Raw genomic sequence first — 57393 nt, 5'->3', positions numbered from 1 at the left:
AAAAACGAAATTTACCGCGCAGAAACGTGCTAAAACGAGCGCAGAAACGAACTTCGTTTTAATTAGTATCACGAGATGAACCCTGGCGAAGTTCGAAGTTCGAAAAACGAAGTTCGTTTCTGCACTCGTTTTAGCGCGTTTCTGCGCGGTAAATTTCGTTTTTGCGCCACGCAGACTTCGTTTTGCGCGGCGCAAAAACGAGAAATCACCGCGCGCTCAAACTCGCCAAAACGGGCGCAGAAACGAACTTCGTTTCTGCGCGGTAAATTTCGTTTTTGCGGACGCAGAAACGAAGCAATATATTTTTTGCATGGTATATTGCACGGAATTTTTATATAATATACATAGTACAAATTATGACCGCTAGTTAGCGTCATTAGTAATCAGTCAATAGCCGTAAATTAGATGCAAACAAACTTAGCAATGTAAATATTGATAGAAACGAACGTATTTGTACATATTGTAGTCTTAACAAAATCGGTGATGAATTCCATTTTCTTTTTGAGTGTTCCAAACTATACAATATACGAAGAGTTTTCTTAACACCTTTTTATGTAAATAGACCAAACACTTTTAAAATGTCACAATTATTTAATGCTGTAAATAACAATATATTAATTAAACTCGCTAGATTTGTAAATGCTGGTCTCAAGCTACTTAAGTAAAATTCATGTATACATATCTGTTATCTCTATTATTATTCTATTCTATGTGTATCTCTGTTTTCTTGTTTTTAAGTTTTGTAAATTATAAATTATTTATTTATTTCCTGAATAATTTACATCAATAAATAAATACCAGACAAAATTACAATAGATGATTAATTTGGTTCATACAAAATATATATAAACTGATGTAAAATAACAGCAGGGCAACCAGAGGAAAGCAGAGCTTGTAATATCAGGCACCCCAAAAGGAACAAATAGAGATGAAATACGCATGATACACACAAACACACACACACGCACACACACTCGCAAGCAAGCAGCACACACGCACACACCAAAACACCCACCACATATCAGAAAACCACACACATATATTCACACACATTTACAAGTAGACACACACACAAAAATGTATACATATAAATACATAAAGTTATACCTTGGAGTTTATTCCAAGGTTATACATACATCATATGAGCATAAGTAAGTACCATTTGAGAAGGTCATTGCACCTTATACATAATTATCATTATTATTATTTTCATGAATAAACTGTAACGATTAATAATGAGAAAGTAAAATTTTTTTTGTTCGATTTTTGAAACTTTCAATAGAAGGGGAGTTTTTAATTGAATCATTCATAATATTCCAAATATTTGGACCGTTGACTTTTATTGAAAAACCTTTTAGATTTGATTTGAATGAGTCAGGGCGGATGTTGTTGCTGTTTCTAGCGTTGTATCCAACGTCATTCGTCTTAAAAAAATTATTGAACATCTCAGGTAACTTGTTATTGACATATAGATACATGAATTGTCCAATTTGAAAATTGTTTATATCTGCCAATTTAAGAATTTTTGCAGACTTAAATAATGGTGAGGTATGGGCTCTAAAATCGGTTTTAAAGATAATGCGGACCGCTTTCGTCTGGAGAAGTTCCAGCTTTCTTAAGTTTGAAGGATAAGTATTACCCCATACAATATTACAATAGGTGAGATGGCAATAAATGAAAGAATAATACAACTGCAGTAAAGTTGTTTTTGACAAAATTCCATAAAGTCTACCCATTATACCAATGAACCGTGATAGTTTAGTACAGATGCTATTAATGTGTGACTTCCAAGTAAGCTGGTCGTCAACTTGAACGCCTAGAAATTTTGTTGTCGAGACTTGTGATATAGACATATTGTTGATTTTGATAGAAATTGAGTGTTTATGTTTAGCACGACTGAAAAACATGAAATGAGTCTTTTTCAAATTCAATGAAAGCCTGTTTGCCCGAAACCAGATATTCAGTTTGTGTAGTTCTGTATTTACTATTATAGTTAACTCATTAATATTGATATGAGAAGTGAATACATTAGCATCATCAGCAAACATGATAAGATTAAAAATGCTTGATGCGTTTGCAAGGTCATTTATATATAATAAGAAAAGGATCGGCCCCAAAATAGATCCTTGAGGCACTCCACAGAATACAGGATAGCTAGTGCTAGTAGTCTCTTTAAAAAGAACAGTCTGAAAACGGTTTGAAAGATAGTTTCTAAACCAGAGTAATGGCGTACCTCTGATGCCATAATGGCAAAGTTTAGACAATAGAATTTCATGATTCACTGTATCAAATGCACGCGAAAGGTCTAAAAATATTCCTATAGTTGATTTGCCATTGTCTAAATTATTGATAATTTTATCTATGATAACAGTAATAGCCATGTTGGTGGAATGGTCTTTTCTAAATCCAAATTGACATGGAGATAGTATTTTATACTTGTCCAAAAAACTTATAACTCTTTTGTAAACTACTTTTTCTAAGATCTTGGAAATACATGGGAGTATTGATATTGGTCTGTAGTTTGAAAAATGTGAAACATCTCCAGATTTGAACAAAGGTAATATCTTAGATATTTTGAAGGATTCAGGTACTTGTCCATTAATCAAACTTAGATTTAAAATATGAGCTAACGGCCGAGATATAGCGTCAATTACTCTCTTAAGGATCTTTTGATTGATACCATCATGACCAGTGTTATTACTATTTTTAAATTTTGAAACAATATTTTCAATTTCCAAAGAATCTGTGGGAGAGAAAAAGATATTATTTTGTTGTGGCGGACCCAGAAAAGAGAAAAATGTTTTGTTAGTAGGTAAAATATCATTGGCTAGATTTGGACCCGCTTGTGCAAAACACTTATTAAATTCATTGGCTATACTAACATTATTTTTGTACATAACACCATTCTGTTCAAAAACATCAGGATATTTAGAATTTGATGATTTTCTATTAATTAGGTCATTAATTATTTTCCAGGTTTCCTTGGGATCTCTCGCATTGTTTAACATAGAGTTATAGTGAAGCGTTTTAGCCTTTTTGATACAAGTATTAAAAACGTTTCTATATCTATTGTAGATATCTCTATCAGTTTGAAGTTTACTAGACAGGTATCTTCTATAAAGAGAATCCTTCTTTTTCAAAGAAATCAATAAACCGTTAGAAAACCATCCGTGTTTCTTGTCCCTATATATCGAAAACTTTCTATTGATTATAGGGAAACATTCCGTGTAGTATTTATAGAATACATCATAAAAAGAGTTATAGGCAACATTAGCATCATGAATATTAAACACATGAGTCCAATCATGTGCAATTAGCTTTCGTTTAAATCGAGCGATATCATGATCTGACATTTTTCGATAACTAACTGTCCTAGTTGATGTATGGTTGACTTTGATTTCTGGCATAATTGCAAAAATTGGAAAGTGGTCAGATATATCATAGATCAGAATCCCTGAAATTGCATCGAAACTAGAATAACAGTTTGAATATATATTGTCAATAAGAGTAGAAGATCTGTCGGTTACTCGTGTTGACTTATCTATTAAATTCGTAAAACCAGTTGAAAGCATATTAAAAATAAAATCTCCAGTCGGTTTATGAGAGTCGGCGTTGAAAAGATTTATATTGAAATCGCCCAAAATGAAGCACTTACGCCCTGCTCTAGTTAAGTTTTCTAAGAGTGGTAGAAAATCAGTATTAAAGTTATTGACACTTGCATCAGGCGGTCGATAGATAGTGCCAACAATATGTTTTGACATATTATGTGGTAATTGGATTTCTATAAATAAACTTTCGAATGTGTCATTTACACATGTAAAATCATCCAGTATCCTAAATTTAATGGTGTTGTGGACAAACATCGCTATTCCACCACCACGTGTATCCTGTCTACTTATGAAAATCGACTCATAATCAGGCAAATTATACATTGACTTGTTGTCATGTTGAAGTTTAGTCCACGTTTCAGTAAAAGCTAAAATCCCAAAATTGAAACAGAGGGAGTGTAAATATAATTGCAAATTCTCAAAATTCTTATTAAAACTCCTTATATTTAGATGAAACAAGGAGAAGTTTGATAATCCAAACTTTGATAATTGCGTTAAATCCTTATAATATTTACTACTTGAACCTACGATAAACTCAGGATGTGCATGACTGGCCATCTGCTAGTGGAATTGAAGCGTGATAGTAATACTTCGACGGCACTCACCGTTACATAATAAATTTCGCTCATTATGAACAAAGTACGCATATGTATACACAAAAAAATCAATGAAAACAAAGAAAAATTGACGATGTAGAAAATATGTGATCACAGCACATACTATTAGCAATAAACCATACCGAGTAACTAAAGCCACGAGCATATGAAAGGATTAGCTCCTCCTAAATAATTTTAAGATGCTAAATAATAATTGTTATCAAGGAATTATGATTTGACAGGATTAATCAAATTAGGATACACGATTCAATATCTCATCAAAATCTGCATAGCCACTAAGATGGTGCTTCATGTTGTTAATGATGGCCATAATTTTACCGTCATTCGACCATGATGCTGAAACCGCTTGATGTTTGTTCAGGTACTTCAGGAATTGAGCTCTGCCGCGGGTTAAATCCTCAGAGATACTAGTTTTGGATCCTTTTAATTTTCTACGCTGCTTGATAACCAGCTCGTTGTCGGTATGACGCACAAATTTGACGATCATTTGTCTCGGAACACGCGGGTCTCTAGATGGTTTTCCTATTCGATGCGCTCGGTCGATGCCAGACGGATTGATATCAATGTTCAGGGAGTCTTTGAAAAATTTCGTACATTTTTCAAGCGGATTTTCGTCTGGAAGTTCGTTGAGTCCAAAAATACGGATAGAGTTTCTTCTAGTGTACATCTCTAATTCTTCGTAGTACGCATCAATTGCCGAGAGTCTGTAATCGACGTCTGAAAGTGACTTATCTATTGCACGACATTTTATTGTACAAATTCTTGTAACCTCTATGTACCAATGTTTGGTTAGAGCGAAATAAAATAAACCTAAACCTAAACCAATAACTTTCAAAAATTCAAGCAATTCCATACGTAAACCAAACCTTCAGCACGGCAGAGGACCGGACCGAAGATCTAGAAACGAAATGGGTAGAATTATGGTGTGAGTGGCCATCTTATTCTTTATAGATGTCGCTAGCCATTGTATTCAAAACAGAATCAGAAAGATCAAAGTCTTAAAGAAATAGCTTTTCTAATAGAAATATATTTCCTAATAATTCAAATTTATTCTCGAAGTACTTATCACGAAACCATTTGAGCCGTTGCAGTTGCCAGCAATCGCAACCGACATAAGCAGGGAAGCAACTGGGAGGATCTCATATCCCGCTAGTCGGCCTCAGTTGCTGCGGATCGGAGCGCAGTCGAAATAAGCGATCGCGGTTGCTCTCAGTTGCGTCGGCAGGAGTCGGTAGGCGTCGCGTTGCTTGTCGACATAAGCCAGCCTTTAGCCTTTCGTCACGATTTTCGACATGTAGAGCATTTCAGATTAAATCTATTCGTCACTTGGATGTCAACATAGTACAATCTCAGCTATGACGACCTAAGCGAGTTCAAAAGTATTTTGATGGATTTAAACAAATGGGTATTAAAAAAACCCGAAAAGGTCACCAGTCCGCCATCTTAAAAGTGAAAACGTCAAATATAACGATGGATGGATGGGACGACGATAATTTACCCATCGCGTCTTTCGATTAAGGGCGAAGCACTGGAAAAAAACGCAACTAGAAGAATATAAATTTCTTTCATACTTTTTTCCTATATTTCTTTCTATAAGAGAACATTTCATATATAAATTCTATTGAAAAAATAAATCAAAACATGCAATATTGAGACTATACTAAAATGTCTAAAATTAAATTCGATCAGACAATAGATTCATGCATGATTGTTAAGTCAGAAAATTGCTAAATTACATGTACCGGCATAACAAAAATGATCAAATTATCAGTATACAGTATGTACACGTGCAGGTTAAAAACCATTTGGCAAGAATTTACAATATTTCTGCATTAAAACATTTTTCGTAATACATATACATATTAACTACATAACGGTATTAAAAAAATAAAATTGCAGGGATTCTCTGTAACACAAAAACCCACCCAATCTAGATAATTTAGGACCTAACATCGGGATCAAGCAAATTCCGGATTCAAAGTAACTTCACCGGTCCATAGATTTAAGTACCGTACCGTACAAGTTTAAGCCAAACCGGATTGAGACATATGGCAGTTTTTGTGAATAGTGTTCAACTGTATAATAAAAGACAATAAATCTGAATAGCGGGACAACACACAATGAATAATCCGGTTGAGTTATTTCGATGCCATCACCGTTGATTGTGATGTTCAATGAAAGGATGATCGTACTGCAGCCGTTTTCCCTGTATTAAACATTGGATGGCCCATTCGATGGACACCAAGGGAATTTCCTGTATTTCCGCCCATTGTGAAGTACTGACTGGACAAGAAGCATCTGTCACTATCACTTCCGGTACAGCTTCACCTGTAAAAACGAATACACAAAAAATATCTCAATTTCAGTAAAAAGATAGAAATAGAGTAGACTCCGCCTTACTTAGTAGCATTGGACTGTATATATCACTCAAGATGACTGCATACTGAGCCAAGAATCGAAGGTTTTGTGAAATAAATTTCAGTTAATTCACTGATATTATTGATTTGAGCAGTACTGTATAAGGGGGAGTCTAAATTGGTTCCTGTTGGCCTTAAATCTTTTTTCAAAATTCAAAATAAACTTACCTTCAGCTGGAACAATGTTTTTCGGTAACTTGGTAATCACTTCACAGCCGGCTGTTATCAAAATTGCCGTCCACGCTTCTTTCAATTTTTTATCAGCGGATGCGAAAAACACAACCAATCCACTCAGCGGTCGGGCCTTACTGATCCTAAAACAATCATTCAAAAAATTCAAATCAAATCTATCAAATGTTTACTGGCAATCATGATGATACTGTTCCTTATTTCTGGGCAGTTTCAACAAACTGCTTCATCCTCAGTGATCGGTGGTAAAATGTGAACAATGCCTGGCTATGTAATAACTCTATTGCCAGCTATCAGAGATAACTTATTATATAATAGCAACAAGGGAAGAATCATAGTCGTAAAAGTTTATCATTATAAGAATAGGTGATAAAACTAGGAATGAGGCAAATCCTTGAATGACCCCAGCCTGAAATTCCCTGCCACATGTGAACGGGGTTGTGGTGAATGCGTTGGACTAAAGTGGAGCCAGGGTCATAAAAATTGCCTAGAATATTGAGTATTGTATCTTATTCATTAGAAATAGAACATCAATAAGTCTGTTAAGGAGAGCAGAAATCGTTACCATTCAATAACGCATTCATCTTGATCAATTCCAGCCGGCAACAAATAGTTCTTGTACGATAACAGTTGGTTCTACAAAACAGAAAATGCCAAGTTATTAACATAGAATCTATGACGATGATTAGCCTTGGACAATCAACTGTGGAAAAGTAATTTTCAGAATTGATTAGGCATTACGGCACAAAATTTCATTTAAAGAATTCGTGAAGATTCCAACGAAGAATTCATTTGGGATTCCCTACTATGATAACATCATACCAATCAACTAGGTCATGTAGAATGTTTGCTGGTATGACGATAAAGGCAAAGTTTTCAAATTTTGTTTGCTACAACTATCTTATAGTTTAATATCCCCGAACCACATAACTTTTCCATTATCTATATGACTAACATACACAACTTTATCATGGCTTTCGATTTTGGAAAATTTCAACAACCAAATGTTAATATTTTCGCGAATGCTTATAAAAATAAACGGGGTTGCCCAATATCTTAATCATCGCAAGTTAAACTTACCTTTTCACAGCAATCCAAAATCCACTGGTGTGAAACCGGTGGTATACTGCTGGCTAAACAGTGAAAATACTTTATAGTTCTTTGATATGAGTCCGATATCAATAAGACCTCCGTCGCGGCCGCTATCTTAAATGGTGAAAAAAGAAAAACCCTTTAACAGTTTCTTTCATTGTGAGATTGAATGAGATAGCCAAAAGAAGGCGGCGAAAAGCCATAATAAAGATGGCTAAAAGACTTTTTTATTCTTACCATTGCTGGGTCAACCTTTTCGAGTAAAATACCGCTTCCAGTCGTGATTAACTTTCGAATAAGATCTTTGTCGAATTCTTCCGTGCCTGCTAATCAACCAATATGCGGAACGATGGTCATTTTGAAACACATTTTTACCACATGGTACAACAATGAAGAGGTTTTTGTAAGATATATTTCCAGACAGTAATTTCATGACTCATAACTAAGCAACAACAGAAGTTCCATGAGATAAGTGTACACATACTTAAAGCAAATAAATGCTTACAGCTGGATTTGAACTATGATGTATATAGTTGATAACTACCTTCTTGGTGATTTTCAGATTTCCCGTGTGTCAGAACAAAGGCGTAACCCATGAACAACTGGCCGCTCTTTAGCGAATTATCTGTTGCCATTTCAGCAGTACTTGTCGAGGCTGCAAAATATTTCATGCCTAAAGATCTAGCATAGTCAAATTTCAAAGATGTTTGCTTGATTATGAAATATTATGAATATTGTTATAAAACCTCTTACCTACTACTACGTCGGTTGTCACATCTTCATCTCGTTTTGATTTTTTCACAGACGGAGTACTTGTTGCAGTCGGCTGCTTTATTTTGCGTTTTCGAGTACTTGTATCAGCAGGTTTAGTAGTCGAGGTTGCGGTTGTATCAAAATCGACAGCTGGAAGAGTTTAACACATAATGAATAAAGAAATAGTTTCGGATGCGCAATATCATAGATGGCTGGCTCAGCGGACGAGGATAGGACTGAGGATTTGAATCCTTTCTAGGCAAGGCAATAAGGGTCCAGAAATAATGGCTAGAGTCAAAATTGGCATAACTATACTAACTGATTGGTCAAGACTTTGAATTAAAACGTGACTGAAACACAACTGATGCCGGCGATGATCATGCATTTCATCTTTGACCCATGAATCAAACTTTCTGGTCACAACTTTTAAACGGAAGCGGGTTTCACTTACCGGTAGCAACACTAGTAGCTGATTTCGCTGCCTGTTTTTGACGTTTAACGAGATTCAACCGGCCACCGCGTTTACCCCTTTTTTGCGCAACACTCGATGTGGGCGTCGTTTCCGCTTTCATAGTCTCTGCTTGAGTTGTCTCTAACTGGGGAGGCGTTTTAGTAGGAAATGGTGGTGACTTCGATGCACTAGTAGTGGCGGGTGATGGATTTCCCGATTCAGATATTTTCGATCTACGCACGCGCTTTCCTTCTACCAGATTATCTGAAAAGTCGGAAGTCATACACGTTAATCAAAAGCCAGTTTCCTACACAGAGGCTTGAGACGAGTGATTATGCAAGTAGACGAGGCCCTGTACTGCATAAACCTTGTTTACAGTGGCTCTTCAAGGCTCAGTTGCAATTTTGGATTGTTCCCATCATTTGATTATACTTTTGGCAAGCGCCTTGTAAGCATTTCAAGCAACTGCATTTTTAGCTACGTCTACACTAGCATTTTGTACCCGGGTTATGCATCTCCACTACGCTCGAAACACGGGTTCAATGCAGAGTTTTCCGCAAACCTGGGTTTTAGAAACAGGTTTTCATTGAACCCGGGTACGTTGAAACCCGGGTACAATGCGCTAGTGTAGACAAGGTTTATATTATAAACTGATTAACATACCTAGTGTGACATCTCCTAGTGTAGGGCAAGGATTTTTGACAGTGGTATAAATGGCTGGTCTTAAGAGAGGCTTTGCTTGAATTTTTGTCAGTATAACTTTACTGCGAGGAAACCTAGAATAAGAGATCAAGAATGACAAAAGTGAATGTAAAAATGGGCTACTTTTGTGTTTATTCCCCGCTTGATAGTAGACCTAAAACAAACCCTTTTCAATGTTTGCTAGGAACAGAAGATTGTCTCATATTTTATAATAATCAATTGCATTTTTTCATTAATTCTAAGTTTTATCAATCCAAATGTTATGGAGGAATCATTTAAAGATGGCAGAGAAAAGAATTTGTTGAAATACATACACTTCACTGGTTCCACTAATGAGTTTTATAGTATACGTGCAGTTCTCCAAGTCAGATGAGTCAACATGTTCAATAACCCCACGAATGTATTCATCATTGATACAAGCCATTACGTCCTGACCCATATTCAGCGTTCTCAACGGCAGAATATCAGTCAGCTTGGCAGGTCGAATATCACCATCATCATCGTAGTGTATGAGAAATCTGTAGAATATAATATACATCTTTTAAAATCCCCTTTCCCTATAGCGCCAAGCAGTTCAACTTTTCTCTAACCTGATTAAAAAGAACTATCAACGATTGGGCTTTAGACAATTTGGCCTATATGCTGATGAAGACCTGGCAAAAGCAGCCCGAAGATAGACCTTTGTTTATCCAGACACAAGATTTGCCTAGTTAGCTACAATGAATAACTTGCCACTGGCAAAGAGGTTTACCAATCAGAAATAATGAAGAGTATGCATTTCTTAGTTACGTACTTAGTCAATAGCCTGTCTTTGGTTGAACCGAATTCTCCATCATCAGAGAAATCATTGATAAATTAAATACTTAGATTATCAATTCAAGAAGTTCGCCGTGGTAGCCTTATTAGAAGAGCGAGAAAGCTAATTCTCCATAGGTATCATCAATTACCCCATTACACAAACCAAGTTTAAAAGAAATTTCATTTGATGTGTGTAGAGCTCTAACAAAAAATTCAATATGTCCGCTGTGGTGGCCATTTTAGATGAGCGAGAAATGTAATCTTCAATAGGTTTCATCCCTGGACCTACCCCATCAGAGCTACCCAATTTCTCAAGAAATTTGCAGGTTATTTGAAGTGTGTAGAACGCAAAAGCGGACCCGCGCATGTTGAGTAAAATATAATGTCACCCAAGGTGTCTCTCAAAAATTCAATACCGTACTCACTTTCCATTTGCCTCCCTACAGATAATATGACCTGGATAATAGAATCCATCACTCCACTTGGCCATGACCGCTACACCTACAAAGCAAACAAAATATCTAAAATCATATTTTCTCTGTAGTACATTTATTTCTGAAAAACTAGAAGTATGAATAAAATGGAAAAGCAATACATTAACAAATATTCAAAATATATCTATATGGCAGAAAATAAAGTCATAATGGACTCAGATAATGTAAGCCCAAATAATGTACCTGAGTCAAGAACAACTGGCTCATCCGAGTTACTATCTGTAGCCGACTGCAAACATGATTTTCCTGGCAATGGAGCTTCTGGTATTTCTGGACTATGAAATGAAAACGAAACAACGTGAAAATATGAAAAATATCACCGCAAATTCAAAATTCAGATACTATAGTTGTAAACAGTAGGAAGAATATCAAACATGACTTCTTCACAACAATGTATGCAATGAACAGCGAAGAAATGCTAAAAACATCTTTCTTTCAATGCGCTTTCCTGCCGAGTATACTGGACTAAAGGTGGTAGTTGTTAAAACTCTAAAGGTGGTAGTTGTTAAAACACTAATGCTATTAAAATGTCAATGTTTTCCTTTCAAGTTCTCTGAAGACTAAAATGAAGGTTTATTTATTTATGGTTATTGGAAAATTAAAAACTGTTACAGGCAACAGTTTTTAATTTTCCAATAGAAAAATATATAGTCGTTACATGTGATATCTTATTAGCAGGGCCAATGATATGGTAGATTGGAAAGTTCTAAAAATGAAATTCGGTTAAAGTGCTTGCTCCTTAGCATATGTGATTCCAGTGTTGCTACATATATATTCATACATATACACCACATACATATAGATACGTACATATTTGCAGTGAAATAATTGGATTCAGATGTCTATTAAAAGATCGAATTTTCTGAATTGTGATATCATGAAAAAAATCATCTAAAACTACATCTACACCGAGCCGTAAGGCATCGTGTAACAAAATCCTCATTAAAACGAGACAAGCTTCGCGGAGTTGATTGAATTTCAGCAATAGCTAATTTCAGGATATGTCAGATGCGCGCTTGAATAACACGGCGGACTGTCCGACTTTTGGGAGCGGGCGCTGGCGGATGAATGCGTTTGTTTTACCGCCGTTTATTTTCGTAGGAATCACATTGAACTTGTTGGTTATTTTGATTTTCGTGCGTTTGAAATACAACCATCGATCGGCATTTCTACTGACCGTGTTAGCGGTTATCGATAATCTGTTCTTAGTCGCACAATTCATCCTCGAATCATTTCGTTATTTTTTGCTGTTCGCGAAAGTCGGCAACGATGCCATGGCGCGTTATTGGCCATGGAACGTCAAACCGAAAATTTACATCGGCTCAGTCATATTCTACAAAGCGTCTCTGCTGTTAAGAAACTGGTTTACCGTTTTGATACAAGTCGAGCGTCTTATTACAATTTTAATGCCGCTTAAAGCAGGGATAATAATCACTACGTCAAGTTTGAAAAAAGCTATATTTCTGACCGCATCTTTATCTGTTTGTTTTGGCATGTACTACCCTGCCACGCTCACCACAATGTACAAACATGGAAACATATGCGTAGAAGAAACAGTTGCATATAGGTCTGAAGCTCATCAAAAAATTTTCAACACTTTCAATGTTTTAATCGATCCCTTACTTCGAGCAATTGTACCGACGTTAGCGGTTCTCATCGCAAATATCATGCTTCTGATCGTTCTGTATGTGAAACTGATGGTGCGCAAAGAAATGACGAACGAACTGAACTTGAAACTATCCGAATCAAAAGCGACGAAAATGGTGATTACGATGAGCTTCGTATTTCTATTGCTAGAAATTCCAGGTTCTACGTCAAAACTCAGTGAATTCTTATCGGGCAAAAGAATCGAGGAAGCGAATACCGCTTACAACGTCACTTCCATTCTGAACTCTTGTATCAATTTCATTCTCTATTATATTGTCAACGCCAATTTCAAAACAGTAGCAAATAATTTAGCGACATGCAAATAGTATTGATATACTGCGGTAGGTGTGAAGTCAGTTCCTGTCATGATGCAAAATATTTTACTTTTTTGTTCAATTACTATGGCAGTTTGAGTATTGTACACCGTCAAAGGTATAAAAATTCAAACAAGAGGACCAAAAGGTCCATATGGTCGAAGACAGTGCATGAGGAGATATCAGTTTTATTAGTGAAAGCAATTCATGGGTTTCCAGGGTTTCTTTTCACCATTATGGACATTTTCCCCCGGACAAAAGTGGTCCTATTTTCCCCTAGTCCTGAAAAATTCTTTGAGGCATTGTGATGTGATAATAAACTGATTATTTTTTTTCTCAAGACATTAAAGTGTTCTTATTTTAGTTTATTTCAATATAACGATCTTTTTCAATAATAAAATGCGTGGATCTACATTCCCTAAAAAGCATAGTGTAATCGTCCCAGACATCCTACCCACCCTATTTCCCATAATGGTATAGTCCACACGTTAACCAATGAAACTGTGTTCTCTGTGCGTATGATGCTTCGATGAATGAAGTTCATGTGCCATGGACTACTACGGGTACTAGTGGGAGATTTTATTACGCAAAAACCACATGGTAACATAGAAATGCACCTAAAATGCCTCTAAAAATCCTCAAAACTTTCCCCTTTGCCTTGGGCTTGACGCCTGATGTGCTCGACTCGGCATAGATTCGCTTGTACATTTTTTTCACAAATAATGAGAACGGACATTTTTTAACGATCACGGAAACCCTGCGTATCTCATTATATCTTTTTTTCTAGTACCGCGCGCCGAACAGTTTTTCTTTCGTCAGTCAATCTGAGTCGGCCTGTGTGTATACAGCGCCGCTGTCTCTAGTCTGCTATTACATGTACTATAACTCACTCGGGGTATTCCCCGAGAATACAGCATTGAATGGCGTGATATGTGATACCGGCTGGCATTACTGGTAACTTTCATTGCATGAAGAAAATCCTTCACTCGCAGCGCTTTCAAGAAATAAAATCCTGGCTAGCGACTGACAAACACAGCAGAGACCACCCTACCGATACTCTGCCTGTCAGCGTAAACCATGAACTGCGCAGCTCCATGAACTCCTTACGAATGTATTAGTACGCGAGCACCTGTGAGGATAGTGATGGGGATAACACTTCATTGCTGAGTAAAACCGATATAGACAATTCACTGATATGGTGAGCCCTTCGTGGGCCTCCATAATTCACCACGATTTTGGGACCTTAGGTACAGCTATGATATTCAATAGCTAGGATCATGAATATAGGCAAATAACGCGTTACAGCCAACTTTTTATCGGATTATCAGTTCTATGTCGATACAGCATTATGGGACTATATCCATGGCAGTAGTGATACTACGGGTGTTGTTCGGTGAACGGCAGAATTTTTACCAGCGACGATCCCTGTATGGTCTTCGACCATAAAATATTAATAATCAAACTGGAATATCAAGAAATATATCAGGGGGTGACTGTCTATCTGTCAGTCATCTACTGTCACCTTCAGCTTCTACTTCAAATCACTTTTCATTGGATCTTGATTACACTTGCACTTTTGGTTGTCTACTCCAGTACTATGAATTCTTAACAACTGAGTCGCTTTTCTTTAATTCTTCGCATGTATTAAAGTTGGGCTATCATTCAGATTTTTACTCAAATTGCTTCTAATGTAGGCTAGTCCCTACTTTCTTCAGGAAATCTATAGCAAAAGGCCTACAATAAAATCAAGCCGTTTCTTCCATCATTTTACAAAACATTTTGTAAAATAATGTACACAATGATAATAATAGGTTGAGATAATAAATTGTAATTTACACTGTTATCATTTTGTAGCGGTATAAAAGGCTTCTCTGCTACCCACCAGATTTTACTGTACCATATGGACAGTGACGCTGTCTAGACCATTACCCAAAAAGACTAGTAGACTTGTTACAGGGATCAAAAAGTTGTCAAACGGTAAAAGAACGCATCAACTAATGATATCCTCACCTGATTTCAATCGCTGCCAATGCTGTGTCAGTTTTAGAAAGTTTCAATTCTGTACTACTGTTCCCTGAAGAGGCAGTACTTCTTGCAGTATCTTTAATGAGAAAACACATACCGGTAAATAGTACTGAATTTATTAGCTATCACGATATGTCACTCCATATTTTGATTAATTAGACTGTAAGTAATACCCTTCAAGACAAGCTGCACTGACCCCCAGATTTTAGAAATCATTTTTATTGATCACAGGGACAGATCAATCAACAACCCATGCCAGCATTTTGACGGCAAAAGCAATGTGTTTTAAGATGAAATTGGTAAGAATCTTCCAGCCAGTGAATACCAGATTCGCAAAATCAACAGCATCTCCGCTGAATACACAAACAATTGTTCAAAATAACCAACCTGCTTACTTATCAGCAGAATGCTGTCACCATATATCAAAACTCTAGCTAAAAAGCCCAGGTTTTTTTTTTCAAACATGCCACCCAATGATTTTGACTGGGGATGCCTCTCGCTCATGTTACTTACGTATTTGCTTCGGCCTGATGAAGGACTCTGAATCTTCCGAAGACGGTTGCGCGCCGATCATGGTACCGCTGCTCAATAGTTCACCAGCCGTGTGAGCACTCGCCATGGCCGAGGGGGTCGTCTTACTTATCGGTGATAGGTCGGATGATGATGTTGTCTGTAGATTTCGACTGGTCGGCGTGGCGTGTAAAACACGCGGCGTTCGCTGACATGATTCAGGCTGCTCTGTACTGACCGTTGGTTGACTGTTTCGTATGGGTGATAAGTCAACAGATGTAATTCCTACTTCTCCGGTACTAGAAACGTGATACGTTTAACATCAGAATGTTGGATTGCATCCGAAAACAAGGGTTCCATGGACCTTAAACTTTATCGAGAAAATCGCAAATTCCAGACAATTTGGGAAAATTAACAAGATGGCAAGCATATTCAACAAGATTAAGACAGATTAATGCTGAACATACAAACCTAGCTGATTGAGGAATGTTGTCAGAGGAGCCACTCGACTTCGAGAGGGAACTAATGTCACCTAAATGTCCCGAACTTGATCCAGTACTTCCCAATGATAATGAAGACGATGGTGGAGGATCTGTTCGCGAATCAATTATTTTTTCCTTAAACAATAAAAGTTGATGAATATGAGGTTAACATTCAGGCTTCAGTTTATCAAATACATACCCAACCCCAACAGATGACAGGGATTTGAACCTGCTGGCATGAATTCCTCCTGATTAGCCCCAGTGCACAGCTAAGTCATGATATCATTATAAGCAAATCAGAATTTCACTTCCGCCTGGGTTATTCAATTTAGGCCAATAGGTTACGAATTTGTCTAAGCAATTGTGCAACAGGTTTGGCTAGGCCCACGAGTACACGCGCACTAAAGCTAATCAGACAGGCAGGGTCTTGCGATGCCATCAGGTTCAAATCCCTGTCGAGGATGAGAGATAGTGAAAGGTGTACCTCGACAACTTGCGATGTCAGCATTTTTCCACGCTTGAAATAACATTTACTTATTCGCACGCTAGTTACGTATTTCACTTCCACTTCTGCATTGCGGTCACAGTTTTCATCCTAGAAATATCAAACATAGGCCTATACTCGAGTACAGCAAATCTAATAGGAGCAATCTCTACGCATCAAAGTGATCTCTTATTTTTGTTTTCCATGAATCTGTTTCAGTATGGGCAGCGAGATCCCTTTTCTGGTCATGTCATAATGTATAAGAATATATATTCAAGAATTACAAACGCTTCCTTTGGTGATAGATGGCAGCTTCTATTGATGGTATTAAATCAGACACAAAATTCCTTTGTACTTTTCCCATCTTTACTAGGTTTAAACCATATCATATCTGGTGGGAGAATTATTCTAATGTACAGTTGTCTGAATGATGCAGGCTTTAATTCATGCATCACATGATAACCGGTAGTTTTCATTTTTTTCTTTTTGCTTAACCTGACTCATTTTTACGACATTGAGCGCGAGTTTCAGGTTTCAGGAAGTACATATGATGTCGAACCAATTTTGCAGAACTTAATCTGAATAAGGTTGAGAAACATATAAATGAAATGAATGAAACAAGCAGCCTGTCGGCTGATACAGCTCTGCTGTTTTATGATGAGATTTTACAAGGACCACCTGTACAGCACGCTCAAGTGTTCAAATCCAGAAAACGGCTCTATAACTTTTTAGCCCTTGACCCATAGTTTCTACATACCAAGTTTTGTCAAGATCAGATAATTGTTGTAAGACTAGTAGCAATTGAAAGATTTTACAAGTGTGACCTGTATAGCATCCCCTAGAGGTCGAATTGGGAAAACGGCTCAATAACATTTTAGCCCTTGACCCATAATATCAACATAGCAAGCTTTGTCAAGATTGGATAATAATTGTAGGACGAGTAGCGATTTAAAGATTTTACAAGTGCCATGCGTACAGCACCCCCTAAAATTTGGAAAACGGCTTTATAACTTTTTAACCCATAGTATCTACATACCTAGTTTCGTCAACATCAGACAATAATTGTAGGACTAGTAGACTTAAATATTTTACAAGTGTGACCTGTACAGCGCCCCTAAAGGAAAACGGCTCTATAACATTTTGTCCCTTGGCCTGTAGTGTCTATATACCAAGTTTCGTCAAGATTGGATTATAATTGTAGGACAAGAAGTGATTTAAAGATTTTACAAGTGCCACCCGTACAGCGCCCCCTAGAGATCAAATTGGGAAAACGGCTCTTTAACTTTTTAGCGCTTGGCCCATATTAGCTTCATACCGCGGTTAGTCAAGATCAGAAAAGAATTATAGCACCAAAAGCACAAAATGTACACACCTCATCTGTAGGAGTTGATGAGAATCCTTGGTATGGTTCAAATGCTCGCTATAACGAAAATATAAAAAGGCATTGATAAAGAGGCAGTATATCAATAATGAAACAAATCAGTAAATAAAAACATTTCTTGCTCAGTATTTAGAATATACTAGAATATTTGCAGGTCTAAGGATCAGAACAATAAGTGTCCAATATCCCATTTCCATTTTACTCTTCACATTTTTATGGGGTTTACAGATGTCATATTTATTACATTCATGTTCATAAAGTTTCAAAGCATTTTTTTGTAACATTCGTCACCTTTCTATTTTTCCTGGACAAACGATGGCGCTGTTGCAGTATTTCGAGGTGTTCATTGTAGTCACGTTGCGACTGTGAGTCGTGCATATCGTACATGTCCCTCGTTGATGTGCGAGTCGATTGGTATAATGTTACATCGGACAGTTCATCGCCGTGCAGAGATGAAACCGACACCACAGGCGGTTGAGAGTAAGCGCCGGCATTGAACGTACTCCCGTGTGTCAGGTCCGGAACGATAACGGCATCTTCGCTTTTCGATTCCTGTTCACTCGTTGGCACTGTATGGGGAACGCACTGGTCAGAAGCAGGTACCGAGCTGGTGGTAGGTGCTGTCTCAGTAGCGCTGAGAAAATAAAGTTAACACTTTGAATTCCTTAAATCTACAGTAGCTTATATTTCAATGAGATCATAGTGCTTTTTGGTAACTAATCATAACAGAATACGCCTACACCCATATTCACAAACCACACTTAACGCTTACCTTGACACAGGCATTTCGACAGGCTGAGGCTGTAAAACGGAATCCTGCTGATCATAAATTTGCGTATTTTCATCTTCTTCTGGTACCGATACAACAGGCTCAGTTGCTCCTACTGCCTGTGTGACTGTTGAGGTCGTGACGTCTCTTTGATTACTCGTAGCAACTACATCTTCGGAAGCTGTATCGCTACAAGCCACGAACGTTGATGATGAAGCGCCGATCGATTGTTCGGCGGTGACGACCGAAACGGATTCCAGATGGGATGAAGCGATGTCTGATGCACTATCAGCGTTGTAATTGCTAAAAAATTAAGGCTTTCATTAGATAAGAAATCGATATAAATCTATGTTTGAGATTGACAGATAGGAATGTATTGGAATGATAATACTAACTCTAACAAATGCAGGAATAACAAACATGATAAAATTACATTGCTCTCATAGAATAATGAGAAATACTTTTGATGGTGAACAACATACATCGTCATTGTATTACTCACCTCTTTTGTAAAGAATTACCATTTTCGTCAGGATTCGGATTTTGAGGCGGAGTAAAAAGTGGCATGCTCTTGTTAGCAGGAACATCTTTTCCTACATCATTTGGACCTACAAGAAAAAGTTTCAAAGTTCTTTTTAGCCTTGAATATTGAATGAATCTACCGAATATTCCTGGAGCCAATTTCATAGAAACACAATACTGATAAATCTTCAATGAGATTTTCAAGTTGGCATCACCCTCCCACGACAGGGATTCGAACCTGATGGCATCGTTAAGACTCATTTATAAATCACTTATTAGATGATGTCAGAAATCCTGTTTTGGATGATTTCAGAAATCCTGTTTTATTTTAGCCCAGATTTTCCATCTAATAGTTATAGTTATACAGTTTATCCGAGAAATTTGCCTTAGGGATTACACAACGCGCAATCATCTGGTTGGTGCCCCAAGTTTTCGTGCAGCACACCTGAGCACCCGCTCTAGTGTGGCAGGGTTACGCGCCATGGCTGAGTCTAGCAATGCCATTTATTTAGATTTGAATCCCTGCCAGAGGAGGTAGGCTAAAAACGTATAAACGAATCATTTATCATTGTAAGGGACTACCAGAGATTTTGGGCAATTTTTAAGATAATTTACTGAAATTTTCACCTGTTTGAGAAACAGAACGGGCAGTTGACAGTGCCACAGCAGCAGATGATGGGGCAGTGGATGATAATGTAGCAGGCGATACTGTAGCAGATGATTCTATCACATGCGATTCTGTAGCAGATGATACTGTAGCAGGCCGTGATTTGGATTCTCGTTTTTGCTCATCATCGTCTTCATGCTCATTTTCATCATCCTGTATATGCTACACAATGAAATTAAAAAACAATTTAAGATGCTTAGGAAATTCTAAACATGGTATGGCACTGTATTTCAATAACTTATAATCATTTTTCCGAGAGATTTGCCTCAGCGATTATACAAGCTATGTCGCAACTTTCCGTGCGGCAAACCTGCACATCCTCTCTAGTGTGGCAGGGTTTTGTGCTGTGGCTGAGTCTAGCGATGCTATCAGGTTTGAATCCCTGCTGAGGAAGGATGGGTTCTGACAGAATTCCCTGATATTTCCCTGAGCGTTAACCAAAAATTCCTCGATTAAATCAGATATCTTCAGTAGGCACTGTTTCTCATCAAGACGCTCATCGTGTCACTCGTCACCAGCCAGAACAAAAATTCAAATACCGAATTTCAAGAAGAAAGAAAGTAAGAATTCCTTGATGTTCCCTACATGAATAATAAATCTAGAATTCCCTGATATTCCTGAACTGTAAGAACCCTGCTTAATGTTTTCATTTTATGTCTGAGTCTATGTGCCTGTGTAAGGCACCTACTGTTGGCTTGAAACACAGAAGTAACTTCTCATTTAGATAGTTATCAAAATATTTCAAACTGAAACACCCCATAAATTCAATATCATGGGCCTTCAAATGATTATTCAAAATTCTCACTGCGATAAGAAGCAGACCTACGTACTATTCATCTGTTTCATGCAGTAAATTACTGCATGAAACAGACGAATGCAAAGAAATCAATTCCCTCATCACAAAATAAGACAACCATTCTTGGCCTGAATAAGAAATAGAGCCACTATCAAAGAAGCTAAGTAGCTGAAAGACAGATACACAGACAGTACGAAAATAAGGGTCTCGTAACCGCAACCCGAGAACCAAAAAGTTCATTTTCATTTGTATGGAATTTTTTCTTATGATAAATGTTCGTCAAAACTGCCATCAGTCAACACTGTATCATCTGCCAAATTTTTCAGTCTCAATTACGGCGGATAATTGAGAGTTCAATGAACGCATCAGATCATTACCAACAACTGCGATTGTTGAGTTGGTGCGAGATGTAAATCTAACGATTCACTTGAAGAAGTATCGTCTGGAGCATGAGCCGTAGCAGCTTCTTCAACGTTTATACCCGATTCCTCGAGGAGACTCTGAAAACATTTGAATTTGTTCATAAGTACAAATCATTACTATCCAAAAGGATGAAATTAACAGAATTACGAAATCATTAAATTAACAATAACTAAATAAGAATATAGCTGGCAAAGCAGCAACAACAGGTTTTCTGCCTTGTTGGTTTAAATGCAGTACTACCCCGGTATGATGTGTACAAAGTTTCATCAAAATCAGACTTATCAGTTCATAAAATATGGCTATTCTGTAGGAGCACCACCTAGGGGTCAACACATGAACTAGATACATAAGGCAGATCAATATAATAATAATAATAGTTTATTTCCACAAGAAATTGTAACAAATTTTATATTTATAAAGGATGTTCCAATATCAGTGGTAGGTGCTCATTTAACCCATTAGCACTCAGGAATTGCACTATGTAGTGTCAATTACTCCTCAGAAAATTCAAGGCAAAATCCAAGTTCATCATGATACCGAATAACTCATTTGCTGTGTATTTCTATGCATTACAAGTTTGTGTTCTTTTGTCGTAAATGGTCAAGGCTTTCATATGATGTAAGATTTGATGAGGTGGGCAGCCAAAATCGTGTCCTTTTGGCCCTCCAAAATTCATCCAAACTTACTTGGATTTGAAGAGATGTGTCATGTTCAAACTCGAAAATACTCAAGAAATTGAAATAGGAGGATGTTGATTTCTGTTTGGTATTTCGAGGACTTAGGTGTGTAGGTTATCATAAGCTAATGGGTTCGATACCCACTATAACCGTTTTTGTGCAGCATACAAAAAAGTGCCGGGGCAGATTCGGGCGGCTTGAGGAATAATAGGCAGGGCGGATACGGGCGGCTTGAGTGCTAATGGGTTAAAGCAAGGCTGCTTGTCGGGTATGAGACACCTATCCCTCACACGCGGTCAAAACACATATATTCATCAATCATGCACACATTCACACATTCAAATTTACAAAAATTACAAATGGCGGGAAGGGGGTAAAATATAATCCCCTAATATATGAATTAAATTAACAGAATACATCAAATAGCATTATATGGGGTCGTTCATTTAGTATGTACGCATGTAGGGGAGGGGCCAAGGAAGCGAGCACTCCAAGACACAGGAAAAAATGACTGACCTTGTGCAAAGGGGGAGGGACCAAAATCCATGAAACAATGCGTACATACTAAATGAAGGTCCCTTAAAGAATTACGAAAGGAAGCCAGACTATGAGGTCAATATCTACTTAACGAAACAATTTTGAAGTTTGAACGTAGAGATTTCAATGTACGAGAATCTCTTAGAGTGATTTTGGGGCATTTTACCATCGATTCGGAATGAGGCGCAGAAATTGTAGATACTTTTGGTATGCTGCTCAAAACATGGATAATTTCGTTGCCGAGTATTATGCTGGTGATTACTTTTATTATGAAGGAAAAAATGTCGAATTCTACTAGGTAGCGTGTTACTATGGGCTACTAAGTACAACAAAGTACTTGACACAAAGTTTAGTCAAAATAGCTTTAAGTATGGTTTAAGAATATATTCACTTATATGTTCTCACAATGTGTTCTTTCACTATTGATGGTAGTTGTTATGAACTAAATATGCCAGAAAGCATGTTTTACATATGCATTATGTACCCATATACCAAGATTTGTGATCTATATAAAATCTAGGAGTCCATGCCCACTTCGTGAAATGCTTGACAATCTGAAAACTTCAATATTCAATGCCCCCTGATGAACAAATACAGTTATTTTAGAAAGTAGAAATTAAAAGCCATTTTACCTGTGACTCTGCTGGCTGTGACAGCGGATTAATAGAATTATCACCACTTCCAGACCATCCTAATGCCATTTGTTGCTGAAAATTTCAAAATCAGTGGTTTAAGAGGTTCGATATCTATACAGAGTGACTAATGCATAGGTAATTTTAAAAAACAAGTTGTGGGCTGGTAATTTCAATTTCAGATGGGGGAAATCTGTCGATTTCGGAGATGGAAACTTAGAATTTCATGGTTAGTATTAACCACTAGAAACAGAATTTCCGAATTCTAGAATAGTTTAGGAATTTTAGGAACGACGTACACGCACACGTACCGTTTCCCCTCATTAAATACAGCCCTTTGTACTCGCTGCACTGTTTCCCCTCATTAAATACAGGCCTTTATACTCACCGCTTCTGATCTAGGTTCCGATCTATTAGAAACATCATCTAAAATGTGCAATAAACAAAGATTTAAACTATGTCCACTTAGGAACTAGAGATATTCTAGACTAGGGGTCCAGGGACACCATGCCCACTTGGGAAGTGGTTCCAAATGCTCAACAATCTAACAATTTCAATATTCAACACCCCCTGGTGACCACAGAATCCAATGACCTTGAAACTCACCACAATCATAGAACATATCAGCAGCTACGATTTTGTAATTGATTGTGATAACAAAATATGCCTCGTTACCACTTTAATATGGAAATACTAAGTTATTCTACTATTCAACGCCCCCTGGTGACCATATTCAAAACCCAATGACCTTGAAACTCACCACAATCATAGAACATGTCATGGTTTACAACTTTGCAATTGATCATGGTAACAAAATATGCCTAGGTAACAATATAATAAGGAAATACTAAGTTATTCTACTATTCAACGCCCCCTGGTGACCATATAGAATAACTAATGGCCTTAAAACTTGCCACAATCATAGCTGATGTCATGAGCTACAACTTTGCAATTGATTGTGGTTACAAAATATGCATTGATACGAATATAATATAGAAATACTAAGATATTGCATTATTCAACGCTCCCTGGTGGCCATATAGAAAAACCAATGACCTTGAAACTCACCACAATCATAGAACACGTTATAAGCTACAACTTTCTAATTGTTTGTGGTAGCAAAATATGCTTAGGTATCAATATAATGTGGAAAAACTTTTTCCCACTTACGAATCAGTACTGCTGACACCAAGATGGCCGCCAATTGCGTCATAATTGGCTGATGAAAAATACATGTCTCAGGTATAAAACATCCCTTTCCAAAGAATACCCATCACAAATTGCAATGAGAAATGATAAACCAGTAGGAAGCTACAGGACTCAGAATTTGGGCAAAAATTAACATTTTTGGGCACTAAAAAGGTCATAGGACGGCCATCTTGAGTCCGATCGACCCAATTTTTGTTATGCTGATGGGCCCTGGGGGAATTCACATATATCGGAAAGATCAAGGTAATTGATCAAAGCGTCTTCAAAATTTCCCTCAAAAAGTTCAAAAATGTGTAAAAAGTGCTGATTTTGGCGAACAACAATGGCTGCCAGTCGGCCATCTTGAATCTGACAGGGCCAGTTTTTGGGCTGAAGATGTGTCTAGGGTAGATACATGTGTAACCCAAATATCAAGACATTACCTTGAAGCGTCTTCAAAACTTCCCAAAATAACTGGATTCCGTCTACGGACGGACGGACGCTACGACGAACGGACGGACGACGGACGAAAAGTGAACGCAATAGCCCGCTGGGACTAAAGTCCCAAGTGGGCTAAAAACGACTTAGAGACAATTTCAATATTCATTACCACCTGGTGAAGGGGTGAACGTGTAAAAAAACAAATTCCCCTTGAAACTGCCCACAATGATAAAATATGTCATGGACTATTACTTTAATACGTACATTTTGAAATATTAAGAGTACCAATAGAGATACCAATGGAAAAACTATGAAAATACAACATAACCTCCACAGTATTTTTGGATTATCAAATTTTAAATCTGCTTCTTAATACTGGGTTAGGACTATAATGCGATATAGCTGATATTGTTTCAGTCAGGTGAATTGCCAAAAATAACTAGCCCTATGGCCTATAATACGATAATGGGGTCGAGATGTCTAAATGTCTTACCATCGCATTCCATTGCATATTCTTGGAACATGTCATGTTGAGTTGACGCTAATTCTTCCAAACTTTGGATTTCCTCGCGAAAAGTGCTACCTTCAAGTTGGAATTGCCTGAAGTAAAAGTAATTGTTAACAGAAAAAAACCGACTTCGTAAGATTTCACAAAAATATACTTAACTTTGATATCGATGAACCCATTTGCAGTTTAAGATACCACATATCCTACTATACAGTATACTTAAAGCAAGCGCCGATACAAAGTGCTGCAAGAAGAGCCAGTAGGTTCTAATCTCCGCAGAGGGAGGATGGGTCTTTTCTTGGAATTGGCGCTTGATAAATAGCAGGATATGGGTATCTTGAACCGCAAATGGATTCATGGATATCAAAGGGGAGACATGTTAGTTCGAATTCCTACTGAGGGAGGATGGGAAAGACTTCCAAAACCTTTCCTGTCAAACCCTAAATAGGCCCTATGAAACCAACACATTAATTTGGACTGAATCTTGAGAATCTTAGTCAGGAATTTAATAATAACGTCATTTATAAAGCCCTTTAAAGAGTTCAAATGTGCTTTCCGAGAGTTCAATGGTATGCTGCATAGAACATAATTGTTTTGAGATGGGTCTTAAAGCTAAAGCATCGGGATAGTTCGTGAGAGTTCCAAAGTGAAGGTGCATGAACAGAGAACATTAATTTCTAGTTACGTACAATACTGTTTGATCAACATATTTCCTGTTATTTTGTGACTTACTCGGACGGTTGATCAGAATCACTAATCGCACTCAAAGAACTAACGGTACTACTCTCCAGACTGCTAATCGCCGGTACATGAAAACTACTGCTATTTCTCGCTGGACTTAGAAACTCGGCCGATTCTGAAATTCATTTCAAGCACAATTTTGTTAGGACCATACTCGAAAACATTGCTTCAATCAAACATGGAAAGAATTTTATAGCCGATTTATAGATTTGTTGTGGCAGCTGAGACAAACCGCCATCTTGTTCTTTATGGAACCTATTGTTTTTGTGATGCTAGGCCCTAAGGGATACTTAGCCTACATACCAAACCTCAAGAAAAGACCAAATATCAAAGTTTTGAAAACTTCCCAACAAACTAGATTCTGTCTTCAGACGGACAGACAGATGAACGAAAAATGAATGCAATAGCCCACTGTGACTTTAGGGCTTACAACCGCTCTATTTCGTTTAAGGCCTTGGCCTTATTTAGTTATCGCGACAAAGTTCATCTTGATCTGAGAAAAACTGTAGGACTAGTAGCCATTTTAAGCAAAAATTGATGCACCGATAGACAGACTAACTCCCTTATCAATCAGATCTGCTGACGTTTGGTCACAGTGTAGCTAAAAACATTTCATTTTAGGCCAAAAAAATTGATACCTTGTCTCTCATTTCTGCTGAGCTTAAAAAGTTGACCTGGCCATGTCCCTATATACCATGTACATTACTAGAAATCGTGATCATGCTAACAATAACAGACCTGGTAGCTATAGAAATGAATGGATTATAAATTTCATGGCAGTTTACAAAAGTGACCTAGCCATTTAGGAGAAACAAGGCGTCAATCTTTTAGCCTAAAAAGTTATGCAAGTTGATCAGATCCGAACTGAGAGGAGTCTACTGTAGGGACTATAACCTATACAAACTGACCTACTGACTCACTACTTTCAGAGGTTCTTTAAGCCAGTTGTAAAATGTAAAACAAGTCAATGGATGGAAAGATTTCACCAAGAATCTTTTTCAATGAAGGACGGTACGTACATACCCTGCTGCAATCTGGGATGACGATGACTTTCATCATCACTGACAATGGCAGTTGAGGCACCACTTATGCCTCCCATGCCCTCACTCTCAGCACTGGACACATCCCTGAAAAAATCGATTAGAAACTCTGTAGGAGTAGTACGTGTAATTACAGGGTTCCTAACAGCACTGCTGATTCAAATTCAATGCTATTTAATCCAATGCCACTTCAAAACCATTTTTGCTGCTTAATATGGCAATCTCTGTCGACCGAATTGATAGAATTAGAAATATACATCCTTCGCAGTAAGGATTCGAACTTGATAGCATTGTTGCGCACTCGGTCTAGTTTGACGGGACTTCATGCCGTGGCCAAGTCTATCGATGTCATAAAGTTTGAATCCCTGTCGTGGGATGAGAAATAGGCTACGTAGTTACAGACTCACAGGAAGACAGCAAGTTCTTTTCAAAGGCTCAAATTATTTTTTTTCGATACTATCTTAAGTCGCAAACTCGTACCTAGGATCACTGGCATGGTCCTGTAAGATCACTTCACTCGATTCGTGCTGACTGTCATCGCTGCTGCCACTGTATTGGCCGATGGTAACGGTCTCAGTTGATGGCATAACACCGTTTATCTCAGTGGAAATCCGTTGCGGCAGACTTAAAGTAGCCCTGAGGAAATATAGAAAATTTAAGATTAATGATGAGAGCCTAAAAAGAATTGATACCTTGTTTCTCAATTCTGCAGTGCTTTTAAGTTGACCCAGCCTTCGGCTATCTACCCTGTACATCTTTAAAATCACAATCAAGCTAACCATAACAGACCCGGCAGCTAGAGAAATGAACTGATTACAAATTTTATTGCGATTTACAAAATGACCCGGCCAATTAGAAGCGAGCTATTACTTTATCAGCTTGCCTTGGATCTCGCAGGACCAATCAATTCCTTCAGATGTAGTCCTACGCAAATTCGGAGGCATGGATCATTAATACGATGAATTGTTGTAGACCTAAGAAAATTTGTAAAATCCTATCTTCTCTTTCATAGTTATTCTATGTACAAATTTTATACATCATCTTTTCTAATATGTAAAAAAGATTTTTATATCTTCTACAATTTTCATATCACCCACGATTTTATGATGAATAAACACTGAATTGAATATTAGGGAATATCTAATGTGATTTGATTTAATAAGGCAGTTGATATTTTGTCAACACGGTACTATCCAAGTTTGTGCTATTTTGCCGATTACATGTACTGTTCGGCTAATTCGAGGAAAGAGTCGCCTCAGACAGAGTAAGAAGAGAAAATGAAGGATCCAGTCTCGAAATCACTAAATTTGGCGGAGGAAAGCCCTATACGTCGTGATGGCTGACTGAAACATTGTAGATCGAAATAAAAAAAATCAACGCTTCTTCTTGTATTCGAATAGGCCCTACGAGTGGCAAGTCAAAAGTTAATTTTGAATTTGTAATTAACTTTTGGTAGTAATAATGCCGAACTTTCGGCAGCTGACATTTTTGTCAATAATGCAGCATTATTCCTGTGCCTAATGCTACTTTTCCAATGGCTGTTCTGATTGGCTAATTGACTGCGCTGTGCACAAAGGTGCGCCAATTCTTCGAGGTTCTTGCAATCCGGCTGTAATTTTTCACTTCATAGGCACCTAGTAGGCCTACTCAACCTTAACCTAACCCTCTGCTCTGGACCCCAAAGGCGAAACCCTAATCTCTTCCCCCCTTAATGTTGAATCGCGCGAGAACAATACAATGTTCATATAAGATACGTATCTTGGCCGAAGTGGATATTTAACCGTATACGGCAAAGTATTTACTTCCGCTATTTTACCGTACATTATTACTATATATAAAAAAAATCATTATATTGGGTTTAGGGTTAGGGTTTCGATAGGGTTAGTGTCGAGAGGGTCAGAAGAGGGTCCAGAGGGTTCTGTTTTACCCCTAGGGATAGGATTAGGGTAAGGTGAGGTACTATAGATAGTTAAAACATTCGGTTGGTTTTCAGCGAGCCCGGTGGTCTACTAATGGTATGACGCTGCGCCGGGTTCGATTCTCGCTCTAGTCTATTTTCTTTAACCTTGTTCTCCACACTTTCCTTGAATTTTCTATGTCGCGCACCTCTGTGCCAATCAGCGATATGTACGGTAAAATAGCGGAAATAAATACTCAGCCGTATACCGTAAAATATCCACTGCCTATCTTGGCAAAATATCCACTTCAAACTTTTTTCGTATTGGGCGCGGGTTCCCGATTTGCAAATACCCCTCATTTTAGTTTCAAGATCATTTGCAACACAAACATAGGCGCCTCTCTATGAGGAAAGTACACAGGCGTTTAGAAGTGTCACGTCATAAATGGCAAAAAATCACAAAAGTCGGTTCAAAGACATACACTGAAAGCGGCCTAGCGAGATCGACAGCTGAATAGCAAAGTTTTCGACGTTTTCTTGCTGATTATCGGATTATCGGATTACGCGGTTGAGATATACTGAAACTACCGGAGATTGCGGCGCGTCGGACAAGAGTTCCGTAACAGATCCAAATCAATTCGCTTTATTGACACTTATTTTGCACAAGACAAATCAGCAGATACATACGCATTTATCATTTTAAGGCATACAAGTGAGAATTCATAGATACAATACGTCAAAGATAGTATTGGAAGTGAGAATTATTAAAGAATTACAGAGAATTGTAGTTTTATCTTAAGATTGGCATAGCCCTATGCTCTCAGAGGCATCGAAAGTCTTTAACGGCAGGTTAGTCGCACATGTCCATATGCCGGCATGCTGAGGATCATTCTATGGGAAATGCCATATTGTCTCGTATAAAATAGGATCGCCGTGAATTTTAGCTGTTTATGGTCTCTGATCAACATCAGACGGTTCACTTTTAAGACGGGTATTTATTTAAGAACCAGCTGATATTATTTTACTCGTGAAATAGGCTGGGAATTCGGATCAATCGACCCCAATTCATTCAATTCAAATCGACGATCAGATGTCAGATGATGAATGAATCATGAATCCAATGAATGGGTCTCCCTCCTCCCTTCTTCATTCGATCTGCGCTCCTGGACCTGGCTCTGGACCCTACCTACTTCACAAATTATGATATATTATAATTAGCTGATGGGTTTACATGCACAGTAGAGGGCTGATTAAGGAAGGTCGGCTCAATATCGAAGATTCGCAACAGTACTGGTAGTGTCGTCCTACCTCTCTATTGCTAGACTACACTGACACTGTCTTGTAAGACTATACTGTCATTGGGTCTGAAACGCGGTCATACATCTGAAACACGGAAACTTTTGAAACGGAATTTTTAGGGATGACGGTCCCTCAAAGTTTTTGGGGCGTGTTCAGGAATCTGCCACTGCTCTAACTTCAGTTAGCCTAAAGCTTGTTGTGTTTTCGGTTCTTAATAGACGGCAAACAACATTGATTAAAGATTATTAAAGATGGTTGGCGGTATAAAAAAACGTTTTTTCTTTGAGTTCGAATAGGGCTGTTCTAGGATTTCGTTGGCGTTATGGTGGAGGGTGAGAGGTGGTATATCGAGAGCTATTTACATACATATAGATAATACTCTCAAGATTAGAATGTTTTCTAGTTCATTTTCACTAAAGGATGATTATGTGAGGGGTTTGATGATGAAGCAAAAAGTGTCAGTGTTTATAATCAGGACCCATAAACCAGCATCAAACAACTGGCCGGTTCGATGCATCTTCAAATTCCAAGATCTGTCTAATTCTGTATGGTATTTACTCAATTCTAGCCTCGTGTTCTGAATGGCCCCTAATTTATCTATTGGTTTTCTGAAAATAGTCCCTGGCTCGTATTGCACCATATGACAAAATAACCAGTTTCGTTTAAAATGCGTTTAGATCTTAGTTATTCTGTGCATTTCAGGAGTACTGACCTTGAAAGATGTCTGGTGATAAATTGACGCGTATTGCCATCGTAAACAATGACCGATGCAAGCCGAAAAGATGTCGTCAGGAATGTAAAAGGGCATGTCCTGTTGTTAGATTGGGTATGTATATGATCTAGTATGCGTTGGACCAAGGCCTTTGATGTAAATGGTCTCGATATTTGGTTCATGTTTGTATCTACCTTTGGACACATCTTCAGCCCAAAAATGACTCAATCCTTGTCAAGATGGCCGACTTGTGGCCAAGATTTGTTCCGCCAAAATCAGCCCTTAAGCACATTATTAGAAGTTTCATATGTATGTATGTATATATATATATATATATATATATATATATATATATATATATATATATATATATATATATATATATATATATATATATATATTATACGTAGTATCTTTACTGCCATGGATATAGTTTCGTAATGCTGTATCGATATAGAACTGATAATCCAATAAAAAGTTGTCTGTAATGCGTCATTTGCCTATATTCATGATACTAGCTATGAACATCATAGCCTGTTGTACCTAAGGTCCCAAAATCGTAATGAATTATGGAAAGTTTTGAGGCACACGAAGGGCTAACCATATCAGTGAATTGTCTATATCGGTTTTACTCAGCAATGAAGTGTTATCCCCATCACTATCCTCTCAGGTGCTCGTGTACTAATACATTCGTAAGTAGCTCATAGATGCTGCGCAGTTCGTGGTTTACGCCGACAGGGAGAGTATCGATAAGGTGGTCTCTGCTGTGTAAGTCATTCACTAGCCCGGATTTTATTTCTTGAAAGTGCTGCGAGTGAAGGATTTTCTTCATGCAATGAAAATTACCAGTAAGGCCAGCCAGTATCACATATCAGGCCATTCAATGCTGTATTCTCGGGGAATACCCCGAGTGAGTTAAAGTACATGTAATAGTAGACTAGAGATAGCAGTGCTGTATACACACAGCGAGACAAGAGGCTTTGTCCTGCCTCGTATAAACACAGGCCGACTCAGATTGACTGAAGAAAGATAAACTGTTCGGCGCGCGGTACTAGAAAAAAAAGATATAATGAGATACGCAGGGTTTCCGTGATCGTTAAAAAATGTCCGTTCCCTTTATTTATGAAAAAATTGTACAAGGGTATCTATGCAAGTCGAGCACATCAGGCGTCAAGCCCAAGGCAAAGGGGAAAGTTTGAGGATTTTTAGAGCCACTTAAAGCGCATTCCTATGTTACCATGTGGTCTTTGGTTAATAAAAATTACCACTAGTAGTAGTGCCTGTCACATGAACTTCATTCATTCATTGAAGCATCATGCGCATAGAGAACACAGTTTCATTGGTTAACGCGTGGACCATACCATTATGAGAAATAGGGTGGGTAGGATGTCTGGGACGATTACACTATGCTTTTTAGGGAATGTAGATCCACGCATTTTATTATTGAAAAAGATCGTTATATTGAAAGAAACTAAAATAAGAACACTTTAATGTCTTGAGAAAAAAAATAATCAGTTTATTATCACATCACAATGCCTCGAAGAATTTTTCAGGACTAGGGGAAAATAGGACCACTTTTGTCTGGGGGAAAATGTCCATAATGGTTAAAAGTAACCCTGGAAACCCATGAATTGCTTTCACTAAAACTGATATCTCCTCATGCACTGTCTTCGACCACATGGACCTTATGGTCCTCTTGTTCCACATTATATTGATACCTAAGCATTGTGTTAGATATATTGTGTTGTAGTTCATGACATGTTCTATGTTTGTGGAGAATTTCAAGGTCATTGGGTTTTGCATATGGTCACCAGGGGGCGTTGAATAGTAAAGTAACTTTGTATATCCATATTAAATTGGTAACGAGACATATTTTGTTTTCACAATCAATAACAAAATCGTAGCTGCAGACATGTTCTATGATTTCTGGTTTCAAGGTCATTGGTTTTTGGTATATTGTCACCAGGAGGCGTTGAATATTGAAATTATTATAGATTGATGAGCATTTAAAACCACTTCCCCTAGTTCTATATGGAAGGTATTTCTAGGTCTGAACTATTAGAAAATTGATTTAGTGCCTATTCTATGTCTTTACTATCTGAGTGGAGCACTGCATTTCAGACCTCTTCCCGTGTGGGCATTGTGTCCCTGGATCCTAAGTTAATCCAGAAAACATTTTATGGCGTTTCAACTGAATCTTATCCAGTAATATGCTGATAAATGAAAATTTCTTCAATTTCAGGAAAATTGTGCATCGAAGTGATGCCAACCTCGAAACTAGCATTTATATCGGAAGAGCTTTGTATTGGTTGTGGTATTTGTGTGAAGGTCAGTACCATTGATTTGTATTCGTTATTATGAGAGACCCTGTGCCATCAGCTAATCTACCCAGCAGGCGTGTGTGACAATAGGACCTATGCAAACGGTCTAGTGCAACCAGTCTTCATTGAAAATGGAGAATATGATGCGTTAACAAGGCTCAAACAAACATGGCTGTTGAACAATATTGGTGATTATTTTCGACGTTGGCTGTACCAGCTATCGTGTCAGTTCGATATCCCTGACATTGATTTTAATGTCGTATTTCTGATCCCCTACATTTCGAATATGTAATGTTTGGCGAAGCAGAAAACCTGTTATCTCTGCTTTGCTGCTGTATTTATCATTTTAACTTGTTGTGTGACTGTTGCATTTCAATCATCCTTGCATCACATGTTTCATTTTCTTGCAGAAATGTCCATTTGACGCTGTAACAATTATCAATTTACCGAAGAATTTAGAAAAAGACACAACGCATAGATATAGCGCTAATTCGTTTAAACTGCACAGGTATTAAATCATTTTTACTGTATTTTTACTATATTGTCATTGTTCTGTATGTTGAAATTGTCAGATTGTTGAGCATTTCAGACCACTTCGCAAGTGGGTACGGTGTCCCTGGACAATATTTTTTTTATTACAGACTTCCAACACCGCGCCCTGGTGAGGTGCTAGGTTTAGTAGGCACTAACGGTATAGGAAAATCGACAGCATTGAAGATTTTAGCTGGTAAATTGAAACCGAACCTAGGAAAATTTGATGTAAGTGAGGTCATTTTGTTGATCGGGACTACTCGGCAACGATCCATTAATGTTATTAGAACCGACATTTTCGTAAATGTGAATGAATCCTTTTAAGTATGCTATAGTGGTAGTCCAAAATACTGTGTTACTTATACGATATAGTAGTCAAACTGTCATCGCATTCTGGGTCATATTGGCGTTTTATCCTTAAAAACAACCTAAATTTGCTTAGTAAACTTTTTTAACATTCAATATTTATTTCACGAAGAAAAAAGATCGAAAAATCGAATGCGTCTTACAATCGTCATGCAGACATTATAGCAATACGTAAATTGAATTGAAAATACAAATTCTGGTTCGATTCAAAAGAAGACATGACTTAAGTTACGATTTGATAACTTGATTGAGGATGAATCTGTCTCCTTTTCGTTGGTAGCGGAATTTAGTTACAGTTGTCTATCCCTTTTGCAGGAACCACCCACTTGGCAAGATATCCTCTTACATTTTCGTGGATCCGAACTTCAGAATTACTTCACAAAAATATTAGAAGATGACTTAACAGCAATTATCAAGCCGCAATATGTTGATCAGATCCCGAAGGCCGTTAAAGTACGTTTGTATGAACGCTATATGCTGAGGTTAATGTGGAGTTTCATATTTGTATTATTTCACCATTCATCATGATGATTGTTGCATTCATTTGCAGGGTTCAGTTCAGCAGTTACTGGATCGTAAAAATCAAAGAAACAACATGCAGGAAATCAAGGATCAATTCGGTAAAAATGCGTTCCCTATTCTTACAAAAATCTATTTTAAGAGTACTGTTGAACCTTGTTATAATGACCTTGGATATAATGGTGTATCTGTTATTACAAAGCCAGAATTTTGCCCAGTTAGGACAATTGTTAGTTATTTCATACTGGACATCACAAAATTGAACGTTTGATCTGTTGTAAGGTGGTTCCACTGCAAGCAATAATTCGCAGCCGTCAGTAGCAAGTTCCGTAGTTCTCAGAACGCTGCTTGTTTGAGACACTGCACTTGAGAGTCCTATAACTATTAATGTTCAATCTAGAAATTGATTTTCATATCCATGCCGATTTGACATAGACATGCAGACATTGTCAAGTTTCTCAGTCATGTGAACTTACCTCAATGCATGCTTTGTTGTTACAGATTTGAATCATGTGAAAGAGCGAAATGTTGAAGATTTGTCTGGTGGTGAATTACAGCGGTTCGCGTGCGCTGTCGTGTGTATCCAAAATGCTGATATGTAAGTTTCTGACCGAGTTGCTAAACATATAACAACTACACATTTGATGCTGTTGTAATGAAGCATCTGTTCAAAAGATTACTGGTAATGCAGGTATTAATCTGCAGACATACACCATTTTTAGTGCAAAGGCTTGACAATCGTTTTTAAAAAGTTTGGATATTCGCATTTGAGATGGCTGACTGGTGGCCATATTTGATTCTAACACTCTGCCATACAGGGTACAGTTCTTGAAGGAGAGCCTTCATAGTTATGTGTGTATGAATTTCTTACACACGTAACCATGAAGGCATTTAGCCTTTCAAGGAGTAAGCTATGCTGCTTATGATACTTGTTAATTTTGGACAACCTTGAAGTGCCGTATATCCTTTACTTTCATAAAATGGGTTATGGTACAAAAGTTACAATCCCTCAAGTATCAATTTCAGTTGTTTGCATGTAAAACGGCATCCTATTGGCCATATTGTAACCTGAAAAAAAGGTGCGATTCCTGTCCTACGCTATGTGATGCAGCTCTTAAAGTACGCAGCCTTCATATTTTTATACACACCCAATGTAAAAGCTACTCAACTGATTAGGAAACTGCTATTTATTGATTCTTGTTCAAAAACTACTTTACTGATGTGAAAACTACTAATAATTAGTCTTCAAAAAAATACTATTTTAGGAGAAAGGCCACTATCAAAGCTACTCCAATTTCTTTTTACGTATGTCTGCAGGTGATTTGTAATGTATCGAATGTGTGAAGGGAGTTGAAGGGTCCAAGCCTGCATGAAATGTAAATTGATCGTCATTAAGGTTTATGAGTACGGTATATTTTTCAGATTCATGTTTGATGAGCCGTCGAGTTATTTGGACGTGAAACAGCGATTAAAAGCTGCCTTAGCGATCAGAAAATTAGTGGAAGAGCAACATAAATACATCATCGTCGTTGAGCACGATCTTTCAGTACTGGACTATCTGTCTGACTTCATCTGTTGTCTATATGGTTCTCCTGGTGCTTACGGTGTCGTTACTATGCCTTTCACTGTACGAGAAGGTATGGAAATTTTGTTCTTGCCTATTTACGATTGATCTTGCTTCGATTTTATGGATCAGCCTATATATAATAAGGCTTACAAGATACATATTAGTGCAGTTCCTTTATTGTTTTCAAACGTCCTCAGTCAATATTTCTTGTAACCTGAAAATATTAGTAGAAAACTACCCGGTATATTCGGCAAGGCAGGTCAATATCTTAGTGGTAAAATCAGGGGTTGAAATAAATTTGACTTATGTGGCCATTTTTAGCCCACTTGGGACTTAAGTCCCAGCGGGCTATTGCGTTCACTTTTCGTCCGTCGTCCGTCCGTAGACGGAATCCAGTTATTTTGGGAAGTTTTGAAGACGCTTAAAGGTAACGTCTTGATATTTGGGTTACACATGTATCTACCCTAGACCCATCTTCAGCCCAAAAACTGGCCCTATCAGAATCAAGATGGCCGACTGGCAGCCATTGTTGTTCGCCAAAATCAGCACTTTTTGCACATTTTTGAACTTTTTGAGGGAAATTTTGAAGACGCTGTGATCAATTAGCTTGATCTTTCGGATATATGTGAATCCCCCCAGGGCCCATCAGCATAATAAAAATTAGCTCAATCAGACTCAAGATGGCTGTCCTATGACCTTTTCAGTGCTCAAAAATGTTAATTTTGGCCCGAATCCTGAGTCCTGTAGCTTCCTACTGGTTTGCCATTTCTCATTGCAATTTGTGATGGGTATTCTTTGGAAAGGGATGTTTTATACCTGAGACAGGTATTTTTCATCAGCCAATTATGACGCAATTGGCGGCCATCTTGGTGTCACCAGTACTCATTCGTAAGTGGGAAAAAGTTTTTCGCGTATTTTGCTACCACAATCAATTAGAAAGTTGTAGCTCATAATGTGTTCTATGATTGTGGTGAGTTTCAAGGTTATTGGATTTCGTATATGGCCACCAGGGGGCGTTGAATAATACAATATCTTCGCATTTCTTTATTATATTCGTACCTATGCATATTTTGTAACCACAATCAATTGGAAAGTTGTAGCTCATGACATCATCTATGATTGTTGCGAGTTTTAAGGACATTAGTTTTTCTATATGGTCACCAGGGGGCGTTGAATAGTAGAATAACTTAGTATTTCCTTATTATATTGGTACCTAGGCATATTTTGTTACCATGATCAATTGCAAAGTTGTAGTTCATGACATGTTCTATGATTGTGGTGAGTTTTGAGGTCATTGGGTTTTGAATATGGTCACCAGGGGGCGTTGAATAGTAGAATAACTTAGTATTTCCATATTGAATTGGTAACGAGGCATATTTTGTTATCACAATCAATTACAAAATCGTAGCTGCTGACATGTTCTATGATTGTGGTGAGTTTCAAGGTCATTGGTTTTTGTATATGGTCACCAGGGGGCGTTGAATATTGAAATTGTTAGATTTTTGAACATTTGGAACCACTTCCCAAGTGGGCATGGTGTCCCTGGACCCCTAGTTACAGTAATCTTGGATTTGGATATTTTGTCGAAGAAGATTTTCAAAGTTGAATGCAATACACCGGTCTATATATGTTTTCCATATTTCTAGGCATCAACATATTCTTGGATGGTTTTGTGCCCACAGAGAACTTGCGATTCCGAGAAACATCACTCGTGTTCAAAGTGTCGGAGACGGCCACCGAAGAGGAAATTCAAAGAAAATTCCACAACAGCTATCCGAACATGAAAAAGAAGTACAGTACGTATTCTATCGGGATATGAATTAGAAGCTTTTAGGTTAGAGCACGAGGTAGTCCTACAAAAACTAACACATATTCCACCAGATAATATAAGGGCCATTTTTCGGGCAAAGGAAAATGTATTTGTGACTGCTATGCCCAATAAGCCTAAGGGCCTCTGTCAAAATGTGTGTGTGTGTGTGCTCCTAGAGTTTGTATGAGTCTTGTGATGACATACTATAAGTATGATATGTCTTATTTTAGCTCTCCATTACTTTGAAGTTTCAGGGGGAATAATACTAAAATTTTTAACTCATTTTCATGCCCAATTGTTGTTTCTTTTGTCAAAATGGCAAAGGTACTACATGAAATATTCTGTCCTACCATGAAATATTTCATTTGTGCCAAGTTGCCATGAAAATCTCGGCATGCGCACTGGCTTTTCAGTTACTTGTTCTGTACCCGATGTTTTTGCATTTTGTTCAAGATTTCTGTAGGCTTTTTAACGGTTGCTATTTATTTCATTCTTTCGTAGAGAACTTTCTGCTTACTGTGGAGAAAGGCGAGTTCACGGATTCTGAAATTATTGTTATGCTTGGAGAAAACGGTACTGGAAAAACAACCTTTATACGAATGATGGCTGGTTTACTGACGCCAGATGAAGGAGGTATTATATAGAGATTATTGCTGCTATTACAGGGTTCTTCATACTGCCGGTACTCTGCAATTCCTTAAAAACTCCTCTTAATCAACGTATTATTGCCAAAAACCTTGAATCTCCCCTAATTTTGAGAAGTAACGTCTTAAATTCTTAAACTTCTTAAATTTTGAGTAAGTCTAAAACAAACTTTCTGTGACAATGCAGGGGGTTGCCGTTCTGGGTGGGATTCGTAGTTCAATGATTCGTTACTTATAATTGTCGGAACATAACCAATTAGAGCACAAATATCAGTTGTTCATTAAAAACATTTTCTGTTATCTTTACTCAGGCCCGTGCCCGGAGCTTTTCATCAGTTATAAGCCGCAGAAGATCAGTCCGAAATCGCAAGGAACAGTTCAGATGCTGCTGCATTCGAAAATTCGAGAGGCCATCATTGATCCTCAGTTCAATACAGATGTAGTGAAACCGTTACAACTCGAAATGCTCATGGATCAAGAGGTAAGCTGATAGTAGTTAGTTTAGTTCAGTTTTTACACGATAATAGAAAAATGTACAAGCATATCATTTTATTGCCCAGATGATGTCAGGGGGATATTATTGTTTTGGATTTTGCCCTTTACCTGTGAAAGATCTATCTATACCAGTATAAGATATACATCTATATATAGAATCTTCCTGATTTGAATCAATTGGGACTAGTGAAACATAAATATAATATTGTTTTGTTTCATATAGGTTCAAAATTTGTCTGGTGGTGAGTTACAGCGAGTTGCTATATGTTTGTGTCTGGGTAAACCTGCTAAAGTCTATTTGATTGATGAACCGTCTGCCTATCTGGACTCTGAACAGCGTCTGCATGCCGCTAAAGTTATCAAAAGGTATGTTTATCACATGGGCTACTTGGATACATCATGAACAAACACATTGGGTTATTACAAATAAACAAACGTTATTGGGGCAACTTGTTTGAGATTAGGTGATACCATTACCATTCGACATTCAACACATTTTTGATACCTAAGACGTTTCACCTCAATCAGCTGCTGTTTTTTCTCCTGGCAAGCGGGTAATTTGGCCCCACCGGGAGAAGAACGGAATTACCATAAGACTATCAAATCAAAGGCTTTATAGAGACTTCTCTACATTATCTCGGAACTTCCCGATTGGCATAAAGAAATGCGCTACTCTCTAGGTACAGTTTCATATACAGAGTAACAAAAGTTATCCCTAGGGGTAAACTCAGTTCAGTGACAACTTCCATAGTAACTCTGAGAAACCATGCTTTTAACTGACAAATTTCAAAATTTTCCCTGGTATTATTTTGCTTCCACAACTATGAAACCCAGCCCAGAAGTTTTATGACATTTACCTCAAATTTAATAAGGAGGTTGTTTGACAACTTTCTCGTGTAACCGGACTTCGGACACAATTTAAAAAAAAGTCTAGTAGTGCCATGTTATTGACATTTCATTTGTTTCATACAGATTTATTCTGCACGCGAAGAAAACAGCGTTCGTAGTAGAGCACGATTTCATCATGGCCACATATTTAGCCGATAGAGTAATCGTATTTGAAGGTATCCCATCAATCGATACAGTCGCTAATAGGTACGTTTGTATTTGTACATGGTTTTGGTATACTGTTTTGTTTCATCTGGCACTGGTTTTATAGGAAACTCACTCCTAGGAACATATAAAGATTATTCAGTTATTTCCCTGACCAACTCAGAGATTTTATGCTGTTCCTATCCATATTTCGTTTACCAGTTAACTTATGGAATTTTGCTTATTCAATTTTTACCATTCTTTCACTAAACAGCATGCAGGGCATTATTGGCGGGTTCAAAGTTTCTTTTTTCCCAACTAAGGGGATTGAGACCTGAGAAGAACCTTAGAAGAACCTTTGACAATAAACTTAGTTCACTAAGGATTTCGAACCCTGGGGCTGGCTACACTGTCAACTTAGATTTAAGGCCATCTTAAGCCAATCTAACAACTAAAGGCTAGCCTTAAGATTTAAGACCCATTTTGGACATAAGTCAAGACTGTGCAACTCGGCCCAGACTTGTTGCCACCAGCGACTGACGGCTGAAACCATTTATTCAATTATTCATAATTCATTATGAGAGGTATGGTTTGTAATCGCGTGTAGAATTATCTCACTGTTTTTACTGTTCGTTTTGCAGTCCGCAATCTCTTCTGGTTGGAATGAATAAATTCTTAGAATCGTTGAATATAACATTCAGAAGAGATCCTCACAACTTCAGACCTAGGATAAACAAGATGAATTCTGTCAAGGTAGATTTTTGTATTATTTTTTTGCCCAAATAAATGATTCACCAAAGGAGTGGCTATGCACGTGTCAGAATAGCAGTGTATATTATAAGCTGCATTCATTCTACATTGTTAAGAAGTAAAACTCATTAAAAAGTAGAAATCATAGATCTCCTGACCGTTAAGATTCAGCCAAATTACGGTCAACCCTGATATACCGCCAGTGTTCTCCATATGCTGGAATTTTAAAGGGGCTGCATTAATTGTTAAGTGTATGACATCGCGGCAGCCTGAAGTAGAAAGGCTTACGATCTCCCAAAAAATACAATTAAGCTAAGATTTTGTATGATCTTCTATTTTTCACATTAGCTCAATGTAAGCAATTATCAGCATTGATATAATATTGACATCCACCTCTGGCCGGGGCAGCAGATATTTTATAAGGGGTGACTGATATTCAGAGGGGTGGATGTAAAAATGAACAAAGGGGTGGTGACCTGTTGTCATATCAGAGTTAGGATTTTGGCGGTATATAGTATGGCAGTAAATCGGGGTACATTTTTACTAATTCTTTGACAAAAGACTGGTGTTATGTTCTCCTTGCATTAGACAGGAGTGGCGGTTTATTTAGCGGACTGTGTATTGGGGTTGACCACTGTTGAAGACAATGCATTTATAGTTTGCAAACGCATGAGGGCATTTAATGGATCTTTATTTTGCCAATGAATTATTTTGCAGGACGCTGAACAGAAAAAAAGTGGTAACTACTTTTTCTTAGAAGATTGAAGCCATTCGAGTTGTGATTCATCCTGATATTGCCAATCGTGTTAGGTATGAGATATTATTCTAGTAAAATAAGATATTATTTTCCTGAGCAGCAGGATTTTAAAAGATTTTTAGACATCGTAGTGGATTTCAATTGATTTGAATTAACACAAAACAAGTTTTGTTGTTTTATTAATTATATATGTTTTTTTTTCTTTTCAGGCCCTGTGTCCTTTTTGCCACTCTACGGATGATACAGTAGTCATGGTGATAGTTATGATGGAAACACCCAAAATGTATCGTTTATTGTAAATCGCTCTTCTAAATTGGCTTAAGACCTGTCTTAACTAAACTGGGTTTTACTGAGGTGGTCCTGACTGGAATGAACCGCTGGAATTGATTTAAGAAATAAAAATAGATGTCAAGTTTTTCAAACATTTGTGTGATGCTTCGGTGTTACTTTTTGTAACTGGGACACGGAGAATGTTAATGGTGGAATAAATATTGGGCTTTAACCAAATTGATTCTTGTTTTTGGTGATTTTGTTGTTATTGATTTGCGCCTGGATATTTAAGTTGGGCTACAGTGGATCCTCGTATCGACGCATTCGTCTGTCTGTTTGGAATACCTCGAAATTTGTTCTCATCCCACAAGGAGCAGTTTTGAAGCACATGTATTGTACTCATTTTGATATAATATGGTGTATGGTAGATAGCTAGAGACCGTGGATAAAGTACGTACGTCCGTAGGGGGTTCAAAAATCCATACAAAAACGTACGGGGTGAGCTCAAAATGTACATACCTATTTTAGGGGGAGGGTTAGTGTTTACATAATTAGTGCATGAAACGCAATGTGATTTTTACAATTTCCAATATTTGTTGCGATTTCCCAGGAATTCCTCACTCGGTCTTTCACTTCGTCGATACGGTACATCGTTGTCGGATGAATGCTGGTGAATTTTATCTTCTTTAAATCATGGATCGTGAAAAATTCAGTTTTTTAAATTCTCCATCTCCACAATCCAACCTAGAACCATCATCTCCATCACCTTCTCTAGCATCAACACCATCAGCGTCATCTCTATCACTTGCATCAGCTTCAACATGATATCACTACTATCATCATCACCGTCTCCATAATCACCAACCCCTCCATCATCACCACCCTCACCTTGTCCAGTATTTCTACCATAACACCAGCATCATCACCATTATAACCTTCTCTAGCATCACTATCATCATTACTACCATCATCTGCAGCATCGCCACCTTCTCCAGCATCATCATTATCTGCACTATCGCCTCCAGCATCACCACCATCTCCAGTTGTACCAGCATCACCTTCTCCAGCATCACCATCACCACCGTCTCCAACATCACTACCATCCCCTCCAGCATCAACATCACCTTCTCCAACATCACAATCATCAGCACCACCACCATCATCTCCTTCCTCATGACTATCAATTCCATCACCATCATCCCCATCATCATCATAACCACCCTCTTCGCCCTCCTCACCACCACCACCACCACCACCACCACCACCACCACCACCACCACCACATTGAACCAGTCATCCAGTCCGCTCGGTCATCCGTCGACCTGTCATCAACGGCATTCATTCGACCAGTCGTTTGGTCATCCAGTTACTCAATCATCCAGTCGTTTGGTCATCCAGTCCTCCAGTCCTATAAATATTCCCATATATATGTTTTAAAGCTCGAAATACTTTTTGCAAGGAAGACTGCAAAATTAGCTCGTTTAATAAACCTGTTTGATTTGTTAATTCCATGACTCTAAGTGGAATTGATTCAAAATTTTATGAATCATATAGGATCATCATTATGTGCACAGCCAGAACCGTCAATTTTTGCAATACTGAATAAGTCTCGAAGTAATGTCAATTCCGTGACACTTAAATACGTGCGATTGTCACGGAATTGACATTTTTTATGAGCAAAGGCAGATTAAAAGCCTAAAGCCTTAGAAGTGTCATGTGACCGTTGTGCCAGGGTAGCAGGCGCGGATTTCCCTTAAAATGATACAATCTGCAATCATACATGTGTTTAACAGGCGTCACGGAATTGACGGGTAGAAAAAACGTATATTATTGGACGTTTGGACGTTATTAGGCCCTACAAAATTGGTTAAGGAAGAAAAATGTAACAAGAGAATGGGGCTACGGAAGATTTTAGTCTGTTACGCTAATTTCCAAATTTTGTCTCGGCGAGGTTTACTGCGATTAGGCTAAAGCATAAGTGTATAATTTATTCATTCATATTTGATTAATCAGTTTAATCTAAGGCGCTTCCGCTGAGGAAGGCCATCGCTCATTGCATGCATCATCCGCACTTGGATTTCTAGATTCGAGGATCTCTGCACGACGATTGCAAACGTTTCAACGTCAACCTGAAATACCAGGACGGAATCTGGGTTTTCTACTACGATGCGAGAGCGGACATCGGTGGCTGGCGCGTCCGTGCTAGGAAGGCGCCGGACATTGGCACTGTGAGGGAGTACCCTATCATATTTGAGTCATGCTATTTCCTGTGTATGAATTTTCGCCAGTACTAGCACCACTTTTTCTATATATGATTTATTTTGTTAAGAGTTCCACATGGTTGTGGGGTCCCAAAACGTAGAGGATACGTTCTTATGTCAATGATGTGATTGGTGTGTTACAGGTGTTGAGAAACCCCGAATCGGAGTCCCCAGCATGCCACATCACTCACTTCTGCAGCTATCTCTGAGAGAGAACGTGCAGCCTCCGGGCTCTGCAACTTTCGATTATTTTATAAGAAGTGTACCTCTTTTTAGGTAAGATTTCCCCGTTTCGTATCATGTGAACTCTGATGATTAAGCCTATAAGATCAGTGGTGGTAATGATATCTTAAGTTAAGTTCTTTATTTAACATTTTTTCCGATCCTGGATTAGGACCGAGGGAACCGGTTAAATTCGACCGGGGGGTTCCCCGTTTGCCCTCGGACGACGTTTCGACCTTTATTTAGCAGCAGATTAAGAAGGAGGATATGAGGTATGGTTCTTGAAATTCAGGGTGGGGGCAAAAGTTGGCTGTTTGGAGTGGGGCAGGGGTTGGGGGATGGATTGTGGAGGTAACATTTTGCCCTCCCTTAGACACTCGATATTGATAATTATTTTTGAAGTGATAAATGAACTAAAAACACATGAAATTATACATTTTATCTGCACACTTTCAAAAACTGACCGGGGGAGTTTATTCCACGCTGCAGATTACTTTCGACACCTTTAAGAATTTTCCTATCGACGATAAAACTATTTATATACATTTTAATCAGATATTTTCTCTGTTAACGTCAATGGTGTCCACATCATGGACTAACCGAATCGTCTGCCATTAACCTCACCATCGAAGGAGACGTCGAATTAGAACATTATTTCATCCAATAGATTTATCGATGCCAATTCTTTCGTTTAAATATTTATTAGTAAATCTTAATGAGAATATCAGACCGACACTTCCTAAACCCATCAATGACTCACCTTGGAGTAATCATTTCAAATGATTACTCCAAGGACTCACAGAGGCTAAAATCAGGACTTCTTAAACGGGTCGATAATATCCTTTTCTTTCGAATCGAAAATCAGCAACGTTCTAAATGGAAACGTTTTTAGAAAGCTTTTACGTATTTTAGTACTTTGATTTTAAAAAAGTACATTAACAAAAACGTCACACGTTTTTATAGTGGATTTTATTCTGACTTACCTTCAAAACGTCGCAAACAAGGAGTTCACTGGCGCGGATCCATGGGGTAACACCTGGGGCACGTGCCACCCTCTAGATTTTCGGTTTGCCCCCCGTAATTTTTTGTCGTCAAACATTCGGTTCCACTTAAGGATGTCGAAAGGCATTTTCCTAATTCATTGTTTGAAAGAAGCTTTAACATTATTTTGGAAACTGCATACAGGGAGGACGATTTTGGCTTCGCACCTTCGGCTCGCTACAGGTGGATAGGCCTACTCATGATCCGCCCCTGGTGAGTGACGATAAGTAAAAGTATAACGAAAGCAACGGGAGAAACAAAGGATCAAACAACACATCAGAGTTAAAACAAATAGTAAAGAAATTCCGAAATAGGTTGGTTATGAGAGGTTATGCACCTTTTATTTCTGTACATCTCATTCAACGTTTCCCCTATTCCTGGAGATGACTTGTAGGATACAGTTGAAACTTTGAAATAAACCGTTAGATCAAGTGAGCATTTCAAAATTTCTTTTCTTTGTTTTCATCCTGGGATTCTATTATCGTTACACGTCGGACGTTGATCGTTTTCATTATTTTGATTGTGCTGTAATAAGATCTAGAACGAACCTAACGGTGCTGAAAAGTGTACATTGTTATTGTATGGGACTTTTGAACATTGATACGTTAAAACAAAACAAAGTTGATATTCTAAGGATGGACTTCTGATGGGATATTCTATCCGGGAATCTAATGGCATCTTCAACGTTTATTCCGCTCACGTATGGATTTCATATCAATATTGAGTATAGTGTAAAGAAGGGGATTGAGGGACGAGTTGATCGGTAAGAAAAGAACCGCCAGCCAAGCCGCCACCTGATTCGGTATTTCTACCAGAAATACAACACAAACTTGAACGATAATCAGCGGTAACCAACACAATAAATTACAAAAAATTATTACCAAACTCCTTCGCGCCAAAATCAGTTCTGTCGGATTAACTCTGCCCGAACAGGACCTGCTTCCAGATACGAATCTGTACATTTGCGCATAAGTCACCATTATTGTAGCAAGTATGGCCGAGTTGCAAACCGTGAATATGACGAATGAATATTGCCAGGCATTGACATCGATGAAAATTAAATGCATAGGTAAACAAACTCCAGTAGTACCGTAGAAGTTGTCTCCGAAATAGGATAGTTGGGACAGTGGCACTATAGAAATGCTACCCAAGATAAGCCAACATACACAACAAATGATGATCACGTATCTCGGAAATAGAATCGGGTTTCCAGAAAATGGATCGACAATTTTTGAGTATCTGTGACGCGTTAGAATGGATAGAAATATCAACGAGCCTTCACAAGACACAGTAACCATGACTCCCGCTAAACTACACAAAGAACTGCCCATCCAAGTTTCAGAATTCAGAAAATACGTACCTTTGAAATGATAGTCTACTCCGGCTATCAAAAACAAATAAACAGACATCAGGAAATCACCAGTGGCAATATTAATTATAAGAATGTCAGAAGATTTGTTTGACATTTTGGAAGATGAAAATAGAATTGATCGAAGTCGAAATAAAATGACAATACTGTTCGCAAAAAAGCTAAATGCGCCAATGACCCAGATGATTGCTCTGAGAACTGTGTTACCCATCAGGTCAGAACATGAGGAAAACTGATCAGCTTCGGGAAGGCAGTGGTCAATTGTCGGGGCCATGCAACAAAATTTATACGCATCAGAAGCTAAAAAATTTAATGATGTTAGGTTTTCAAAAACTGTTCTTTCTACAAAAATGAAATGCGCATTTCTGCGAAGATCCATCGTTCCAAGTTTGGTCAATCCGAAAAAAGCATATCGATCGATATAATTGATTCTGTTACTGCTGATATTCAACGAATGCAATGCAGATAAACCTCTAAACACATTTTTGTCGAGTACGAGTAAAGAAAGGCCATGCAAATCGAGAAAATTAAGCGACCTCAAATCGTCGAAGGTACCCTCCTCAACATGACTCAACGGATTATCGGTTATGAATAATTCTATAAGACTGTATAACCCGACAAACGTATTCGCAGATAATGATGTTATGCGGTTATATGTTAGATCTAATGTGCGTAGATTATGCAGGTTCGAAAACGATCTCGGCAAAATGTACGACAATTTATTGCGCGAAATATCGAGAACGCGAAGGTAAACGAAGGAAGAAAATGTCAACGCGTTTACAGGAATTTGGTTAAGTGACAAAATCAAAACTCGCGTCGATGCCGAGAAAAGGTGGTTGATATCTTTTAAACTACCACCATCGCAATTGATGTAATGGCCTTGACATTTACAGCGGCTAGGGCAAGTAATGTTGCAATAAGACTCGTCGTCAGTTGTATGTTTACAATTAACAACACCATCACATACGTCCGATTGTGGAATACAACTATTTTCATGGCCACATTTCAACATTCCAGGACACGATCTGTTTTTGCAGTTTCTTTCATCTTCTGAATTCGGACAATCCGATTGACCATCGCACACCTGTCTGGTCGGTATACAGTAAGATGCGGGACATTTTACTGTATTAGCCGGACATTCGAAGTCGTTACAGTCTAAAAGATGTTCGAGGTTTCTACATACCGGATAACCGAGCGTCATCCTTTCTAGAATACATCGCTGGCGTCTTGGATAACAATGTGGAGAGTAAAAAGAACATCTCTGTTCATCGGGTCCCGTACAGAGATTTGTGAAATTAGTCGTACAGTGATTCTCGTTATTGCACTCGATCGGCAGATTCACTATACTTGCAGTATCTGTTAATAATTCGTCTTCTTCAAGGCTTCCAGTGCAATCCACGACGCCATCCTGAACAAAATGAGAACTGATACAGTCTCCACTATTACACATGAACCCATGACACAGCTGAGCAGTGCATCCAATTTCATCGGATCCATCTCCACAATTGGCGACTCCGTCACATCGGTTCGAGCTTGCGACGCATTGGCCACTTTTACAACGAAATTGACTGGCGAAACAAAGGGGATGAATGCAGGAATTTTCATCAGAACCATCAACACAATCCCGTACGAAATCGCAGAAACCACTTATGGATATCAACTGACCATTGTTGCATTGGAACTGACTGTGTGAATTTATATCCTCACAATTGAGTTCATCTTCACCGTGTTGACAGTCATTTCTGGTATCGCATACGCGATGGTCGCTGATACACCTTTGATCGTTACATTCGAATTGCCACGATTTACAACCGCTCACAGAAGCTAACTCTTCGCCAGTTACATCGTAGGAACACAGCACAGAATGAGGCGTATCTTTTACTTCGTCAAACTCTGTTATCATCCATTCAACCGTTTGAACGTAAGTAATTTCATTTCTAGTGACACGAGGTCTGACAATCTGTAGGCCGTAGTTTTCATCGCCGGTTAATATAGCACCATACTGATGTTCATAATGAAATGTTTGAACGATGTTTTTTATACCACGAGCCCAACCTTTCGAAATCCTTGCTATTGCACCACCGATGTTGCCACACATTTCCCTGGCAGTATGATTTCCGACGCTCCTGTCATTTTTCCAGTCTGTTAATACTTGAAAACATTGTCCAGTGACGCTTAACCAGCCGTCTATACACGTCACATTGGTCATAACATCGAAATTCAGAATATTTTGTTCGAAGACTGTTTCATAGTTTGTAGAATTATTTTCATCTGATGGATTATTAGTTGAATTGTCTCTGTACGTTCTATTGTCGAGTCTATCCGTTTCACAAACGAATGTCGTGTGAACTTCCTCGATGAGACATGGGAATCGAACCCAGTTTGCCGATCCTCGTGGGTTATTCAAAATCATCGCCGTACACAACATATTGACGTCGTTGATCGGTTGTTTCCTTTGTGCAGATATCAATCCTTGAATGACGTCAGGTATAGTTTCGTTTCGCGATGTTGGTGTATACCATTCTGTGTAGCTCAGTGGTTTTCCATCGGTCCACGTGTAATACCCAGTTTTAGGCTAGAATATTCATAACGATATTACGTTAATACAGAGAAAAACCTGATTTTGAGGTGTTTTGTTATAAACTTTCAGCGCTTGCATACAAAAATTGGATTAAACGGAATACCATGTCTTAAATTTTTAAATTGTTGTATTGACAACATTGGCATTAGCAGAGCTTAGAAAATTGATGAATTCATGAACCCTATTGCACCTACTACGGCAGTTTAATTGAATATAGCACCGGGCCATCCCAGGTTATCCAGTTGTGTCCTATTTTACACAGGCAATGCAATTTGATATTGAAATATGATATGAGTTTTCCTCTAACATAAAATACCTCCTCTCACAGGAAGAAAATTGGGATTCGACCTAAAAAACCTTTGCCTCCAGTCGATCACTCTACCACTATCACTATCGATACAGTCTCGGAAGAGCTGAATCAGTTGGCGGGCTGTGGTTAGAATTGGGTGTGTTGTACACGCACATGATTCTACAGGACACCTTCGCGTTTAAATTCTAAATACTTGTTTGGTTTATCTTACCTGCAATTTTAATCCAATCATTACCACGGTTGCTTTATGCGAATATGCCTTCAGGTGGGTATTCGACTTGGCGAATGCGTTTTTAATAGACATCATTTCCCGTTCTGAGTTTATGCTGAGTAGATACCCTCCATAGTTGTGTCTGCAGTATTCATCGGCACTCTCCCAATTCAGACGTTCGTCCCTGATGTATCTTATACACGAAGTTCCCGCATCGAGAAACCCCGATTTGCAAACTTCATCACTTGCGATTGGCAACAACAGCATCTCTTCTTCAAGAGTGTATTGAATCTGAAATTTAGGTATTTTATTCTCGGCTTCAAACCAAGGCGCGCCGACCATTAGACTGTGAAATACAGTCCCAGGTCGCGCCCTATTTTCACAAATTACGTATTCGTGTTGGGCTTCTTTCCGTGCGAGAATGTTTCCATTTCGAGTGTCATAGATTACGATTTGTTTGAAGATAATTGGATCTCGGTCCTGCCGTTTCGTCTTTTTACACGGAGTCCGCGCTTCGATGTCTTTTACGGCAATTCTATAATATTGAATTCTATTCGAACTGGAAAGCGGAGAAAATCTGTATCGATATAAAGGAGATGTTCCTCCCGATCCTGGATAGTTCGGCGACTGTAAAATTCCACAGTTATCTCTGTAAGGTAACTGCATGATGCTGTCGGTCTCTGCTGGCTTAAGTCCGTAACATTGACGTCGTATTTTGACTATTAGCGGAATCTGCCAAAAAAAGTAATCACGACGTATTTTCACATTGTTCATCACGCGACTAATATCGGGCATTCGACTGACGCTCAGACTAACGTAGAATCCGCACGATGTCGACAGACCGTCTTCGAAACACCGGTCAATTTGATATTCATGTTCTGATAACACGAATATGTTTGAAAATGGAAGGCGTCGGTTTTCATGTGTAATCACAAGGCAATTTAACGACGTATTGACCTGGCGTTCTCCCTCCTTCAACATATATCCGTCGCAGTCAGTCGGACGGAAAACCAAACTCGGAGTATTAGCTTTATCGATAATTGAACCTTTCCAGTCATAGGCGTATCCCACTATAATAATCGGTCCCCCTGATGTTACCAGACTGACAACGTTACGGTCGTTTCTCCATATGTTCGGGCAAAACGGACCGTAGCGTCTAGCTGTGAAATTACTGCCATCAAATATATGAAATCCAGCTCGCTCGCAGTTCTCTGACATCACCGTTAATTTCAAATTGTCTTCATAGATGTCGACTTTCCATCTAAATTGAACTATATTCACGCGATAGGTTAATGTGGGCGTCTTTTTTGTCGGAAATAACGAGTTAAGTGAAAACAATTTCATCTGCTGCATCTATAAGAACAATAAGAAATGTAACTCTTTAGTTATTAAACCTTGCTCAGATCTGCGATTTTATGTATATCCTTTTTCGTTTCTGTGCAATGAATAGATTCAACTTGAACGGGTAGAATCATGAGCGATTAGTCCTACATTCGTACACGAGAGATTTACACGATTTATTCTGACAGTTTCGAAGTTTTGACTTATGTTCATCATCAGAGAAATAAAATTCGTTTCCCTATGAAAATGTATCATTTTTGTATTCGGCTGTCAATATAGTGTCGGTCACGTGATTAAGCTCATAGCTGTGGGAATTCTATAGCCAGTCCAACCTACCTTATAAAGTCTTTTCAAATGTAGATCTTCCATCGAATAAGACTTTCTTCTAAAACGAATAGCAATATCAGAATTTAGACGGTCTGTCTTTATTAAAATACACAATATGACAAGGAAGCCGTCTGATTTTACGCTAAGTGATTCCAGGTAGTTGTTACCGAGTAAAATATCAGTTCCTACAACACGCAACCCTTCTAGTTTATAAACACCTATGACGTTACCGGATGTGCTGAGATCACGTGTCCAGTTGAAGACGACGAACTGTAACACTTGCACTGTGATAGACCAGCAGTGTAGGTGTCTTGATTTGGTTATTATGTGTACACTTCTCTCATCAGGAATCAACACTCCCGAGCCGCTATGATAATTTTGAATCAGTGGATTTGAGATGTTCCAATCGGATATTTTGTACAATTGTACTAACACTAGTGACTGAAACTTAATTTGATTGTGTCGCACGGCTATGACGGCCCGGTTTGATCTTGTATAAAACGATAATGGTGGATGCCCGGTCTGTTCTTTTAAAATTCCTAAAGGGTTTTTATTACTGATTTGGATCCATCCGTCGTGGATTTCCACGTATATGGCCCGTTCAGAACCGGGTACTATTTTAAAGTCCAGGTCGACGAAGGTCAAGTTCATACCAAATCCCGGCGGCATTCCGGCGTATTCCAAAAACAACTGACATTTCATCAAACGAGTTATCGCGAACTTGTACCCGGTGACTGTTTCTAACGGCCCAATTCTCAGTTGAGACCTTGCGCAGTCGTGACTTATTTTCAATAGGTTTCGTTCGAAACGATACATAATATAAACCCGACTACCTCGCGCACTATTGATAGAACTCATATATGTGAACGTGATCGAATCGTTACGACGGAATTCATGTTGCCCAACACCGCAGTATGTGTTACCCGATTCATGAACGCTGAGGTAGTTATCGCGACAGAATATCGACGGCTCGATTTCGTAAAATATCCGAACGTTGAAAGTTCCCGGCGAAGAACTGTTGACGAACCAACGACATTCACCACCGCGCGTAAACGACGGATAATTCGGTGAAACGATGTAGCCTGACGGAGAATCGATGGGGTGCCAGGTGTTGTTACAAGACGAACTGATCGTCATAAACGATTCCTCGATAGAGTCTGCGCGATCGGCACGTGCAACGCAAAAATGACAGACGATCAGCGTCGCTGTAAACAGCGCTCTCAGTCGCTGTTCCATGCCGAACAACATCAATTCCATAGACAAAACGTATTTCATTCGACTGATCACCTGAGGATTGTTTCATCGACGTGACTCAACTAACGAATTCCAGTCCTATAATGATCAAAAACGGTCATTGATATTCTGATGTTTTCTCTATGCCCTGCGGCATTTCTGAAATCCAGTATCTGCCTTGCATCGATCTTCCGTGCAATTACCAAGCAGTATCATATTTCATTTTGTACGATGTTTAGGAATCGAAGTCAGCTCATACTCAATCCATCCCAATCGGCCATGAAAGTATTTACGCAGTTATTTCAAGGTGAATAATATATGCATTAGCAGAATTCCCATCTCAGGTTGGAAATTTATGGAGTTTTCATTCGAGCTATTAGCTGAAAAAGGGAAGGCTGGGTTAAGGTAGATTCCAAAGGGAGCCAGAATACCCCTCCTAAATTTTGATGGGTTTCTCAAATGACAGCCTAAAGAATTCCCGATTGATCCTCCCAAAAAAAATTCAAGCAAGAGTTACATATTCTCAAGGAGAAAAGTTTCCCCCAGAATCCTGAAGAATGGCTAACCCTTTCCCGACACGTCCCTCTATCTAGCTATGCCAACCAATACATATCTTTCACCCAGCACTTCGGAAATCTGCCGGGTAAGAATAGACCATGGATACCAAAATAAACCACAAGAGACTCCATTCTTCTGTGTACATGCCAAGTCTTATTACCAAACAACGAATACGTAGATTTTACGCAAACTGGTTATGAAAAAAGGAATGTTCCCCTTTATAGCATATACATAACCACTGATTTTGTTTATTCGGAAAAATGAGAAATTGCTTCTTGGAGCCAAAATATTTTGAAAACCTATCACATTGAACAGCAGATTCATAACAAACGATCTCACAATTGAAAACATCTTAATTCTTATTATTCTAACGCTTTCGAGTTAATAATAGCATTATTAATAATAGCAATAGAATAAAAATAGCAAAAACTAAATCAGAGAAAACAATAATAATAGCAAAAACTTAAGTTTGTAACTGAGCATCAGCAGGTTAATGAATAAGCAACAACAGGACGCCAGAGCGAGCGCGGAAGGTTCATTCAGTCAAATCCTCCGTAAGCATATACGATTCGCGGCTATATCCAGCGAATATGTGGCCATAAAAAATTCTTTACTCGCCGGCAAACATTGGGGCGGGGGCGCCCCCGTCTGGATCCGCCACTATTCCGGGTGTAGCCAACCTAAGTGAACGTGTATTGAATCAAAAGTAGAATCATTTTGGGGGTTTATTGAGCATCCTGTAGTCGTGTCCTTTGTGTCTTTATTTTTAGATTAGCAATTTTATACGTATATTTACATCATTTTTATACGTATTATTTAGTAATAGTAATGTTTCCTAGCGCAAACCACGCTACGCGCCATATATGTATCACCAGTCACGCATTGACCTTTAGTTGGAAGATCAATTCTACTACACGGGTAACATCAAGTTGTTTGCAAAAATTGTTCTATCAAAATATTAAATTTCTTTCTATTTTGAATATTGGTGCAATATTCCAGTGTTGCAGAATATTTTTAATATAAGTCTGCAGTCTTTGCATTTGTAAAGTTTTCTGTAGCATCAGTACTTTTTGGAAAAGAGGAACTTTTATTTGGCGATCTGAGATTAAACTCCAGGGAGGTACTGGGTGTGGCAGGAGTTGGGAGTTGTTAGCAAGATTTCAGAGAGGAAGGTCCTCAACCAGAGGCTTCCCGAAATCTTAACGAAAATTACTTGCAGAAAGTAGGAATTATTATATCATTAGAGTTAAAATTACTGAAACTATTTTGTTGAGATGTTCAACTAGAACTCTACATCAATTAAAGGAGTACTGGAAGATATTTATTATCTATGATTGGATCGAGTTAGCTGACAAGAACTGGTTTGCGCAGCTGTATGTAACTTTATTTTAATTCATAGTTATGGCAACTACAAGTTAAGAATAACTTTTTTTACGTACTGTTAACCAACATGAGAGTTAACAAATATTTGTGCGTTGTGTAGTCACGCAAAGGTGAAGATTTTATAAGTACTGCGGTTATCAGTCCGAGAATTGATGAATCGTTAATTTCGCTTGAAGGAGCAATTTCACTTCGAGATTCATCTGAATGCAAAACTTCACTTCGAGATTCAACTGAATGCAAAACTTCACTGAGATTCAACATCGCTGAGACTTGACGCGGAATCAACTTTGATTTCAGTTTAGAGCGTTAACCGACTGTTTGTTCGCGAGCGTGGAGCCTGGAAACTCTGCCGCAGTTAATAACTTTTTATCGCGCGTTGGAGACAACGAATTATTCAATCGTATCGTTCACGAGGACCGTTAATTTTTATTCGACAATTGTGTGCGTACCGTATGTATTTAACTTTGAACTGTTAATCAGACTTCAATTTAGACTTCGCTTTAAGTTCGATATTGATCTTAATTGATTTTTTTGGGTTTCTAATTTCATTTAATTTCTAAATTCTGCAAAGTATTGTTACATTTGTGCATGCTTCACTGAAAATATATATTGTTCATATCCATAGTTCAAATACTATTTCGTTGTCAGTGTGTCATTTAGGGACTTATTATTCGAACTCACCCGCACAGTGGCGATCTTTGGCAAGTGCGGTTGCACAGGTAAATAATACAGCACACATTTGGAGTCACGGCCATAAATGTGAAATTACGTAGGAAAAACAATATCGAGTGTAAAATGCATCAGTGTTTTGATTACTGGAATAAATGCAACGAGACGGATAGGAATTCATAGATTAACGAGTTTATTTGACGTACGAGCTTGCACGGCTAAAGGAGCCTCATTAGGTGAAAAAGTTTGGTTAATGGAGTAAGTTTTTAATTATCAGTATTTAGCTTTGGGTGGAGTAACTCAAAATTTCACGCAATGAGCACTACAAATGAACTGTTGTAATTGTTTATTCTATTGTTTTATTCTTATTACAATATTTTCATCATAATATTTTTGTATATCTCTCCACTGTCTTATCAACCAAATGAAGGTTGATAAATTATACGGTAGTAAAAATTTGGTTGTCATCATAATACTGATGAACATATAATAACTTATTTGTTTATACCGTATAGCTCGATACAATAAGATTATCATAGCGCTTAACATAAGACTAATTACTAGTTACTAATTACTAATAATGATTATCATTGGGTGACATTTTTATCCAAAGCAAAATAATCAATAAAGAATTATGAAATTTTTAAAGATTGATAAATTACTTATGCATTGAGCTTCCGTCGCAGAAATTTCGTGCCCTTTTAAATTTTGCATTTATCGTCTTAAACAATCCTAAAAGTAGAAAAGGCCCCATCTTTACTAGAAAAGGCCGAATAAAGAGGCACGATTCTTTAGGATTTCACCTTTATTGCCTGGAAACTACATCTAAATGCAGGGAAGTTTCTAGAAAGTACTTTGTTATCAGGACTTCATTTATTGCTCGAAAAGTGCACCAAATTGACACCCAGACAATCTCGTTCGTCGTGGATTATGTCCTTTATTAAGGAGTGCTACACTCAACAGTGGCCCCTAGATCCGCCCCTGACTCACAGCACATGCGTACTGGTGTTGATAACTCAACACGGCAACTCCAGCAGCCGTCTTACGTATGACCCTTTGTTGCCGAATCGAAGTGGCCAGTTAGCTGGTGATGTCCAGTTAGAACTTACGATATATTTTCGCACGTGGACCTCGCCATAGCGTTGACCGAAAGCGATTTTATGATGTGTTCGTCGTCCAACCGAGTTTCCGCTGTTCTAATTAAACTTTCCGCACTAGATGGAATTAGATTCAGCGATGCGATCGAATATACATGTTGTTCGATACTGTATTTTTTGTTGGCTTATTGCAGTATGTGGCTTGTCGTAGCCGTTTCGGTTGAACGCCCTGGTCGTCGTGGTTTCCCCTTGCACCCGACGTTTTTCACGTACCCGGTATCGGCATATTTCTCATCAAATGATTTCTCAACGGTGAATGTTTGGTGACAAAAACCGGCGGCTTCCATCAGAGTTAACTCTTACTTACCTTACTGCACCATGGTTATATGGTATACTTGTTAACTTTGAAACTTTGATATTCTTTCCCAACCCCCCAAACTCTCGCTGCGCTGAGGGCTCCTTGTTTGATTTTCTGTCCATGTATATTAATGGCTTTTAATCAATTGATATATAGTTAATTTCATGCACTGACACTGTTGTTGTTTTAGGCGTTGCTCAGGAGATCGATGTCTCGAGGATTGATATCATCGAACGTGAAGTACCAGATGAGACCACCGATGGGTTAAACAGTGACCATAATCAAAAATAAACACTTAGTTTTAGCAATATAGTTAAGACTAACTTGAACATCAAGCAATTTCAGAAATGCTCGTTTCCCTAATCGGTGCTCCAGCATTTCCATGCCTGATCCCCTTGAAAAAATCCCCAATCAGTCACTTGCCGGTAATTATACTTGGAAGATTGTTCGATAACCACACTGAAACGTGGTGATCAACGGATAATAAGATAAAAACCAACTATTTACAAATTAAAAGACTTTTAAGATCGAGAATTTATTTATTCAAAAAATCTAAA

At 38.2% G+C, this 57393-nt stretch overlaps 2 protein-coding genes across 9 annotated transcripts; one reads left to right on the top strand and one right to left on the bottom strand.

Annotated features, from left to right (window-relative positions):
- Positions 1 to 5915: 5915 nt before the first annotated feature.
- Positions 5916 to 29381, bottom strand: LOC141904920 (uncharacterized). 7 transcript variants are annotated; one of them, XM_074793540.1, is made up of 29 exons: positions 29285 to 29381; positions 27386 to 27541; positions 26889 to 26992; positions 25857 to 25980; positions 25110 to 25216; positions 23376 to 23413; positions 22988 to 23062; positions 21096 to 21218; positions 19883 to 20084; positions 19236 to 19341; positions 18737 to 19036; positions 18256 to 18598; positions 17956 to 18003; positions 16584 to 16694; positions 16089 to 16234; positions 15621 to 15916; positions 15093 to 15183; positions 11305 to 11396; positions 11053 to 11128; positions 10144 to 10347; positions 9791 to 9903; positions 9128 to 9391; positions 8677 to 8826; positions 8468 to 8596; positions 8161 to 8249; positions 7912 to 8037; positions 7397 to 7467; positions 6811 to 6956; positions 5916 to 6553 (listed from the first exon to the last, which is right to left on the bottom strand). In XM_074793540.1, the coding sequence occupies exons 2-29, from the start codon at positions 27490 to 27492 to the stop codon at positions 6378 to 6380; spliced, it is 3957 nt and encodes a 1318-aa protein (XP_074649641.1). In that variant the 5' UTR covers positions 27493 to 27541; positions 29285 to 29381; the 3' UTR covers positions 5916 to 6377. The 7 variants fall into 7 exon arrangements, with proteins under 7 accessions (XP_074649641.1, XP_074649637.1, XP_074649638.1 ...); XM_074793536.1 differs by lacking the exon at positions 29285 to 29381 and adding an exon at positions 27776 to 27872; XM_074793537.1 differs by lacking the exon at positions 29285 to 29381 and adding an exon at positions 27776 to 27872 and having other exon boundaries at positions 8161 to 8246.
- On the top strand, positions 29203 to 42097 carry LOC141904922 (ATP-binding cassette sub-family E member 1-like). Of its 2 annotated transcripts, none has more exons than XM_074793544.1 (17): positions 29203 to 29514; positions 30804 to 30927; positions 33056 to 33141; positions 33545 to 33642; positions 33776 to 33893; positions 34347 to 34484; positions 34582 to 34651; positions 35052 to 35148; positions 35973 to 36187; positions 37764 to 37913; positions 38429 to 38560; positions 38883 to 39052; positions 39290 to 39432; positions 40039 to 40161; positions 40740 to 40851; positions 41566 to 41658; positions 41815 to 42097. In XM_074793544.1, the coding sequence occupies exons 2-16, from the start codon at positions 30822 to 30824 to the stop codon at positions 41611 to 41613; spliced, it is 1806 nt and encodes a 601-aa protein (XP_074649645.1). In that variant the 5' UTR covers positions 29203 to 29514; positions 30804 to 30821; the 3' UTR covers positions 41614 to 41658; positions 41815 to 42097. The 2 variants fall into 2 exon arrangements, with proteins under 2 accessions (XP_074649645.1, XP_074649644.1); XM_074793543.1 differs by lacking the exon at positions 29203 to 29514 and adding an exon at positions 29564 to 29793.
- Positions 42098 to 57393: the final 15296 nt, after the last annotated feature.

This window comes from Tubulanus polymorphus, chromosome 5 (genome assembly GCF_964204645.1).
Source record: "Tubulanus polymorphus chromosome 5, tnTubPoly1.2, whole genome shotgun sequence".
Lineage (NCBI taxonomy): Eukaryota > Metazoa > Nemertea > Palaeonemertea > Tubulaniformes > Tubulanidae > Tubulanus > Tubulanus polymorphus.
The sequence above is the reverse complement of the archived record's forward strand: the minus strand, read 5'-3'. Positions and strand labels throughout refer to the sequence as shown.

Excerpts from the sequence above, each read along its gene's own strand:
- LOC141904920 (XM_074793536.1), bottom strand. The coding sequence starts at position 27,849 with ATGCCTCCGAATTTGCGTAGGACTACATCTGAAGGAATTGATTGGTCC. Across the intron at positions 15,917-16,088 it reads AACATTCCTCAATCAGCTAG|TACCGGAGAAGTAGGAATTA; the intron begins GTTTGTATGTTC and ends TCACGTTTCTAG. Across the intron at positions 11,397-15,092 it reads TTGGCAGCGATTGAAATCAG|TCCAGAAATACCAGAAGCTC; the intron begins GTGAGGATATCA and ends TTCATTTCATAG.
- LOC141904922 (XM_074793544.1), top strand. The coding sequence starts at position 30,822 with ATGTCTGGTGATAAATTGACGCGTATTGCCATCGTAAACAATGACCGA. Across the intron at positions 33,643-33,775 it reads AATTCGTTTAAACTGCACAG|ACTTCCAACACCGCGCCCTG; the intron begins GTATTAAATCAT and ends TTTTTATTACAG. Across the intron at positions 40,852-41,565 it reads ACAAGATGAATTCTGTCAAG|GACGCTGAACAGAAAAAAAG; the intron begins GTAGATTTTTGT and ends ATTATTTTGCAG.